This window comes from Rhamphochromis sp. 'chilingali' (assembly GCF_963969265.1).
Source record: "Rhamphochromis sp. 'chilingali' genome assembly, chromosome: 20".
Classification (NCBI taxonomy): Eukaryota; Metazoa; Chordata; class Actinopteri; order Cichliformes; family Cichlidae; genus Rhamphochromis; species Rhamphochromis sp. 'chilingali'.
In genome coordinates this window covers 22,080,428-22,152,516 of record NC_137947.1, presented here as the reverse complement: position 1 = coordinate 22,152,516, position 72,089 = coordinate 22,080,428, and the positions used below count along the sequence as shown (strand labels likewise).

Sequence of the window (72,089 nt, the reverse complement as noted above, 5' to 3'; positions counted from 1 at the left end):
GAGTGAAAAGTTGGAGTCATAGCAGAGGTGAAGTGTGGATTACTCTGTAGTATTCGATTCTCTCCTCCGGGAATGTGGGGCAGCTCAGTTCTCAGCAAGGGAACTCACAAAAATTAAGCTGCACAAAAGATAAACTTGGCTTCTAAGACAGAGAAGGTGTGATATTAACACAAGTCAAACAATAAAAACCCCAGGAGCTTGAATTTGTCTAAGAAAGTTGTTGTTTTATCTGGTCCTTAAGAAGCTGGCACAGCTGCTCTCCACTTGCTAGGTGGAGAGCAGCTGTGGCAGGTGAGATGCGGGACCTCAGAAGGCCACCGGGTGGAGATGAAACCTATCACCACCTGCGGGGAGAAAAAAACACTACCACCTGCCAGTGCTACCCCCAGCCTCCTAGTAGACACAGCTATGGTATCAAATTGAAAATCCTAGGTGACTTCTTTCTTGGGTAATCCAGTCACAAGAAGTTCAGAGTGCATGACTTATGATATCTGACCTTTAGGTTGATGTCTCACTGAGATTTGAATTTGTCCGAGATTTTAACTATATGTACCTATGATATCAATTTGAAAATCCTACATCGCCACCTTCTCGAGTAATCACAGTCATGCCTGGCTGCCTGGGCGGCCATCTGCCCAGTGGGTGATGACAATACCCCATCAGGAAGACCTCACACCACAACTGTAAGTATAGATGCCATGCTCTTTTATGGTAACAAATTTTTTTCTCTATAGTTTGTTAAAGCTAGTAAGACAATTAACACGGCCAGAGACAAAGTAAATCTGACTCTCCACTGATTCCAGGGCAAAGGGCATTTTATCTTTGCCCTTATCCTGCTTTCCTGCTACAGTCTGCTGAACACCTGTTCAGGTTTAACATTCAGTTCATGGTGGGTGGGAGAGATATAGCAAAAACACAACTAAATCAAATACAAATTTGCTGGTGGCAAAGATAATAACAGCTGGACAATCAAGCAAAAAAAAACAAAACCCCAACAAAGAATAATTCAAAAAAAGGTTAAAGTTAAAAAAAGTGAACAGTTGGGAGACAGAACCGGAGACACATGCAGGACTATACGTGCATTTAGAGCTGACGGGATAAACTACCACAGATGGAAAAAATTAGGGCAGAGCAGACAATCAGTTGGTGGAAAAACACATTAGGGTAAACAAACCAAAACCAAGATTGTGATTACAGGAATATAATGTGACAACACAAAAGGCACAAGAGTGCAGCACAGAGAAAAACAGACACAGACCAGGAGCTCAGTGGTAACCGGAAAGAAAAAACACCAGAAACAAGAGCGAATAAAAGAAAATTGACATTGGAGTGAACATGACATTGTTAATTTGATTAATGAGAAGAGATATAAAACAGAGGAGCATGCTTTTTAGTGAGGAGTATCCTGATTGAAGGATTCTTCTCTGTATAGTACAAACTTTAAATTTCACATAGCTAAGCACAATTTAACAGATAAGCAGGTCATGCTTGTAACTCAGTGACATTTCTGAATCGTTATGTGAGAATTTTATTTCAGTAAAAGCTACAGAATGGCGAACATAGTTATCTCCCTTTGTAGGCGTGAAGAGTAGGGATGGGTATCGTTTAGGTTTTATCCGATATCAGGACCAAACCGGTGCTTAAAGAATGGAGAACACAAAATTGGTCCAAAAACCTCTCATGTTCAGCTGTTTTTTTGTAAAAAGATAACAATGTTAGTCTTTTCTGCAGCTGTAGGGGATTTATGGTATCCCTCTTGGCTGGAAGCAGTGCTTAAACAATGGAAAAAACACAAACTTTGTCCAAAAACCTCTCATTTTTAGCTGTTTTCCACTTTCTCTTTGGTCATTTTAGCCTTTTTGGCCAGGGTGAAGGGAGTATCTGCCATCAAACAAGAAGACAGCCGCATGTAACTACGACGGTGTTTGCTAGTTCACCTTACATGCGTTAATTTAATAACGTGCTTAGTTTACACACGAACAACATTAAGCTACTCACGCAGAGAAGAACGGCTGTTGCTGCCATCATCATCCGTCTGCTCTAAAAGAACATACGTACCTGGGCCCGCCTACTATCCTCGGAAAGGTAAAATGATTGGCTAGAATCCAAAGTGTATGATATCTCAGGAAATAAAGCACCGAAATAAAGCACCGGAATGTGAGCTGCTTTTCTGTCTGGTTACTACCGTTCATGTAAGAACCGGTGCCATTATGGCACCGGATACCGGTACCCATCCCTAGTGAAGAAAAGTCACGCTGACTGTACGTCACTCGGGCGATGACTTTTTTTCTCTTCTGCTGGTAAAGATTACTGTGTGCTTTTTTTAATCTATCAAGGAAAAGAGGATATTGTTGTAATTTAACACAAATTAATCAACATCAGGACACATTTAGAAACACCATTTTAGAGGAAAGGATAAGTGATTGTCATTCATTAACCTTGGTATGACAGAAAAAAAAAACATTGGCGAGATTCAACAGGAAATTGAATTTCCAGAGTAGGAAAGAAAGTGCTTACAAGAAGACATTAAGAAACTATAGAAGTGGCAAGGATGATGGAGAAAACAACAGTGATAAATGTGTCTCATTTGCAGATTTTTTTTCTTTCTATGATATTAGAAATGAATCAACAAAATATTCAGTTTGCACTCAAGCAGTTTACTGAAGTATAATGCAGTTCTATAAAATGGGTACATTTAAAGTGGTGATTATAGTATAAATGGATCTGTATTGATTTTTTGTAGAATATTACATTACGCTGTTTGTTAAATGATGCAGTGGCTAAAGAAAGAAGTACACTTCACTTCAAATACCGTGTGGTACAAAAACATCAGCTTTTAAGATTTTTAGCTGTAACATTTATTTTTGCGTCAAGATGAAATTTCCAGTCTCAAATCTGACAGTGAGATATGCTTTTAAAGAAGGTAACAAAGTATAATATCAAAATCAACCCCCCTCCCGCAGCCAAAAACCCCCAAACAAACAAACAAACAAAAAATACAAATGAATCACAACAAAAACACAAAAATAATATTACACTTAAACCAAGCAGGCTCCAAACAGGTAAATGATACATAACACAGTTTACAGCTATCTACTGGGCAGCACAGTGGTGCAATGATTGGCAGGAAACTCCACCAGCTGCCACCAGTCTTTCTCCGTGGATTTGCGTGCTCTCCTTGTGTATGGGTTTTCCCTGAATACTCCAATTTCCCCTCACAGTCACAGCCTAACCCTAGGCTGGTGTTGGAGAGGGTTAAGTTGAAAGCAACACTAGTGTTTCAACCTGAAAACATTTCTTTCTGGACTTGTGCACACTGATATAGTTTCCCTAAATTGTTTCCTCAAAGCTGATGAATCATATTTGCCACTGTCTGCTGCAAAGGTATACATATGCATTTTGAGGAATTTATAACAACTATTTGCTGAAAGCATAAAGACATTAGCATCATCATACCTTTCTTTAAATAAACAAATACTTAAATAAGGATTTTTAAAATTTCCCTTTAATGATGGAATAGCCCTTTCTTGGCCATAAAACTGTTTACAAGTCAGCTATTAAATAACTTTTTAGCCTCTGAAAATGTGCAAAAGTGGCTTTAAATAAAAAACAGTTAATACAATACTTTTTTTTTAACTTGTTGCAATGATGCAATACTTCCATGGGTTCTGTGTGCAGGCGGATGGAGAGGAGGATCCAAATGCGAGACTCTGAGACTGAATTGAAACTGAGAGCCTTAGCTTTATTGCTGGTGATAAACGAAAACATGAACTGAACAATGACACTGAGAACTGAAGACACAGGCATAATTCTGAGGGCACGACACAACACTGAGCATAGGAAAACACAGGGCTAATATACACAGGGTGGTAATCAGGGAATGGGCAACAGGAGGGAGACACAGCTGGGAGAAATTGGACTAACGAGACAGGGGGAGCAAAGCTGCACACACTAACATAAGACAGACTTTCACAATAAAACAGGAAATAAGACACAAGGACGCAGACTAAGAAACACATCATCCTCCTCCTCCTCATCATCATCATCATCATCACAAGCACTAAGAGAATAAGAAAACAATCAAACACACCGAAGTAACTTGAAACGCAGATTCATCATAAAACCCAACAAAGCACCAGAGAAGCATAAAGAACAATCCATCATTCAAAAATAAACCAAAACATAACTCAAAATACTGGGTCAAACTGACCCAGAACCATGACATCATGTCGTCATGGGCTAGATCCGTCACCCAGCATTCTGTGCTTATATTGTATTGCTGATTTCCTATGTTAAAATAATATCAAATTTATGTGTTATTCTTAATTTAAGAGTGTAGTTGAGTTATTTCGTATTTTTTATTACTTATGAGCAGTGTTGGTCAAGTTACTTGAAAAAAGTAATCAGTAACTAATTACTGATTACTTCCCCAAAAAAGTAATCCCGTTACTTTACTGATTACTTATTTTCAAAAGTAATTAATTACTTAGTTACTTTTTAAAAACACGATTTACAACCTGAATAGGTGATAAAGCGATAGATCTTTCAGTCCAATTCTACTTTTTCTACATAATCCATCATACAAAATGTAATCAAATGGAAAAGTCTCTTTTTAAAACTTGTTTTATTAGTTTTAATGTTTTAACTTTATGCATCAAGCAAATATTTAATTATATGCAACATTCTCTGACTGGAAGAAATTTGTTTAATATTTAAACCTATTTTCTGCACATTCCAGCACATAATTATTATTTTTTGTGTTTACACTCACTCTTTCAAAAAGATGCAAGTAAAACAGTAATAAAACTTGAGTCTGTGGTGGGGACCGATTTCCTGCATAATTTGCATAGTACAGTTTTCTGGTCCATGTCAGACTTTTCATAATGAAACCATTTCCATGCTATTCCCTCGTTTAGGAATAAGGTCCTCGATCTGTTGTGACTGGTCTCTCTGTTTGGAGCTTCCTCGTTCTGCCTCATCCTCGCTGGCCGTGCTGGTATTCCCTGTGCCTGCATCCACGTGGTGACTGTAAGCGCCCATTTATAGTTACTTCATGTTTTTATTTGATGTAACTTGTTTGTTACATATTCTGAAATTCGATGTTTGAGAGTAATGTGTTTTGTCATCATTTCAGTTTATTTAGAAAAATCTCAACATGATTTTCAGCTTTATTGTGAAAGGTTTATGTGAAAATAAGCAGACGGCGGAGCCACACGCTGGGTTTACAACAACGTGTAAAAATAGTCACTTGTCCATCCGTAGTGTAGTTATTTTAAATATAAGAGAAAGAGAGAAGTTTAAGAAATTAATATAGCCACTACAGTGACCATCAAAATGATGAAAAAATTTGCCGTAAGCAGTTTATTTTGCGACACCACGAAACAAATGATAGCTTAATATGAAACGATAGACGTTTTAATATCGTCATCCGATATATAATCTAGTAATAATACAAATCTAGTATTATTATTAGTTTGTCTTGGTTGAGTTTTTAGTCTGGTTGACGTTTCTTCTATGCCTCCTTGTCTATGTGGGTTCTCCTTGTTCCGTGTCTCCCCAGTACGTCATGTGTTTCATGTCTGTGTGTTCCATGTTGTCAAGCTCATATTGTCATATCTACGTGCCATTATGTTTCCTGTTTTATTTTGAAAAGTCTCGCGTTCCATGTTCAGTGTGTTTACTTTTGCTTCCCCTGTGTCTTTCAGGTTCATTTGTGTCAGCTGTGTTTCCAGGTGTTTCTAACTCCCTCATTACCCTTCTGTGTATTTAAGTCCTCTGTTCAGTGTCTGCATCTGTTTTCCAACTTTCAGGTACTTCATGATTCTGTTCATGCTCATGTTCCATGTTCATGTTTTTCCTCATAGTTTCTCGCACTCTTGAACGTCATTCGGGGCTCCTAGTTTAGGGAAAACTAGACTGTTTTCCCTAAAGTGGGAAGACAGTCTAGTTTTCCCATTTTAGGTTTTAGTTTTAGTTTTCACCTCTGTTCACTTTTGCCTCATTTTGTATTTATGTTTTTGGCCAAGAAACGACGCACCTTTTGTTAAAGTGCAGCTCCGTCTCTTCTGTACGTCTGTACTTGAGTTCGGATCATAAACACAAAGGCTTCGCAGCTGTGACACATGTGCAGTAGCTAAATTGCAAAAACTAAATTTTAAACATTTCTTAGTCACTGCCCTACTTTTGAAAGAGGGAAATTAGTTAGATTTTATTAGCTATAACATGGCTCCCCAGCCATGTCTTTATTTTTCCAAATCACAATCTTTCCCTAACAATTAAAATAGTCTTGCTGGCAGGCACAAATGATGAAAAGTAAGATGGTTAAAAACTTAAAATATTGTAACTGAACTTAATAAATAGTTGTAAAATCACGACATTGTTTGGTGACCGACACTTCTGTTGATTGCAAAAGCTGCCTGCTTAGGATTCATGAGGAAAGCTTATTATTTAAAAGTCACCACCAGACACTTGATTTTTGTTAAAGATAATCCGATTAGTGTCTCTGTGGAATTGGCTGCTAAGCTGCTTGTCTCCTTTATGTTACTGGAATAGATAAAATATATCAGTAGGTAGTAGTAGTGGTAGTACAATAAATGGACAGAAACATAGTTTTCTTTCCTTACCTCAAACTTTGGAATTATGTTTTGGTATTTTGAAATTGCTATTTCTTCTTTATTAAGTGAACTGTTAAAGTATGCCTTTTTCACATCTGGAATACAACCGATTATAGAAATATACAATTACTTTGAAAAAGATGGTGCATATCTAAGAATATAAACAGCCTGCTCAGGCCAGCTCCTCTGTGACTCTCTACCTTATCGTGGTGGAGAGGTTTGTGTGTCCCAGGGATCACAGGGCTATGTTGTCGGGGGGGCTTTTTTCCCTTCTAATAGGGTTTCCCATTGCAAATTGGTCCTGGGTGACAAAGAGCAATTCAAAAACCCCTATAAACGGTAAATGGCCTGTATTTGTATAGCACTTTTCTAGCTTTACACAACCAGTCATCCACCCATTCACACACACGTGATGGCAAGCTACATTGCAACAGGTGAAGTGTCTTGCCCAAGGACACAATGACCAAGACCGTCCAAGCCGGGGTTCGAACCAGCAACCTTCCGATCACAAGGCGAACTCCCAACTCTTGAGCCACGATTGCCACGATATAAGTGAAAGATCTAGGGAACACTTCACACTGCCTGGGATACCTGTGGTCATGCGCTTTGGGTAGTAACCGAAGAACAAGATCACAGATACAAGCTCATCTTATCTCTCCCCAAAGGGTGAGGAGTTTGGACTTTTCCGCTGAGGCTGCTGCACCCACGACCCGGCCCCGGATAAGCGGAAGAAGATGGAGGGATGGTTGGATGCTCAGACCAGCTGTTGGCTAAAGGAGTTATTATGAATTTAAAAAGTATTTTTCATCTATAAGCCTATTTGGCCTTGTCTGACTAGTGCTAGCGCTAAATCATAAAATCCCCCTGGTGTCTGTGTAATGTGCAGTTGCTATCTACCAGTGACTGATGACAACACAAACATTAAAGTGAATTAATGAAAAGATTAGAGTTGATATTAAGCTGATTTTAATTAGCGGTGTCCTTCCTTTTCTGCTAACAATGAGCGTCTGGGAAGAAAAGACAAACTGTCTTAAAGGTTATTAATTAAACTCATTAGGCTGTAAAAACTGATAAGTCACAGGAAGCACCCGGAGCTGAGTTTCTAGAAGGATGTGGGCGTGCCTGGAATTGAGGAAAAGTTGTTAAAGGATAAGGAAGGTCAAGTTTCAAGTGCCACAAAATAAGTATGTCAGTAATTCTGAAACAACAATTAAATGGCAGTATTCATAATAATAATAATAATAATAACAATAATAGCATGCCTGTACAAACAGTAATAAAACATACACACTGGATGGAGGTCTGTATATTTGTATATGTGTGTGCATTTGTCCACCGTTTCAGCAAGGACCTCTTTCACTTTTTCACTATTAAAGTGAGGATATTGTTTAATAGTGAGGACATTTTGGTTTCTTCCTCATTTCTCATACCTATTTATAAGTTGCTTAAATTCCTGTTTCAGCACTAGGACTTTGAGAAAGGGCTTACTTGGGATATATATCACTAATGTCCTCAAAAATAAGTTCCGTAATACTAATATATATGCAGGAAGCTTGTTTGCGACCGCAGTAAAGCTGGATCGGCCATTTGAAGCTCACTCACCGGTGTCATTGTTGCAAGAAAATTCCAGAGCAACATCAAAGACATGACACAGCCATGGTGAATGATGAGAGACCGAGAGAATGAGGGGAGAAGAGCTCAAGGTTGAAATGCAGACAGTAAATGCTTGAGAGATGAGAGCTGACAAAATGCCATATTTTAAACTTTGTCTTTTGAACCCCAAATTAATCATTGCACTGACTTCAGCCAAAGCAATTTCCATTGTTAAACATTTGCACAATATAGTAAATTAGAAAATAATGAATGCCTCTTTGAACTTTATTACACTGAATAAACATTTAAAAGCAAACTGATCTGGTGTTCTCTTTGTTGACACGACTATAATTATCATGCGTTATAGTTCAGAGGAGGAGAGCGTTCAAATGCACTGCAGACAGATCAAGTCCAATATCCAAATCATTAATTGGTAGGCTATTAGTGAATAGCAGCAGGGCAACGAGTTTGGTAAACAAACCTCTCAGGCAGGCGCACAAGAGGCAAAAATCTATAAAAAGAATTAAAAATCAAACTGTGGGTATATTTTAAAGTAAAAGAAGCCAAAAAAACAACAACAAACAAACGGGGAAAGTGGAGAATCGTGACGAGTACTCTGAATAAAAAACACACAAGGTACAGAAGTAATAGCTACTGCAGAAAATGTGACTGCGGTCAGTACGAACACTTGAACGAGTCTCTCACTGAATCACTCACTTACTTACAAAAGAACAGATGGTCAGCAGCTTCTGCAGTGAGGAGTAAACAGACGTTGCTTCCAAATTTCACATTAATAAAATGTGATAGTTTTATGACATTGTTCAAATAATAGACATTCGTCTCTGAAGAATAACAAAACCATAATCTGTATATATTGACAATAGCAAGCAATACAATACTTAATAAGAGTGACACAACATTTGTTCAGCACGACACATGACTATACAGTTGCCCTAATAGTGCAGCAGATAACTGAGACAATATTTCAGTGGTAGATACGAGTGCCAAAGGCTGCACGTTTGTCACCCTGAAACTAATAATTTGAGAAAAAACAGGAAGAAGAGGTTTTTAGTCATAAATTTATAATGTAAGCGTCTTCAATTGCACAATTTCAGATCACACAGCACTATGCTTTCCTTTCATAGCACTATACATGTTTGATTTGTTTCCCCACTAAGTTACCAGGAATATACACACTACTTAATTTACTTTTTACTTAATTTACTTAATTTAATTACCTCCTTATGTTATTGTACTAGCTTTATTTTAATGTAAATATAATTATATTACACTTTCAAATAAAATACACTGCAGTTCCTTTTAATTACAGGGGAATTATGCCCTTACATGTGGAGTATATTTTGATGCGTAGTTGTACTTAAATGATAGCTTACAGACTGCTTTATTTTAAGCAGCAGAATAGTACAAGGCTTGTCACTGTATTTCACAGCTGCGGAGTCAGATTGGGTGTCCTCTAAGTGATCTTCACACACAATTACCATTAAATAGAGAATTTACTCACCTCCATCCTTTACATGCTCCGCTTCCATACAGAACCATTGAGAACGATAAGGCAGAGGGTTGAAGTGATGGAATGGATGGACAAAACTGACAAATACAAAAGTAACTTCGGGGAGTAAGACAGTGATGACATGAATAAAGAGAAGTATGGATGAGGTAGAAGAGATAAGCCACTTAATTTGAGCATCATCAGTTAACCTAACCCCATGCAAGTCTTTGGGGGGTGGGAGGAAACCAGAATAAGCAGAGAGAACCCACACAGATACGGGGAGAACACACAAACTTCCACAGAAAGGCATCCGGTGAGATCTCTCTTGCTGTGAGGCAACAGTGGTAACTACCATGCTGCTCCCACTTTTTTCTGCATTCACACAATCACTGATGGATCGAAGGGATTTATATCTTCCCCAAGGGTACCTCGACACATGGACAGGAGGAACCAGAGATTGAGACCTTGTAGTTGGTAGACAATCCACTTTACCATTTGAGCCACAGCCAATTCAAATATTTCAACTATCTTCAGTTATTTTCCATTGATAAAACACGCCGAATATCCGCATTTCACTTTTATTTCTTTCTTTCAGTATTTTGCAAGTAACACAAATGATTGTCAAAGTCATTGTGTGTCTGACCCTAACATATCCATTTAGCTAACTATTTAAAAAACTCCACTGTTTGTTATATAGATATATGTGTGTAACAAACTCTGCAGGAGCCTTTTAATAGCAGCAGACATTTGATAAATAAAACATGCTTTAGCTGCCTTGAGCTAAAGAGGTAAAATACAAAAAGCAAACAGTCTGAAGAGAAGCTTGGCAGTGTGTTCATTTGATTTTTAAAGTTTATTTGCATATGCAGATTGGTTGCACATAATTGGTTGCCCAGCTTTTGATTATTTTGTATGTCTGGACTTCATTAATATGTTTATAATTATTCAAAATTGATAATAATGATCCAAGATGCCCACTCCTGTATTGTATAGTGGAAGGAATGTTTTTTCTTCTGGACACATGGGAGCAGGTGTAGTTAGAAGGGAACAAAGAATTGTTTGCCAGATTGTGATTGCAGAGGATGATTCATTTGAAAGTACATGAACTACCAGCCAACAGCACGGCTGGTGATGCTCATCCTTTACTCAAAACTCAGCCAATGAAGTAGCTCAAGGCTGCAATGATATCTGAAATAATTAAAACTGAACAGTTCCCTAGAGCTACTGTCAAAATTGTCACTTCCATCAAATGTTGCAGTATCAGTGGGCGCAAGGTCATAGGGTACCTGTGCCAAAGGCGATTCACAAGCTGAGTTCTTCTGATCCTGTGATTATGTTATACCTCAAGGCAGCTGTACAGACATTATTTCAAACTCATTTTTCTAATAATACAATGTGCGCAAACTGCTCATTTATACTTTTAATATTCCACGTTTCACCGCATCCCTGAACCTCACTCAAAACCATGGCAGAAAAGAAATGTCAGTGTTTTTATCTAGTGATTTACTTAATTTACCTTCTTTAGAAGTAGTAGAGTGAAAAGGCTGGTAAAAAGGTTATAAACTTCACTTCCACCTTTAAATGCTTGATTGTTCTCCTATTTTTGATGATCACTACTTCCAGTTTGTCAAAGCTGCCTTCCCCTTCATCTCGCACCTAATGGGATAAAAACACTGAACAAACAACTAACAGTCTGGAGCGAGTTCAGTGAGTGTTTATATATACTTCAAATTTGGTCACATTTGGTTTTTTTATCATTTGTGTTTCATCACCTTTAGAGGCCTATTATAATAAATGTCAACAGTGCTTTCACAAGCAGCAATCCCTCCAGTCCCTCTACTCATGTTTTTAGAGAGAACAAATAACAGATACCACAAAATGCTCTCACTTCTCTGGAGAGTCATCCAAGCTACAGTAGCAGCAGCAAAAAGCCAGACAGATATCGCTGCCTTCTCAATTGAGTGCTACCAAAATAGAATCAAAAATAACAGCGGTTTCAGATAATTTAATGCAATATATCCTCCTTTACCAGGAGGGTAATTTCCTAAAAAATAGATAGTCACTATATAACGACTCTTACGCCACTTTCACATGTATTCCGAAACCCTAAACCTTTTTTACCAAACAGAGGCGCGTGTGAGAATATAAATGCTCATTGCTGTTAGTTCAGACATTATCCGGTTTTTAATCTGCCAACTCTCTAGCAAAAACTCTGCGTGATGCACTGATGTGCCAATAGCACAGTTAATAGCCTGGTGCATTTACAGCCAGGAATTGGGTGTCTTCTGCTTCCTCCCACAGAATCAAACTGAATATTTCCAGTAGCGTAAACGCCTCTGAAGCCGATTATTTCCTGCTGTCTGCTACATGCGAGAAAGAACAACTGTAGAAACCATCCTGACATGATTGTCTCAAAATTGTCTGAAGTTAAAGTAATGTGTAACTTCAAAGTGACTGTGTTTTTAATTTTGATTTGAATTTCACACTTTTTTCAGTCATACGTCATGTCACTCGTTTAAAGGAATTGCAATTTGTTCTGTCTTGCTTCTTGTCTAGCTGCTGTTGTAGGGCTAAACACTTGAACTACTCGCCATTCAATCACAGTCTAACACAGAGAGGTAGATAACCCTACAGATTACCCTCACCCTATAAGAAATTTAGAAGGATCAATTTACTGAACATGCATGCTTTGGGACTGTGAGCTCCACACAGAAATGCCTTGTTGCTGTGGACAATACTGCTAGCGACTGCACCAAATGACTGCCCTTGTCCTCAGACCCTAGATTCAATCAAATAAGAGGAAAAACACTCAAGAAAACACTGAAATAAGAAAGACAGAAAATTAACACAAGAAAATTAAAGTGAACTAAACTGCATTCGAATGAGGTCCACTGAAATTAACTGAAGGGAAATGCAAATAAGTGGAAGTAAAGTGAATGAGGTTAAATGAATTAAGTTAGTGAACCAAGCTCAGTAGAAGAAAAGGCAAAAGAAGACGGTTTGAATTTAATGCAAGAAGTTTAATGAAGGAAGCTGAAGTAACATGTAATGCTCTGGTCGTTCTTCTGGCAGTCCTAGCTGTGTTTGACAATATTTACACCACAGAAAGACAAAGGCTGTGTGCAGAGTGATGCAGCAGTTTCCTGTAGGGATTTAGTGCTTACACTTGTTAGAAGCATGGCAGATGGTGTGTCCCTATGAGGGACATTAACATACTGAGAGATTCAGGTAATAATGAAAGGAAAATTATGAGAAGTGTCAGTGCACAGTCTGAATAGTGCTTGTACCTCTTGTGGAAACATATGTTTTAGGTTTACTTTTTATCTATGCTAGATGCTTTGAGGATGGCAAACACAGCATCACAGTCAGCCCACTTTGGCACTGCTTGAAATTGTTCATCAACTGTCTGATAGTTGATGGTTGTAGAAAATGTATCTCAGTCCTTTGAGGTCATCTAGTACCACCACCAAAGTGTTCAACAAGTTATTAGCTAATATAAGAAGCTTGGACAGCAATCTGCATGCATTAACAATGTGGGTGCAATGCATAAACATTCCTGCTTGTTAGTACCAAGTAACGGACTAACATGAGAATTTCAAAAATATGAGAATTACATGCTACTGCTAACCATTTACTTTTTAAAAAAAAATAATAACATCACCCTTCCTGAAAGATCCCTTGGCCCAGTGGGAGGATCCAAGGATTTTTTTAAACAGAGTCTAAATGCGTTCTCTTCCTATTAGAAGCAATTTTATTTCTTCTTTTATTTCTGTTGGATTTTTTTTAAACTATATGAATATATGATTCTAAAACCGTGCACATACAGCTAGGCCCTTATGAAGAATGCACCGAAATATCTTTTTGTAATTTTGCCTCTGTATACTACCATAGTGGATTTTAAGTGAAAGTGCAAACTTTCAGCTTTAATTCAAGAAGTTTACTTACTGTTTTAGAATAACAGCAATTTTTATTGGCTTTTATAGTCTTGCAATTTGTCCTCCATTTCCAAAAGCAACCAAAGATTTGGACAACTGACTGAGAAACAGGTAAGGCAGCTTCCTTCATGATTTCATCACAAGTAGGCAAAAGATCAGGAGTTGATTACAAGTATTAAACTTGCAGCTTCAGATATTTAGGTCTGAAACGATCCCAAAAATCCCATAAAGTAGGGATGTACCATCCAGTAAGGCCTGGAAGACCCAGAAAACAGTTAAAGTGAATGATTGCACAATTCCTGGTAAAGGACACTTTGGTTTGTTCCTCTTACTGGTCAAAGTATTCATATACATTCTTACAACACTTTAAAATATTCTCTATACTCTAAGAGTAAACTCCAGCTTTCACACAAGCACCGCTGCTGCTTTGTCCACAGCTGCTGCGGTGCTTTCGGCCTGCATGTAAGTGTTTAACCTTTTCATGATTTTCTCATATCATCGTTTGATCTATCTTTTCTAACATCAGACACTCCTCTGCCACTCTGTGTTTGTGATGTTTGCAGTGTGACCCCTTTCCTGTGAATACTTGGAACTAGACTGATAAATCCATAGCTGATGCACTGAGCTGATAACCACCTTTATATGTCCACTTAGCCTGACTGCTAATGTCAGGGTAAGTGAAGCTAAATAACGGAAAGATATCCTGGGCATATTTAACTTGCTCCCATAGTACCAGGCTCAACTAAAAAAGACTAAATGCAAACAACCACAAAAACAAAGCAAACAGCAAAACCAAGATGTAAAGCTGTCCGCCCCCGTGGATGAATTATGTCAATTGCTTTTGGTCTCTTATTAGAAATTCCAGACAATGTAATATTTGTTATTTACCGCATTGCTTCCTCTTTCATTGACTTTCTTTTATCAAAGGTTTGCTCATAGTGCTTGCTGCATCATCAGTGGCTATCACTATCAAAAGGTTTAATTGTCTTCTATCTATTTGAAGACAATAATATATTCATCATAGTGACAATCGCTAAAGGTGTTAAATGAGTTGACGTAGAGGAAGTGTTAGCCAGAGCTGCCTGTGCCAGAGACAGAAAGACCTTCCCAAAAGGACTTTAGCTTCAGGATAATACATTTCTGCATAGTCACTCCTAGGATACTGTGGCATGACTGATTAACAAAAATGTATACTCGATGTCACCTAAAACAAATAATTCAGAGGAAATCCATCTAATTTCAAGTCGGTTTTAGAGAGCGTATTTAACTCAATTTATTCATCCATCGTGGATGGGGCTAAGAGATTAAGTCAAGATGGAATTGCCTACAAAGTTAAAACAGTGGGCATCTCTTTCAGAGCATTTAATTTAAATAGCATAACTGTCTATAAATGCTAATGTTAATGATGAGGTAATGGGTGCACATTTAGTCCAGTCTTTTGTAACTTTATTTAGAAAAAACTGTGAGATGGAAAAGATTGTCCACTGGCTATTATGCAAAGTGCAGATAAGTGTGAAATTATATTCATTGTCCTTTCCTTCCCTTTGTTATGGTGTTTACCTTTGATACCTTTTCTTTATATTCTGTGTGAGCATAATAAATAAAAACACTTCATAACAAGGGAGTTTTTGCAAGGCTCGAGAACTTTTCAAACTTTAAGATTACACTTCAGATAGCACCACAAAAATCTCATACAGTTGCCTTTCATTATCAGTGTTCATTATCCAGATTAGAAAAGAGAGGAAGGGAATTAAATTACTAAAACTCATCATGGATTGTCTTCAGTTCTTACCGTACACTTGGAGCAATAATCTTTATTAGCAGCTGCCAGCGTTTTGTGGCTCTTCTTGCCTCAGGTTTTACTGTCTGGCTAATTGAACTAGCTGGATGCAGCCTGAGAGGAAAAACCTGCAGACTGCTCAGTACAGGAAAAGCATATTATCTCCTCTTCCAGCCCAATTATTATGTATGCAATAAACAAGACCTCTAACCCAGTGGTAATTGTCATATATAGATATTTTTTTTGAAAGGGAGAATACAAAAGAAGAAAGAACACTGCATTGTGTTGGATTGTGTCAATCTGACATTCTGGTCTTAATAGTAATTCTTCCTAATTTAAAGTGAACGCTCTCATTTTTATGAATCTATTTGTCATTTTTAACTCATGATCACAAAGCCAGTAAAGACCATGCTCTCACATGCAAGGTATGACATCTCTGTGTATCAAGCTGAATATGAATTTATGGACTTCCATCAGTATAAAAGCATTTTCACCCTCATATGTTATTTTTCCAAATATGTATTGTGACAACCCCAGGACATTAGGTGTCTCTTTTGGATTTTGTGTTGTGGTTTGTGCTGTGCTGTGTTCTGCAGGAGCTGATCGAGGTAACTGGCTGCACGACCTACACCTGGGCCCAGTGAGCCTGGCTGTTAAAGCTTTCTTCTTTCTGCAGCGGGTCTCTCACTTGCTCTCTGATTCTTTTTGCTTACCGGCCTGATTTGGACACCAGCTTCACAGGCTGGATCAGCTCAGCTACAGCAGGTGTTTTTGAGTTGTTTGTGTTTCCCACAGACTCTGTACACACCCATACACGCTTTACACAGCTGAACTGCTGACACACACATTCACTTTAATTATGTTCTGCAAATACATCAACCTTTACTAGTTACCACCTCATTCAGTCTCTGTCTCTTTTGTTGCAGCCCGTGAGCCAGGTTGCAAAACAATATTAATGTGCAGTGCAGGCAAACATTCACATGATTCTCCGCTGCTCATTAGACAACTTACAATCTTTGCACTCTCTGAGTTTGTAAGATGCAGTCATGATTCTGTTCCTCTTGACCCACTGAACAAATCAATATTTTGATCTGCCTTTAAAGCTTTGACTGAAGTGACATACAGACTGGGAACAGCTTAGAGCTCAGTGACTTCAGGTATTAGATGCTGTTTAAATTGCAGACTTTGTCCCTGACAAAGATTGCTAATCAGCATCTAGAGTTCATTTTTGTATTTAATGTTTTTTATTCATTTGCTTCTAAAAATCCTCTCGCTGCTTTCCAATATGATTTATGAAAAAAGAAAAAAATCCACAGTTAAAACACCCATTTTAGTTGGAAGAAACTTTACTTTAATTCAAGTGTTTGTTCTGAATACATAACAGCATTCACTTGAGATTACATCACAATAGCCATGTGCTGTGCAGACTCAAATGCCTCATGCCTTTAGGTGGTTACATAAACCTGCAAAGATGAAGCCTATTTCTTCAAATTCAAGATGACAAATAGGTGTAGCCAGCTAGAATGAATAAACATTTGTCTGGTATAAACAGATCTGAGTCTGAGTATGGTAAGAAGATATCTGAGAAAACACTGGAGGTCGTAAGAGGAATGCGTCTGCCCGATGATGCATGTATCCCCTTCTGCGCTTGGTAACAGATACCAATCACAGGATGACTGCGTCCTTCTAAAGATTTTACAGGAGGCAGTTTAAGGTATTTTTAGCTTGCTGAAAAAGCATTGCATTAATACTTTGCAGTAAAAGTTGTTGGAGTTGTGTATAACTTCGATTTCTCCAGATCAAAAAGGACTAAAGCATTTCAAACTGAATGACAGAAATGTCAAATATATCTCTCTCTATCTATCGCTCTCTCTATATATATATATACACACCTACAATGATGTCAGTTAGAGTTCTGCTCTATACACTGGGCTGAACGATGCATTCAAGTGGAGTAAGAAAAACCCCCTGAAAAAAACATGCACCATACAAATTTGTTTTTGAGCTGAGATTTGATCTGTAAGGTAGAAGAAAGAAATGCAGCTGGTCTGTTTGACTGTGTTTGATGCCTGTGGTCAAATTTCCATTCGAATTTTGGCCAAATTTAAACAGAAAATCTGCACAAAGATGATGAATGCATCCATCACCCTCTCCGGGCATTAGCATCTTGTTCGATTGGGATAAACAGATGGTGGTGCTAATTCTCCAGCCTTTAAACGACTCCAGAACAGGGAAAACAGGGAAATGACGCAATTAAAAGAACAACCAATCTTAAGGAATTGTGATCTCTATGTTCATTTAAAATGCCAGTTTCATACAGCTGAAATCTCATCACTCCACAAAAATCTGATATTTTGCACTCTGTTAAGTGGCATGTTGCATTAATTTTTTTTTTTAACAATTTGTATAAAAATGGTAGGCTGAAACATTTCCAGTGTCGGTCAGTCTCAGGTTTACTTTGTGTGTTTTCTTTTCTGTTTAACATAATTACAAACCTGTATTTTGATTTGTCATAAGTTTTTTATTCAGGATTCAGTGATTTTTAAACATACCATTCTTTCTTTTGTTTCCCCACAAACCTCATCTTTGCCGTCCTGTCTTCAATCTTCATTCATATTATTTCAATAGAGATGGAGATGACAAGTACAGAATAAAAAGTGTCACAGGAACAGCGGTCAAACTTCGTGTACCCTCTTGAGGTGCTGAGGATGTCACATTTTTAGTGTTTTTGCCTTTATTGGATAGGACAGACAGACAGCACCAATTGAGCTATACTGGTGTCTAAGCATGACTTTTATTAGCTAGCTGAAACATATTATGTGTTTTAACATCAGTATTCTCAGTATATATTTCTGCTAAGTGTCTTTTTTAAGAAAAATAAACTTGTGAAAAGAACCTGGGATTTGAGGGATTTAATGAGGCTGGGAGGAGTCGTAAAAATAAAAATAAAATAAAATAGTTTCGATTGCTTGACACTGCACCATGTGGTTACATCCTGTTTAAACAAGCAGGTGATGTGCTGTGAATTTGATGTACTTGCACTACAGGATCAACAACCACCTGTGTAGCATATGAGGGTATTTTCTGTGTGAGATGCAATGTAATTCTCACCATGGCAACAGGACAGAGCCCCTACCACCAACCACTTCACCCAAGATGCATAAATGAGGCAGCACTGCTTCAGAGGAATTACAATATTACACAGTGTAAGAATTTCTAAAAGCATTTGTGGTGGCAGATTTCTTTTCTCATGTATTAATCACATATTTAATTATATCACATTAGTTATAGTAATATCACTTTCTCACTTTACCATAGTAAGAGCACTCCTGCCACTACTTTACATGCATGTGGAAAGTTAACACAGTGAGGCCATTGTAATGGGAGACATTAAACAGATAGTGAGGCTCCTTCTGCTTATCAGGGATGTAAATCCTTAGGTGACGGCCAAGCAGAACACAAGGTCATAATTCTCTCTGTGAGGGAGGAGGTATAGCCCCCCATGAGAGGGGCCAACATGTAAGAGTTTGAGGAATGTTCTTTGTCTGTGTCTCTGTATGTAAGATGTAAGGCCGGTGGCCACAATTCAGAGATAGTCCTGGTGTTTCACTGGGATGCTCTCTCCACATTGCAATGTGTTTATTAAACCCACTTCAAATCAAGTTCACTGAGTGTGTTGCAGGTTATTGTTAAAATTTCCATAACACATTCAACATCAGAAACTTAATTCTTCAAACCATTCATTCAAGTGGCTCTGCCACAGAAGCCAAGTGCATACAACTGCATTTCACAAACAACAAACAAACAACAACAACAAAAACTGATGTTGTGTGAAATGTGAATAAAAACAGAATCCAATGATTTGCAAATCTCAGAAACCCATATTTTAGAGCATAGAAAACATATCAGATGTTTAAGCTGAGAACTTTAAGAAAGATATTAGGTCATATTGAATTTGATGGTAGTAATATATCACAAATTTTGAAGGGCACAAAGAAAGGATGGAAAAGTGAGACTACAAAGAAACAGCTGCAGGAACATTTTTCAAATTATGAAGACTATGTCGTCATCTACATCAAAATATTTAGTGAATCTGGAGTGTGTGAATCTCTGTGTGCAAGGGAAAAGAACACATTTCATTATTGTATGCCCATGATCTTCAGGCTTTAGGCACCACTGCATTAAAAAAGGCTTTATTTTGTCATAGAAATCACTGCACTGCACTTCCAGAAGTGTACTACTCACAAATGCAGGTTGAAGCTTGATCATCCAAAGAAGCAGCCATGTGTGAACACTATCCAGAAATGTCACCATCTATTAAAAAAGCTCATTAAAAATGGATTGAGGGAAAGTGGAAAACTCTGGTCAGACAAATCAAAAGTCAAAATTCTTTTTGAAAAACACGGATGCTCCATCCTCTGTACTAAAAAGGTGGGGGCCATCCAGCTTGTTTTCTTGTTGCTTGTAATCACCTGCTCATTCTTACTCAGTCTCTTTTCACTTCTCCTTGTCACCTGCTCTGTGCACCCACAGAAAACACACTCACCTGGAAACTAGCTCAACTGTCGTCTGTGGAAACCTCCAGCTCTACCTGCTTGCATCTGCCATCTCCGCTAACTCTTAGATACCCACCAGCTGCCCACAAACTACCTCCATTCACTCCTAACTCAAGCGAAACTGTTAATAACCACCTGGATTTCTCACATGAATCATATTCCTGTTTAAGACTCCAGTTAAGCTCTTTGTCTCGTCTCTGATGGAACTCCCATGTTCAAGCATGTAGTGCTGTTGAATCTCCAAGCCAAATGCCCTCTATCCGTAAACCAATCACTCCTTAACAATAAACACTCCAAACCTGCCAGCTGCTGTCGGAGTTTGTTCTCGGGGACTGCTTTTTGCCAAAAGAAAAATCCCCCACAGCTTCCAAGTAGAAGAGTCCGGGTGCTCAGCTGGCCTTCCTGCAGTCCAGACCTCTCAGCAATTGAAAACATTTAGAGCATCACAAAATGAAAAATGCGATAAAGAGCACCCAGGACTACTGAGTAGCTGCGGGACAGGATTCCTCTTACAAATGTCCAGCAAATTCTGTTTTATGGACTGTTGTTTAAAGAGGGAGTAGTACAGACTGGTAAACATGGCCCCATCCCAACTTTTTGACACACGTTGCTGCCAGCAAATTCAAAATGAGCTAAGAAGTTTTTATAACACATTGTGGAAACAATACTGGAATCCATATTACAAGAGCTAATAGTTTCTGTAGTACCTTTTACAGTTTTCTGACAGGCAGCCTATCCAGGGTATCAGTCTATCACAGAGCTGAGAGCTGGGATAGGCTCCTCTAATTCTTTTCTCAGTGCCTGCAGAAATCCCTCTAAAACCAGAAAATCGGCTGATCCGACTTATGATCAGATAATTGTAATCTGTGAAGGACAGAAAGAAAGTGATACGGTTTCTCATCACTGGTTGGCTGCACTGCCCAAACTAATAAGAATTAAAATCTAACGAAAAGTCAGAGAAGCTCATAAAGTCATAAACAGGACAAATTAATTTGGTTTTTTTTTAAACGATATTAAGCAGCCATGAATTTTATTTATTATCAGAGTAGGCTCCTTTAATTAGATTCATCACAAACACAGGTGGGATTAAGAAGGATTTAGCTTCTTGAAGCGAGTGTTGTTGTGATTTGGTGCTATATAAATAAAATTAAACTGAATCAGCAGTGGTTGGCATAGCTTGACATCAACTTTGTTTTAAAATAGGTTCAAACGTGTTAATATATTTTTTCCTCCACTCAGGAACTGTTTTGTAAGAAAGCAATCATAAATAGCCTACTGCATGGCAGCCACATGTAGTTACTTATTAGTAATGTTGATTGGTTCATTGCTCTTATGTCTGGTTAATAAATAGAACTAAACAAATGTTATTTTAATCTTAATATTATTTTATTTGTTGTTTTACATAAAACCCTCAATATTTCTTTATTCTAAGCTTTCTGTTGGATGATGGTGGAAAAATACTGGGTTTAAAAAGCTGAAGGTTTCCTTAAAAGTTGACTTTGTATTTATAATCTGAACTCTGGTCAGGTTGCTGAAACCCCAAATCCCCAGAAACATTACTCAATACATGAAGTCGTGTTCTTTCAGAAGTACAGCTCTGGAATTAAGTGAGCCATTCCTAAATTGATTCCCACATGAATATCAGGGAACAAAATCTGAAGACCAAAAAAAAAAAGAGTCCTGAATTAGACAGATGAATAGGCTAACAGTCGGTTTCTTTATCCTTTTCTTTAAATGAATTACTATCATTAAGATTGACGTAACAAGTCTGTCCATGAAATTTAGCTGCCATCTGTGCTCTGTCATAGCAATGAGTGTAGCATCTCTTGGTGCAACACTTCTCAGTCTTGCGCCGCTGAATCATGAACATATCACTGCAAAACACATTTAGAAAGGAAGCTGACCTTTTTGAAAAGGGCACTCAGCCATAAGCTCACAGAAGCCTTGTGGCCACAGAAGTAAACCTGTTTCTACTATTAAAGTCAGAGCTGAAAGGAAACAGTTTTTATAATGTCACAACCAAACAGTGTGGAACCAAAGAAATGTAACATCATCAAGAGTCTTCATATACAACTATAACATTTGTAGCATCATAAATGATTTTCAAATATGTAAATAGGACTTGATGTTAGTTAACTTATTTAAACTTGCAAATGTGCTAATACACCAAACATATCTGCCCATGCATATGAATTTAAATCAAGTGCAGAATTATTCACTGCATTAATGATTATGTTTAAACACTTACAAACCAAAGCAGTCTTTAACTGGTCTTAGTCAGAGTGCTTTTGCTGTCTAAACATAAAAATATATATATGAACAGGATTCAGCATCTGAACCATGGACTACGGTGATTACGTCCACCATTCACCCTAAACATCACTGTGGCACTTCATTCTATCAAAACTGCGGAAATACTTGTATTATAAAAAAAACAAGTTTTCCAAGAAATTCCCACTGTTCAGCCATCAATGGAATTTTTAATCACAATCAACAAAACACTTTAGCAGGATAACAGAAGGATACTGGGTTGAGCTTGTCAGACTTAGCCAAAGTGATAAAACTGTTCTTTCACAAAAATAGCATTAATACTCCCTTTTTTAATCACTTAACACACAGATGAATTAAGCTTTCAAGTTCTTCTTACTGTGCAATTTGTGTTGATTAAAGTGTTTGCAAGTAACAATTTTACAGCAGTGACTTTGAGTACCAGTAATGATCATGTTGAAAAGCTTTACTCTGGAGCCTTTGGCACATTTGTTCAATGATCTTTTGTCATTTTTGAAGCTATGTGAAACTGTAATGAGACAAGTGGGGACATTATCTCGATTAAAATCAATTCCTATTGGATTATGCCATGCTACATTCCCCTGCTCGGCTCACATAATTAGAATAAAGCACAGAAACGGAAATCAGAAGTGAGAAGCCTCATCAAAGCGGTACATGTGCAGGCATGGGTGACTTGACACATAATCACGAGTGTTCTCTTTGTGTCCTCAGACAATGCTGTGAGCATTGTATTATCCTGCAGGTACTACAGAAGCAAAGACTATCACTGTAATGCTTCACTTTAAAACAAATGTGGTGACAGACAAAGTAAATGTCCTGCAAATTGCTGCTCATAGAAACTGATACCAAAGCTGAAGCATTTTCTGGTGGTAACAATAGCCTGTTTCTTAGCTGGTCAGTCCAGTCAGAATGAAGAAAGAAAGAAAGAACCAAGAAGAGCTGAAAAAAGGAAGGAAGAAGAGAAATAAGGGAAGAGGGATGAGAATGAAGAAGGAAAGTAAATAAAAATTAGGGAAAGAAAAATGTAATGCGTAAAATGCAGAGAAAACAGAAAGAAAGGAACGTAAAGAAAAAATACTGAAGTACTGAAGGAACAAAGATGAGCAACAAAAAAATCCCAATGACAGAACTAAAAGAAGAGGGGAGGGAAGTGAGGTAAGAGAAAGGAGATGTTAACGTGTAGAATGAAAAAATAAAGGAGCAGGGAAGTTAAAAGGAAGGGGAAGTGATCAAAAAGTATATAAGAAATGAAAGAAAATATATAAAATATTTTAAGAAATTATAAAAAAATGTGTTTTAAACCCAAAATGGTCAAAAGAGTGAGCAGGGGAAAAGAAAAGAAGGAAGAACGGATGGAGCAAGGGAAGAAGGGAAAACACAACTGGGGGGTTAAAGGTGGAAAATGAGAAAAAAGAAAGAAAGAAAGAAAGAAAGAAGGAAGGAACGAAAGTAACGAGACTAAAAGGAAAGAAGGACGGAGCAAGGGGGGACTGAAGGAAGCACAACAAGGCATGCGAAAAGGGGTGGGAAGGAACGAATGAGTAGACATGTGCGAACAAAAAGGGGAATGAAAGGATAGGAAAGAGGCAGTAAGAAAAAGAGAGAGGAAAGACCCTAGAGTGAAAGAAGAAAGCGAGCGAACTAATTCATTTTCACGTCGTCGCTTCTGTCCCGTGCAGGCTCGCTGTGCTGCGCGAAGATCGTCAGAAAACTCGTTCAGGCTGCCGTTAACCCTCAAACCGTCAATACGCACGGCACATTCTTCAACACGCTGAGGTTTAACGCCACCGGCGGCCCATCCCGCGCCTTACAGGCAGAGCTGCCCCGAGCACACGACAGAGAAGCACCCAGCGGGGCATCAGAGGCACCGAGTGCGCTCGACAGGCACCTGAGGGGAGGTGAAAAACGCGCCTGCGGTACGTACCGGTCGAGGACCATGGACAGCGCCGGCAACTGCTCAGAAGCGGATCAAAGGAGCCAGCTGTGCTCGTTTTATAATGGCAGCAGCTTGTGTGGGAACTTCACCGACAACACAAGCTTCGCCGAGGGGAGTAGAGGGAACAACATGGAAATCGACGCCAATCCGGTTATCATAGCGATTGCCATCACCGCTCTTTACTCCATAGTGTGCGTCGTGGGGCTGGTTGGAAACGTGCTGGTCATGTATATCATTGTCAGGTAAGGCGATTAAAAAAAAGAATGAAAAGAAAAAACTCTTACACTGGTTTGAGTGGATGTTTGTTCTCAGACTTGTTGCACACAATCAGAAATGACTTCCAACATTAATTCACGGGTGTGTGTTTTCGTCGTGTGTTTTTATGAAGCTGTGGGAAACCATGTGCTTGCGGTGTTGACAGCGCTGCGAGCACAGCTGCCGTTCGTGCGTAAAAATGCCTCCAACAACGCAGCAAATTGCTACAGCGCCAAAACCCGAGCTGAGCGAAAGGAAAGGAGGGAAAGAGAAAGAGTGAAGGGAAGAGGAGGTGTGCACAAAACACACTACTTTTCACTTTAAAACAGTGGCAGCTGACATCTCTTCATCTGTCGCTTTTAACCACGAGCAAAAATGATGTGATGCTGTGACGTGATGACAGCACGCGCCATGTAAGTCTCGTGCGAACGCACACTCCCCGTTCAATGCTGCTACCTTCTTGTGCGCAAAGGCGTCGGTGTCTTGTGTTCGAGCAAATTCAACGAAATTCTAGAAATAGTTGGGAATGGTGTTAAAGCAAACACCTGCTAATATAAAGCCTGCAAGTGCTAAAAGTTAAACAGGTTGCCCGGCTCTGAATCCACACATTAGATGAGCAGATTTGTGGATATTTGCTTTCTAAAAACAGACATAAGCTATATGTTCAAGCATGTTCTCTGTTGCTTCTTACGTATAGATAACCAACCTCCTTGCCAAATTTCATATATCATGTTCACGTCTCACTGATACATCTATCTAAAATGCCTTCCCTTCACGGGGTCAGCTTTTATCATTTCAATCACTTGGTACAAGAAGCACAGGGTGATCATACATGTTTAGTCCTACAGACTTAAAATCCGAGGCCACTTGCCTTTTTATTGTCAGTGTAGACCAACTGGAATAATAGAAATAGTCTTAGTTTCATTGTGTTCATTGGTTCACCACTGATTAAAAAAAACTTCCACCTACTTCAGTGGACCTCACTGTCAGAAGCAGGATTTCACTGGCCTTTAATTACACATGAACCCCTGACATATATATATATATATATATATATATATATATATATATATATATATATATATATATATATATATACAGACATATACTCACATATATACTTGTATATACTTGTATGCATTTTATATATATACCTGCACTGGAGTTTTTATATAATGGAATCACTGTGATAAGCATTTAACCTACATGTTTGAAATCACAAGACCCACACATCTGGGTCAAATATTATCCACAATTATATTAATGAAGTTTGTGCCACTTGTTGTATGAGCATATGTGATTAATACTGTCTGAAATGAAGTAATTAGGATCAACAAGTAACCTTTCATTGTCTTATGGCCAACGGTGACAAGTCCAAACAGGGTTAAATAAACTTGGCCCTGCTAAGATGCACCTGGGAGCCTCTCTGCCTGTCTTCGTTGCCAGAAGGTGGTGAACCGCCCATCTTTAACCAATATGGTAAACAAACTTGGCCCGGCTGAGAGTGCACCTGGGACACTTTTTGCCCATCTCCGTTGCTCAAAGTTGTGAGAAACCTTTCCTTAACGTATATAGTCGCAAACCCCAGGCAGCAAACCTGACAAAGTTGTCAGGAGGATTCATTGTTTTGTCTCTGCAATCAGTTTGATATCTGTAGTTTTGCTGACTTTTGGATTCGATCTGGCCATAAAACTGTCAAAGGGATCCAATTAAAAATGATAGATGCTGGGAACAGTGCTCAGAAAGTTATGGAGTAGTGCCAGAAAGTTGTGTAACACAAGTGTCGGAGATTAAAGAAGGGACAAAGTGCAAATTGACAACTGATTGGGGAAAAGTAATGACAAATATATTACATCAATAATTGGGGGTGTTGTGTAGAGTTAGAAAATACTTATTAGTTTAAATTTAATTCGGTCACTGACCCTATGAAATGATGGGTCAGATGCCATCTTTTAAAATTTGCAACTCAACACTAGCCACTGGAATGCTATCTTATTCCAAACGAGGCTCGTTTAGGTAATAAAAAGAAGCTGGACTGGTGGAGCAGGATGAGGATGTAAAAAGCAAGAATACCTTAAGGGCTGAGGGAACAAAAACTGCTTGGCAGCCAGTGGTGAAAGTTAGGAGTGATTGCCTGCTTAATTGGTCCAGTAGAGTCATTGAAGTGTGACAGTGCAGAGAATTTGCCTTCATGCAAGTGATTGCCGAGGTGACTTCTCTGGCTATGTTGACTCCCTTCACTGCTAATAGAATATATAACACTTATAATTCTCCTCACTTGTCCACTAATTCAAGGGCAGGTGAATGCTCATGCACACATCATCCCCACACTAATTGCAGTCTAATTGCTTCCTGAAATACATCTGTTTTCCTAAAGAATGCGCACATCTATGCCGGATGTTTTTTCCTCTCTCCCTTTTTTTTCCACATCTGTGCCGGATGTTTCCTGCACCAAATCACTTGCAGCGAATCTTCTCCCTTCTGCCTCCATAGCAACAAACCTGAGTGAAAAACAAAGGAAGAACAATGCAAAACTGTAAAATGTCTTCTGATGTCTGGCATTTATCAGTTGGTGTGTTAAAGCCATCAACACAGACTGTATATGGTGAAGGGCATCACTTTCTCATCCTTGGCTGTTTTACCAAAGCATAATAAAAAGGAGCCCACCCAATGATCTCTGGCTCCTCTCCATAGTAATCAGAAGGCTGTAAGTCCTAATCCTGACAGGCAGCCTGGAGCCTGCACAGGCACTTCTGTGACCGAAAAAGTTTTAAGGATTTTTGCAACTTTTTGAGCAAATGAGACTTTGTGGGAATTGCAAGGACGCTAGAAAATATGTTTAATTTTCACAAAAACCACAGTCCACCAGGGTCATTAGCATTCATTATTCTCTTTGTCTTTCTCCCCTTCTCTGCATGTCTTATGCTCTTTTCTTTCTGTCAGCAGATTGAGAGTGAACTGCCATTTAGCTAATGATACACTGTGGATATTTACTTGCAAACAGAAATGTAGTTTTGAATTCTCTGTCCCCATCGAGTCGTAGTTGAAAGTAGTTTGTTGAAATTAAAAAAGAGATATCAGCTGCTGAGGGATATTTTCTCCCGCTTGCAGTCTGAATAATGATAACCTTAACGCTAAAATTTTTTATCTCTCTTTCACTCTTTATCTCTCTGTCCTCTTGCTGACTCTTATGGCCCTTCACAAAACTCTGCAAACATCTGCAAACATCTGCAAACTTCTCGCAAGCAAACAGACATTAACAGAGATCCGCACGCTCAATCGGGAATATCGATTGCGGATGAACAGAAACTGCTGGGCTCCACAAGGAGTGTGCTGCCGGCGCTGAGTGCTTCCTGTTACCATGGAAACGCAAGGAGGTGTTTTGAGCGTGATGAGTGCAAAGTGACTCCATCACCACCAAACCGAACCCCATCTATCCTCACGAGGAGCTAGACCTAGTTGGGCACATTTATCAGCTTTCAGTGTTTCCTAAACTGTAATCGATTGAACATCTGCAGGCTGACAGGCTGACCTGCATGCATCCAACCACTGCTGCTTCCTCTGTACTGCATATAGCTCCACAACAGATGGCAGAATTCTGATGGTACTCTAACACTCTAAATTCTGCATATCCCCGTTCATACAAGAGCTTCTCTCCAGTGACATGAAACATGAAGAATCTATAAAAAACTAATTGCTTGCTCATAGCTACCTGAAAAGCTAAAACAAGATAAGAAACACACACCTTGGTATGTGCTTTATTGCTGAGCAAGCAACGGTCAAAAAGATATGCTTAACAAGCATATTTTCAAAATCTAAATGGTATTACCTTTTAAATTCAGTCTGTAAAAGGCATTTTGGCCTCGCAGGCCTTATGTAAGATTTCACTTTGGTTATTCCAGAGAGATTAAATGTCTGTTTCAGAATGATTTAGACAAGTAAGTCTAGTTTTTTGTAATAAAACTCCCCTTTGTGTTAATCTTCTCTCAGCAAGAAGCACTGTAGGGAAGGGCCAAGAGGGTAATGGTCCCAAAACAACTACAGTTCAAAAGAACTACTTGATGTGTATAACCAAGACTAGCTTCATATTGACTTTATCTGAACTAAACAGATCCTGGGGGCCTTTACTTCAAGTCTACTGTAGTATGGAGAGGTGGAATAGTTAGATAATTAAGCTTTAAATGTACAGTGCTTAACAAATTTGTTAGACCATCTGTCATAAAACTGGAAAACACAAATGTTTTAGAAATCTAGGAAAAGCATGTTTAAAACGAATCATTTCATTCTTATTTATTATATGAATAACAAACTGAGTTTACATTTTTATCATCAAATTTCAGCTTCTTAGAAGTCAGAAGTTAGTCAAGCAATGCATTCAACCACTACAACTAATTTTTCTGTTCAGGAATGCAAATAAATAACTGAAATTTTTATTATGTGTTCTTTTTTGTGAAACTATGAGTTTGAAAATTCAGAGATTATTTATTATAATAATGATATTTTAGATTTTTAAAAATCCTTTCTGTTAACTAGCTTGTTCATACTGGTAGAGCTACCATTGCACCTGATGGTGGCCAAATAAATGTTATGCACTATGTTTGTGGACACAGCAGCTCCTTTAAAACAGCTGCATTTTGTGCAGAATAAAAATCTGACATTGTGTTACAGAGAGTAACCAACTATTAGCAGGAAGTGGATTGTTCAGGAGGAGAATGACCTGTACCTCATTAATACCAAGTTGGTTGCTGGGTATGCATACTGAAAAAGGTGAAAAACTGCAGGAGCCCTCAAGATTGACTTGTTTTTCTCTAGATCTTAAATGTTCTCTCTGATGAGTGTCGGTAGGTTGTGGTGGCTTGGGAAGCAGACACCTTTCATGTGAATTTTTGAGCATCCTCATGCATGATAGATGTGACTTCTAAAGCCTCTTTATAAAACAGATTTGTGAGAACGTTTGATCTTCCTGTAACTTAAGCACAAAAACCACATATAAAATTTTAAGCACTTTGATCTGAAAATCTCTGTAGGGGTATTGCATATGCGTCCCAGCCTGTGGTGAACTGTACTCAGGGACACTCTAATGAGCTTGATATTTAGCTTCGTTTATCTAACCAAATATTTTTTCTCCCACTAAATGGTATGTGTTGCCTGGCTTTTTCTTCTTCTCGTTTTAGTTTATGGCTATATTTGGGCTGATGTTATATAAGAACAAATCATAATTCAGATGCTGTCAGTTGAGGCTGATTTAAGATTTACAGATTAGAGCTGCACAACTTACAATATTTATAGACTTGGTTTTTGTTTCGCTAATCTTTTTGGAATCAAATGGGAGCCGTTCTAAATCTATAAACAACCCCTTCTAGAGTTGCTCTGCAGTGCATGGATTTTTCCAGGTACAGCCATGAGATCGTAAACTGACTAAATCAACAGCAGACACTCGTAACTCCCAAAGCTACCAGCACATTTGTATTCCTCCGTGATTGTACTTGGCACATACTTCTCTTCTTCAGCCAGCATCTGAGAAATGGTGTTTCAACCTCTTTTTTGTAACAGCTGGACATGCAGCAATCATGTTATATGGCTTTGATTGCTGATAACCAATGACAACGGAACATCTTGATAATTGCCTCTTGCATGCAATTACCTTGTTTGCCTTTGAGTACAAACTCACCTAGAACAAAATGAGTGAAGACAAATTTATTTATGGAGTAACATTCATCCTTGGCAACAATAAAACTATCAGCTGCAAATGAAGAGTGATTGTTTGACTCGTGCATTTACGAGACGCCGTCTGAACCTCAGTGATCATTGCTATAATCGGTGAGCAGGAGACTGACAGCACAGCATGAACCTCTGAGAGACGCAAATTCAGCTTGCTGCGTCATGCTAAATTTGTGTATGTGCGCACAACAGGGTGGTACAGAGTCTAATATCTTGCTAAGGAGACAATTGTGGGTAGAGCATGCAGAGAAGTAATTAGCCTGTCCTTCCTGTGTGTGTGTCTGTGAGTGATGAGTTCCCAAACACCACTGGACACTGCTGGAGAATTAGAGCTCTGTCAGTCTGCTTCCAGGAGCAGGTGTTCTGTTGAATTTAAAGACCGAACGAAACGAAGAAGTTAGACGACAACGGCGAGCGCTTCACCAGACTGTGGAGAAAGCAAAATGGGGTTTTGTTGAGTAACGTAATGACAGGCTCTTACTGTAAACACTGAGAGGATGAAGGAATGATGATTAATTAAGAGGAAACAAAAGACTGATTTTGCGTCTTTCTGTACTCGATGATTGATGGGAGCTCTTGGCTCTTTTGTCCATCTGTCATTTCTAAAGTGACTCACTCTCTTACCCTAACTCTGCTCTTTATACTCTATGACAGGTGCTGTAAAACACGTCTCTTTTCATCAAGGCTGACTTTTTAATGAGATTGGAAGGATCTGTTCTTCTGTAGCTCTTTATCTTTTTACTTTTTAAAAAGTATGACGTGCCTTTAAATTCATTTATTGCCACAACTCACAAAAAGATAAGCAAGTAAACAAAGCAAAGAGGGCATGCGATGACCTCATCTGAAGTGAAATTCATCACAGGTTGACAGTTGACAAATATTTTCACAGCTCTGTCGCACTTCCTGATAGAGGTCAAGTACTTCACGTAAAGCAGAAGGTCCGCTTTACATTTAAAAGGTTGTTTCTAAAGGACAGACTTGGGATTTTATTTTATCTATTTCCATATTTGTTATTTCTCAGGATGGAAACACATTACCAGAGTGACTCACATTGAAGTGCATAGAAATGGTAAAAACCATGAGCAGGGCACAATACAGACGTTTTTGAATACACGCAGTTTGTGTGATTTATGTCATTGTGGTCCAGATAACCATATTTGGAGATTGTCTGAAGTGTTTTGCAAACTAAATGCAAGCATACCCAACTAGGTCAAGTTCTCATTGTGGTTTTGATCACAAGATGGACAATATTTTCCTAACACATGAATTTAATGTCTGCAAATACCTGTCAGAGCTGCCAAATTTCAGCTCAGCTATAATTTGATAACAGCTTTAACTGTTCTAATAAACTTATGTCGTTTTCTGTTGCACCCATATTGGATAGTTTCCATTCCTGATGCCATATTTTACAGGCTAATTAAGCGCTTGCATTAAATTAGTTTAATTAAATTCTTGGCTTCAATGCTTTAAAAAACAAACTAATTTAATAAAAGTAGTTTTAATGACATGGTAGTGACACATTATTTAAAATGTTAACATTATATTTTGCTGACAGGACAAAGACTGAAGTGCTTACAGATTTCAAGCTAATGATACAAAGTATAACATTAATTACAGTATTTTAGCCTAAGTGTTGCACATGTTCATGATTTTACAATAGTTTTCGTTTACTTATCTTTTCAGTGAGTCATTGACCTAAGAGTTGTTAGGTTAGACAGTGAATTATCATTAATATGAATTGATGTCTACACCAGCATAACATCTTATTTCAGCAGCACAAAAACTTGCCTCCTGTTATGTCAGAAAACCTTCCAAGAAGACAGAGAAAAGGTACATGTTTTATGACTTAGTTTAGATTGCACATATATCTTATTTTATTTTACCTTGAGATTAATTATATACTTTTGCATTGCATTTTATTACATTTCAATATGGCACATACATACAATCAAAGGGTTTAGTTGTTTGTTTTTTGACAGCTGTTGCATGAAGTTAAACTTAAAAACACCGCAAGTTCTAAAATGGAAACCAGTGAGTGGTTCTCCTCTTTTGAATATTTGTTATTACTCATTAAGAAAGCAAAACTATCTCTTATTCAATTATTGATTGATGGAACAATCAATAGATTACTCGATTACTAAAATAGCTGCAGCCCTAATATATATTGCCAAAAGTATTCACTCATCTTCCTTCGCATGCATGTGAACTCGAGTGGCATCCCATTCTTAATCCATAGGTTTTAACATGATGTTTGCCCACCCTTTGCAGCTATAGGAGCTTTAGCTCTTCTGGGATGGAATGGCTTTCCAGAAGTTCATTTGTGAGGTCAGACAGGCACACAGTTTCTGCAGTCATTCATCCCAAAGGTGTTCTCTCAGGTTGAGGTCAGGACTCTGTGTAGGCTCTTCAAGTTCTTCCACACCAATCCCCCTCTTCTATATCCTTATCGAACTTGCTTTTTGTTCTGGCGTGCAGTCATGTTGAAACAAGAAAGAGCAATCCCCAAACTGTTCCCAGAAAGCTGCAAGCACAAAATTGTCCAAAATGTATCGATATGCTCCTGTCACTGGAAATGAGGGGCAAGTCGGACTCCTGAAAAGCAAACCCACACCATAATCTCCCCTCCACCAAACTTTACACTTGGAACACAGCAGTTAGACAAGTGCTAGTAGCTCTTCTTCTTGTTCAACATGTAAGCATAGACTAAAACACTTGTAGGTGTATACAGCTCCCTCAGATCTGGACGAATTGTAGACTCAGTACCAGAGATGGGCAGTAACGCGTTACAAGTAATGCGTTACTGTAATCTGATTACTCCCCCCCCCCCAAATAACGAGTAAAGTAAGGGATTACTATTGCAAAAACTGTAATTAGATTACTGTTACTCTCCCGTAAGCACGCTGCGTTACTGCGTTGCTAAAACCGTGATTTTTTGCGAGAGTGTCTCATGACAATGACGTAAGCGAGTGCGACGTTCGTGACAACAGCTGTGTTCAGATCAACAAAGGATAATATATCGAGTGCAGAGAGAGTATGAGCTTGCAGCGTTTAAAGTGTGGAAGTACTTTATGCTTGGGAAGAAAACTTCTTTTTACAGCAAAAAATCCCTAAACTTCCGAGCAAGCACCAAGTGCGCTACGACGTAATAGGAAATTCACAGAGAAACTCGCGGATTCTTCCACTGACCGCCGCAGCACACCTGCACCAGGGCAAACCTCCGCCTACCCCACTCCTGCTTTACAGGTGAAACTAGAGCAAAAGGACCGCTAGTCTTTGATTTATTTTCTGCTGTGTTTCACTTACATTTATTTGAAAAACTGAGTGTAAACACAAAAAATATTTTATTTTATGTGCTGGAATGTGCACAAAATAGGTTTAAATGTTAAACAAATTTCTTCCAGTCAGAGAATGTTACATATAATTTAATGTTTGCGTGATGCATAAAGTTAAAAGATTAAAACTAATAAAACAAGTTTTAAAAAGAGACTTTTCCATTTGATTACATTTTGTATGATGGATTATGCAGAAAACGTAGAATTGGGCTGAAAGATCTATCGCTTTATCACCTATTCAGGTTGAAAATCGTGTTTTTAAAAAGTAACTAGGTAACTAAGTAATTAATTACTTTTGAAAATAAGTAATCAGTAAAGTAATGGGATTACTTTTTGGGGGAAATAATCAGTAATTAGTTATAGATTACTTTTTTAAAATAACTTAACCAACACTGCTCAGTACACACACAGTACCTCATCTAGGATACTGAATAACACAAGTACCTTTGTGTTTCAGGATTTCAGTATCAAACGGTATTAGAAAGGTGTCCTTCAGTATGACGTCTAGTGATGTCTCTAGTGAGGGAGATAGTCTTTGTTTGCTAATCTTTGCTGTTAGCTTTCTTTTTGTGCAAAACACTTGCTTTGAATAACCATATAATTAAACTTATTGATCTTAATCACCGCTATTACTAAGAGCAAAATCCCTGTGTGTGTGTGTGTGTGTGCATGTGATACCATTATCCTTTGCACACTGGCTTCAAGAAAGACTGCTGTATAATGGGAACAGTAACAATGGAGTATAGATGGATGTCTTAATCTTTATACAAATTAGTCGTGGGGTTGAGGTGATAAAATGCTATAATGTCTCTTATTACTGTTCAAAGCATTCGCCCAAACAATTATATTTTTTTATTGAACTGAACAACTGGCAGGAGGGACATGCCCAGTTGAAACCGTACTTAAGGTGACATAAAAAAAAAAGTGACCAGGGTGCTTATTCAGACATGAAGCCTACACATGTTCACATGCCGTCACATTAATGGAAAGGAGTGCGTGTCTAAAAGAAGATAAAAGGCACAGCAGTTCTATCCTCATCACCATTTTTCTCTGATTGTTCATGGATATCGATCTCCTCGTATCACACTGCAGTCAGGTCAGAAGCATTCTGTTGATAGGTGCTTTTATTAAATGTTTCCATAACTGAGCATGTGTACAGAAGAGAAACTGTTGCCATCAGTGTGGTAAGATAAAAATATGTGCCAGAACATTTAAATATGAAAATATAGAATTATACTTTTTGAAGGAAAAAAAATCTCTAGGGATGTTTAACACCCTACAGTGGTGTGTTTGATGTAGAAAAGCCTGAAACTCCAGCTTGGTACTGAGTTCATTAATTTAGTTGAATATTATTTAAAATGCTGATTTTGTAGTCTTTTGTAGTCTTGACTTTACAGGCTTTACAGTATTATAACAAAATAAAAACCTTCCTCTCGACACTCTTGAGAGGAAGGTTTTAGCTGCGAGACAGTTAAGCAATATTTACAAAATGAAAAGCAAAAGACTTCTCAAATGGCTTGTGTGGGGTGGAATTGGAAAAGCAGAAAATACACAGAAATGGAATACTTCTATTATTTCAGTCATTAAAAAATAAATCGCACATAACTCCTGCAGCTTGTAAAATCATAAGTGCTTAAGTGGAGCAGCAGTTATCATTTTAGAATATAGGAAAGATGTTTTGTGTGAGTTGTCATGTGTATGTGTCACTGGCAGCCTGTGAGCATTGACCCTCAGCTTGAGCAGAGGCACATCTGTCACAACAATGTCCATCTGTCACAGTGTGACCACCACGGCACACTTGCTGAGCTGTTTACTCCCTCAGTAAATGTGTAATTATTCATCTTTTCTATTTGTCTGCCACTTTTGTGTATGTGTGTGTGTGTGTGTGTGTGTGTGTGTGTGTGTGTGTGTGTGTGTGTGTGTGTATGTTTGTGTTTACACATCTGTTTCCCTGTGTACACGTGAGTACCTGCATACGTTGCTTGACAGCTCAGGAAATCTTCATGCTAAATCATGGCTTCTTCAGTCCATTTCAGGGAGAACTGTGCCTCTATTTTGTATAACAATCCACACACATACACAAAGTTTATGAGCGTTAACAGTAGTTTCAAAGTTTACATGTCACTGGTAAGTTTAATGCCGTGGGAATAGGAAAGTTTTAGCTGAAGAACAGGATTAAGGGGCATTAATTCATTTAAGCTCCATGTGTGTACTTTACTGATACTAAAACATACTGTGGGCGATCGTGGCTCAAAGAGTTGGCAGTTCATCTTGCCAACTCTTCGGACACAACGAGCGAGACTGTCCGAGCCCTCGGACAGTCTCGCTCGTTGTGTCCTTGGGCAAGACACTTCACCTGCCGCCTACTGGTGTTGGCCAGAGGGGCCGATGGTGCGATATGGCAGCCTCACTTCTGTCAGTCTGCCCAGGACAGCTGTGGCTACAACTGTAGCTCGCCTCCACCAGTGTGTGAATGTGAGAGTGAATGAATAGTGGCATTGTAAAGCGCTTTGGCTCTAATCAAATCAAATCACTTTTATTGTCACATCACATGTGCAGGTACATTGGTACAGCACATGCGAGTGAAATTCTTGTGTGCGAGCTTCACGAGCAACAGAGTTGTGCAAAATACAATAACATAAACAGGCAAAATATACGAATGGCTAAATCTGAAACTAATAAATATATGTACAATATATAATAGTTTAAGCAAAAAAAAATTTTTCTGGATGTGTATACTAAATGTTTTTCTACGTGTGTGTGTGTGTGTGTGTGTGTGTGTGTGTGTGTGTGTGTGTGTGTGTGTGTGTGTGTGTATACACATATTTTACAAATTAAATAGAGTCAACAATAAATAAAATATATAAAAATATACAGAGTTGAGACATGTGCAGAACAGAGGCGTTACTGTACAGTATGTAGTGCATAATGTTGAAGTTCCAGTAGTGAAGCTGAGGTGTCTATGACGTGTTCAGCAGTCTGATGGCCTGATGGAAAAAGCTGTCTCTCAGTCTGCTGGTACGGGACCGGATGCTGCAGAGCCTCCTTCCTGATGGAAGCAGTCTGAACAGTTTATGGCTGGGGTGACTGGAGTCCTTGATGATCCTCCCCGCTTTCCTCAGGCACCGCTTCCTGTAGATGTCTTGGAGGGAGGGAAGCTCACCTCCAATTATCCGTTCAGAGCACCGCACTACTCGCTGGAGAGCTTTGCGGTTGTAGGCGGTGCTGTTGCCATACCAGGTGGTGATGCATCCAGTGAGGATGCTCTCAATGGCACAGTGATAGAAGGTCCTGAGGATGTGGGGGTTCATGCCGAATCTTTTCAGTCTCCTGAGAAAGAAGAGGCGCTGCTGCGCCTTCTTCACTGTTTTGTTTATGTGTACTGACCACGTAAGATCCTCAGCCAGATGTACCCCAAGGAACCGGAAGCTGCTCACTCTCTCCACAGCAGCGCTGTTGATGGTGATGGGGGTGTGTACTTCTCTGCACCTCCGGAAGTCCACTATCAACTCCTTTGTCTTTGCGACGTTGAGGGTGAGATGGTTGTCTTGACACCAGTGGGTCAGGGCGCTGACCTCCTCCCTGTAAGCCGTCTCATCATCGTTGGTGATAAGACCCACCACTGTAGTGTCGTCCGCAAACTTCACAATGATGTTGGAGTTGTTAGTGGCCGTGCAGTCGTAGGTGTAGAGTGAGTACAGGAGAGGGCTCAGTACACACCCCTGTGGAGCACCAGTGTTCAGTGTGACGGGGGATGAGGTGATGCTGCCCAGTCTGACCACCTGGCGTCTGTCAGACAGGAAGCAAAGGATCCAGCTGCAGAGGGAGCTGCTCAGTCCTAGATCCTGCAGTTTCCTGTCCAGCTTCGAGGGAACGATGGTATTGAATGCTGAGCTGTAATCTACAAACAGCATTCTCACATACGTGTCTCTCTTCTCCAGGTGTGACAGGGCAATATGTAGTGTCAGGGCTATGGCATCATCAGTGGACCTGTTGCGAACTGTAGAGGGCCCCGAAAAGCGCTATATAAATGCAATCCATTATTATTATTATTACCTGTTGTCTTGGTATTTTTGGCTGTGAGAGCAGCACCCTCTGATTTTACTCTCGTCACCCTGTCCTTTTGTGCATATCACTGCTACTTGGCACCATCACCGAACTTTCAGACACGACTCCCTACTTGTCTTTGTGATGACTCTGGTAAAATAGAGCCCTGTGTAATAAACCTATTAACGATTAAATGCCATTTTTCTTTCTTATAAACACACACACAAAATCCCAGTAAAATCATTTCAGATAGTCGCTTCAGTATTATCATCGATTTATCACCCATTGGGAGTTTCTATGACGACTAATGGTGAAAGGTGAAAGTGTTTAATTAAGCGGCTGGCTCAGACACAAAAGCGCTGTTTGATGGCAGAAAATTCATGAATCTCTCACTGCATGTTTGTGTTGAATCTAGGGTTGCCAACCGTCCCTTAAAATACGGAATCGTCCCGTATTTAGAAACAAAAGTACACGTCCCGTATTGAGCTAATAAGGGACGCACTTTGTCCCGTAATACAGTGAGAATCAAAAGTAGTCTATAAATGTTTATGGAATTAACGCTTTGTTTGAAAACATAATTCCCAGCCCCTCTCCTGCTTTGTGACCAATGAGCTGACACCACACTTATGACAATTCGAGTATGACAATTCAGATTACCGCTCATCTCATTGGTCGAGGAAAGGTCGCTTGCGGAGAAAATACCGGAAGACAACAGATGACCACAACAAGAAGCATGGCCAACAGGGGAACAAACGCCGACTCTGCGGTGCAAGTCTCGGATGACAGTACACCTAAAGCTGGGCAAACACTGTGCGATTTTTTTCAGTCACGTTATTCAGCTCCTGCTCAAACTGCACGATTGACTCGCAGGGGTTAGACGTTGGTAGGTCACGATGTACTCTCACACTATACCGCCCGATGCTCTGATGCGACCTGAGTGCTCACACTGTGCCTCCATAACATGAAGGTTATAACAGAAATTCTGTCGCTCGCTCTCTCTGTCTTTCACTCACACAGACACACACACCACTACCATCAACTTTGCTAAATTGCTAATGAAAAACATTGATCAGGCAGCTGTGATTGAGCAGCATGTAGATCCAACTATTTTCACGGTTGTTGTGGTCGTGATAATTTTGTGATGCCACATCGAAAAGGCTCGGATGAGCTTTCCAAAGTTCTACAAGTTGTGCCTCCATCGCTTGTGTCCAGATCACACGCTGCACAGCCGTGCTGCTCCGTCTTTTTCACCAACGTTTACGTTTGCGCGTGAGCAGTGTGAGCGCCTGTGGTGACACCCTCACGAGCGATTGATGATCGGGAGCTGGTCGTGAGGTGTTAATCACTTCTCGTTACCCCACGTATACTACACGACGCACGATGAAGGCCAAAATCGGTCCGATCACTCAAAAATCGGCTCAAAATGGGCCAAAAATCGCACAGCATAAGCCCAGCATTAGAGCAGCAATGTTTGTTCCCCTCAGAGAAAGGGAAGAATGGGAAAAGGAAAACACCTGGCTGGAAAACGTTAATATGGGCATGTGCAGTGAATATCAGCGCTATGTGGCCAGAAGTGTGATAATATAATTTATTTTGTGTAATAAACAACTGCAAGGATAGATGATTACAACAAATAGATGACTAATACATAAAAGTAATACATAGATGAATAATGATGATGAGTTATGATGCGTAATCATGGGAACAAGCGGGTTTACAAACAGGAGCAGCTGATTAGCATTAGAAAAGCTGAAATAATACCTCAACTGAAGCCAATTGTACTAAATGCACTAAATGTGCACTGTTACAAGAATATTTTTCTTTCTATTGTTTTCTATTATTTTAAGTTAAGCAGGACAGAGTGCTTTTAAAGAAAGATTTACTTATATTCTCAAAAGTTAAGCATGACAGGCTTCTGTTTAAGAAAGAGACCTGTTTTACTGTGTTAATGTTGTCATTTTGAGCTAAAAATAAATGGCTAAATGATCATTTGTTTCACATGTGTTCATATCACAAAGAATAGAATATGCATCTACTTAAATCAACTTCAAGTCAAATGGTTAAAAAAATAATTTCACACACAAAAAAAGAGCTAGAAAATTCACCACACTGGGAAGGGTGAAGACAACTGGGTCGCCCGGCCCTGGCCATGAGGTGTCCCTTATTTATTTTTCAGGGAGTTGGCAACCCTAGTTGAATCCCACTGTTTCAGGCTGCGACGAGAATGTGTTATCAGCTATTCAAAGTGGTTCCTTGGGAGTGCTTCATATTTCTTTATGTGCTTTCATTCCATGCTTTTCTTATTCTCCTTTTTAGTCAAGGTTACGCTGTTGTCAGGATTTGTTGATGCATATTTATTCTATTTATCAAGACTCCTATTTAGTATCATCAAGTGTCATATTTGGGCTATGAATTAAATCTGTATAGATGGAAAGGATCAATGAGAAGGTGCTTTGGGTATTTAGATTTTTTAAATTCCCATTTTCCACAAGTACTTTTGATTTGTTGGTAAAGGCCCCTGTCGTTTCACTCCCAGCCACTAACACCTTTATTTTCAGTTACCTCTGTGTTTCTACTGCCTACTGTACAACTGCTGCTTCCTTCCTTATTACTAATCCTCAGTATATACAACCAAACATATTACATTTGTCAAAGATCATTGTTCTCCTGCTAGTTTTTCAAGGTCATGCACGCTGAACATTTAATAACATATTTCACCATTTTCTCATTTTGAGGCTGTTAGCTGTTCTGTATTTGATTTCTTTGTGTAATTTCTAAAACAGAAATGACTGTTTGTCAACATGCAATCGCCAACCAATGCAGAAGTTCCAAAAACTCCAGTTCCTCTGGAGGCAATTATTAAAAGTCACAGAACAGCTGTGTTTGTGTTGTTGGTGCCTTTTGGAACATGTTTAATACAATTATGTGATGAATATTATCAGTATTTTGGCTTAGAGTGTCTAAGAAGTTTCAGCTTCAGTTTTGGTGAGTGAAATTATAGTATTTTATTTGTGTATTATGCATCTTTGAATGGCAGCCATAGAATTTATAGAGACCGCTTGCCAATTAACTTCTGCTGGGGTTCTGTGTGGTATCTGCACAGAGACCTCAGATGCTGTGTCTGCAATCTGCTGGAGCAACTATTCTAGTTTCTAGCTTCCAATGTTCCTGTTACCACTGGGAATACTTTGAATTATACTTTCCACCTCTGATCCAGTTGTTTCTTTGGCCCCTGGTACCTCTCTATTTTCTCATGCGCCTTCCTCTTGATGTTGCTGATCACTGAAATCGCTACATCTATCATAGTGCGGTCTTCTGGGTTGTTTTCAGCTACCACTTTGTCTGGTTAGTTGGCCAACAGCTGCTTGTCTGTCTGGAACTAGAAAACCTACAAAGACTTAGGTCTGTTGTTCTTAACCATCAGGACCCGGAGACTTCTGGTCCATATGCAGCACAAACGTTCCTATACACTATCCCAGCCACTTGGTTGTGCTTCTCAGTGTACACTGTCCCAGCTTGCATCTTACATCTCTCTACTTGGATGGTCTTCGGGACATCTTTGCACAGTTTGCAACTTGGGTCCTGCCTGTATGGATCTGGTGCTTTAGGCCTGTTCTTGTGCTTCAATGATTAAGGTATTTTCTAGACGATTTCTTGACATCAGCCACTTCCTCTGGCAGGTTCCTGATATATTTATGGATGCGTTTCATCCTGGACTGTGGCTCTGACACCCACTAATGCATGCTCAGAGTGCAGGACTTTACATGGAGACCTCTGTCCATTGTGAGATTGTGTGTTTTTACATCACTGGCATCTGTCTCATCTTGTGGCCATCTTATTTTTCCAGGTTGTTTTCTGATAACCAGTACAATTTATGTATTGATGGCTTGGATCGTATTCCATCCGGTTGGCTTCTCACAACCTAACTTGCACATCTTTATCATGGTTCCCTCTGACTTGTGAGATTACCAGCTGTCCTATACATCTACTACTCTACCTTCTGGTAGCTCCACAACTTTAGTCTGGATCACCTTGGCTTTATTTGCAGCCATTCATTCACACTTATCCAGTCTGAATAAGACAAATTTTCTCTTTTTTGTGCAGTCATCTCAATGCACACAAAAAGCATTTGAAAATGAAATGTGAAAAGGGAGCAGCTGCTAAAGCCAGTGTTCATTAAAGGGACGCAGGAAAAATACATTTCTGTATTTTTTTCTTTTTTCAATGCCATGTTCCTGCTTTTATATATACACATCTTATAGCTGTTACTGTTGGGATCTTCCAGGCAGCTCACACATAAAAAATGTATAAGGCTAACACTGAGGTGATCTTTAACACTTCCTTGGGCTTTGTGACTCTGAAGATGAATTATTGCATAGTGAAACTCTGTGCAAGCTGTGGATTCAGCAGTTTTAATACATTTTTCATCAAGGTTACTACATCAGGTGTTTCATAGATCATAACTAACTTCATCTTTAATGATACACCTTACATGACACTGGTTTCTTTTTATAGTCACATTAAATAAAACTTGCATGATTCTCCTGCAAGCCAAATTAAAAAGAACACTTAAACGCTTGATCCCTGAAGAAATGTTAGCTCTGGAGAATTTATATGGCAAAAACTCTGCCCATTATGTCAAACAGGCACATTTTAAATGTTTGTATTGTATTAAAGAGGGGAAGAACAGTACTAACCAGTGTGCTAATGTAATTACTTGAGCTATTTCAGAAGCTTATTTGAGCTGACGTGTAATTGATAAATGCTGTGATGAAGTGCTGTGAGTAATTTAAAGGATAATTCCAATTTATTTCCCATTAATGTGGTTATTAGGCCATTATATCCAGCCGTCACTGCATTCTCTGCCCCTGCTATAGAAACAAAGAGTCAACATGGCATATATCAGAGCAACTAATGCAAGTTCCCTGCAGCTTTCAGTAAAAAGCTTCAGGGAAAATTCCCTCTCGTGCAGGCAGCTGGCAACTATATTAAGCATACCTACTGGATGCAGTTTCACTCTGCATATGCACTCACTCGCTGCTACATTAGGTACTTTTTCAACTCTTTGTTCACATAAATGTCTGATCAGTAAAGCATACAGCAGTAACTCAATAGCCAGAGGTCATAGGAGAATGGCCAGACTGCTTGAAGCTGATAGAAAGGCAACAGTAACTCAAACAACCACTTGTTACAACCAAGGTATGCATATGTGCATTTCTGAATCTTGAAGGAGATGTGCCACAGTAGCAGAAGACCATACTGGATGCTAGTCCTATAAGTTAAGATCAGGAAACTGAGGCTACAATTTAAACACAGTCACCAAAGTCTAAGGAGCTTGGAAAGAAAAGCGTCTGGACTTCTTTGAGTTGCTTGAAGACGTTTCACCTCTCATCCGAGAAGCTTCTTCAGTTCTAAGGGTCAAATGGTGGAGAGTCCCGGATTTAAACCCAGTGGGAGTTTCCCCCCAAAGAGGGACAAAGGACCCCTGATGATCCTCTACCTAATCACATGAGCCAAGGTGTGAAAGTGGGTGTAGGTCACAATCAGCCAGAGTTTCGGGTGAGCTCATTGTGAAACCTGGCCCCACCCTATCATGTGATTTCTTGAGGTCAGATGGCCCAGGATGTGAGTGGGCGTTAAGGCGTCTGGGAAGGGATCTCCAAACTGGATTATAGATGGCAGAGAGTTGGTGTCATAAACCACCGCCTGTTCAAAGATGGTCACTCACAGTGGACATAGATGGCTTCTTTCACTCCTCTTTCAAACCATCTGTCCTCTCTGTCCAAAATGTGAACATTGGCATCCTCGAAAGAGTGTCCTTTATCCTTAAGATGCAGATGGACTGCTGAGTCTTGTCCTGTGGAGGTGGCTCTTCTATGTTGTGCCATGCGCTTGTGAAGTGGCTGTTTGGTCTCTCCAGTGTAGAGGTCTGGGCCTTCCTCGCTGCACTGTACAGCATACACCACATTGTTAAGTTTGTGTTTTGGAGTTTTGTCTTTCGGGTGAACCAGTTTCTGTCTGAGTGTGTTGCTGGGTCTGAAATGATCCGGGATGTCATGCTTGGAGAAAACCCTCCTGAGTTTCTCTGATACAATTAGGGGATGACAATGTTGTTGCGTCTGTCTTTCTTATCCTCCCTCGCTGGTGTCTGATCTTCTTTTCTGTGCATCTTTGCTGACGTTATATACGCCCAATTAGGATAACCGCATGTTTTAAGTGCTTCCTTTACATGTGTGTGTTCCTTCTTTTTCCCTTCAGGCTTAGAGGGAACATGTTCTGCCCGGTGGTGTAGGGTCCTAATCACTCCAAGTTTGTGTTCCAGAGGGTGATGGGAGTGAAAGAAGCTTCTCGGATGAGAGGTGAAACGTCTTCAAGCAACTTAAAGAAGTCCAGACGCTTTTCTTTCCAAGCTCCTTAGACTACGATGATCTGGATGACTGAGAGCCTTCACAGACACAGTCACCAGTTGGACAATATAAGGCTGGAAAAATGCTGCATTTTTGGATGAGTCTCAATTTGTGCTGCAACATCAGTGGTCTTGGTGGTGTAATGATGTTGGGGAAGTGGGGTATGTTATTGGTACACTTTGGTTCCCTTAGTGTGAAAGATGGATTTGATAGTTCCCTGATGTAGTGGTTTATACAGCTGCTTAACAAGTAAGAGCTCCCTGGTTCCGCCCTGGAAGGAAACACAAATCCCTTTGGGGTTGTGTCAAGAAGGACATCAAACGTAAAAAGCTGCCAAATCAAATATGCAGAGTGAAATGTCCAAAGGGAGAAGCTCAAAGTAGCTTTTTAGTATAAAAGATTCATGCACATACTGTAATGTCACCCATTAATTTTGGATATTTTGAATCCTCAATGTTGGTTTAAGTCAGGAGTTACCTCATATGAATGAGACATTGGAATGCTGAGTTACCCCTTAATGCTAGCAAGCTTTGTTAGCATGTTGCATCCACAAACTGTACTATGTAATCTACATGCGAAGGGACTCATGAAACACAAGAATTTAAGTCACCAAAGCTGAAGCAGAAACCTCTCGTATGGGCTTTACTACAGAGTAAGCCATTACATGTCAGATACATCCATTAAATTGCCCCGAATGCATCCAAAAAACAGACGTGATCAGGAGCTCCAGTTTAGTGAATCCAGTTAGTAAATGGTAAATGGACTGATTCTTATATAGCACTTTTCTACTCTTCCGGAGTACTCAAAGCACTGTATACAACATACCTCATTCACACCCACTCATACAAGCACTTCTTTCTATACTTGAACCAACATTCACACCCCAATGAATACATCGAAGAGCTACGTGTGGTTAGTATCTTGCCCAAGGATATTTTGCATGCAGACTGGGGAAGCCAAGGATCGAATCATCAATCTTCCAATCAGTAGCTGATAGTAGCTCTACTACCTGAGCCACAGCCACCCCGTTAGCGAAGGGGAGGCCATGCAGACTTCAGCTTCAGGTCTATGTGTAGGACACCTGTCAATCAGAGCAATCACGTCCACTATAAAAATAGCAAAACCATTTCTTTTTTCTTTTTCTTTTTAAAAGAATGCAACAACAAATAAACAAAACACAGTAACCAAAGGTAAATTTCATACATTCGGTGGACATCACAGTGTCATTAATGCGAGTCCTTGTGGCTGTAGTAGTTGTGTAACTTATAGTGAAAACCTGATATTGTAACAGTCCTGGTATATACTAAATAGAAAAAAAACCCATCAATTTCTTCTAACTTCCAGTCTCAACATCCTATTACTGCTCACCACATTAACACATGCCTGTAAGTCAGACATGCACAGAGTCACACCCTGTGCACCCATATCCATCATGTTCCTCACACTGTGCATGGACTGTGTTACTGGTCAGAGCCAGAGGCATCCAGATGTCTGTTCACATGAGCAGCCTCTGTTTCAGCCACCAGGACTTAATGGTTTATCTGTAGCCATGAGCAGCTAATGAATCTTACACAGGGCTGCAAACATGCATTCGAGCTTCGTCGGCTAATGATGGATTATGTTTAGGTTGCTGTGTAACAAAAGCCATAAAAAGTAATCGGAATCTGTTCCAAACGGTTGAGTGTGTGCCTTTTTACTTTGACGTTTACTGAAATACGATGACAATACGGTTGATTCACTACAGCCAAATCAAAGCTTACAGTTGTGCCCAAATTATTTAATATCTGCTTAGCTATTAGTCTCCTAATATCTGTTATCTTTCCAAGATTATCCATTTTACACATCAAAGATAACAGGCAACCAAAACATTGAGGAAATGTTTACTTTTTGTCAATATAGCCTGTTAGTCATCCAGGTCATGGTAGTCTTGAGTGCTTGTCTTGAAAAGAAGGCAACTGGACTCCTTTAGGTTCATGTGCATGTTGTGTCTCTCTTCCAAGAGGTTTGTTCAGTTTCAAAACAACTGTCGGAAAGTCCAGAGTATTTAACCCCCAGTTCTGGTTGTCCCCTTGGAGATTTTACATCTGGTCCAAGGTGTGAAATCTCTCTCCCCGCTATCATGTGAGCTATTACGATCTCTTGAAGAAAGGTGTGAGTTGAGGTTGAGATGCTTGGGAAGGGAATCTGATAGCTGTAAGTCATAACCTCTGTTAAACAAGGGTCATTCACAGCGGATGTAGATGCCCTCCTTTACTGTTTTCTCAAGCCGTCTCGCCTCCAAAATGTGAACCCTGGCATCCTCAAAAGACTGTCATTTCTCCTTTAAAGCAAGTGTACAGCTGAGTCTTGTTCTGTTGAGGTAGCTCTCCTTGTCCCATGCATTTGTGGAATGGATGTTTTGTTTCTTGTATATAAATATCTGAGGCACTGCAAAGCACACATGATGTTCTTTTGCTTTTGTTTGGCTACCTTGTTCTTGGAATGAACCCTTCTTATATTTTCAAAACAGAAATTTTATGATAATATTGAATGATTATTATTGTTTTATGGGGTATTTTTGTATCTTAACAAGGTAATCTCCACAGCTTTTTTCAGTGTCTGTTTTTCTGTTGTTACTGCGGTATTAAATGAATGAAGCTAAAGTGAATTATTTTCAATCATTCCTACTTCCTGTGAATTATACAAGAGTGATAATGTTCTGGTGCCGAACCCATTACATATCTTCAGCTAATGGCAATGAGAAGAACAATATACATGCTGCATTAGTTTTCTAGTTTCTAGATAATGCCATTTTTGGCAAGTAAATTGTTTCTCTTTTCAGTCTATTTTTCAACCCACACAGAAACATTAAAGCAAATGAATGTTACAGCATGGTACGTTAAATTTAATCGTGCCTGATATAATAATGTCTTATCCCTGGTCACAGTTGTTGCCATGGTGAAGAGCGACCCTCACATGTGAAAATGCACAGTTATTGACTAATTAACATTCAGGGACATTTTAATGGCTCCATGCCGTTTACTTTCATAGGAACATGCTGTGAGGGCAGAATGTTTTTTCTCTCCTGCCTGTTCAGCTCATATGTGTTCACGTCTGTTACAGTTTCAGTGTTTAGTTTTCTGTTGAACCAGAGGGAAAAGAAGGCTTGTAGATTATTGGTAGCCTGAAATAATGGTCCAATTTTCATCCTTTGTTATTGAACACCTGGGGTTAGACTGCTTCAGTGTAATCACGCAGGCAGCACATGCAAAAAATTACTCGCAACAATGGAGAGTTTTTGTATTTGTGCATATGCCGTTAGTTTTCAGGCCCATTTTATCCACAGTGGTGCAGGGGTCAGTATTCTTTCCTCCCTGCAAGAAAGATCAGGGTTTGAGCTTCCTGGCCAGCTGGGGCGTGGAGGGTGTGGAGTCTGCTGTTCTCCCTGTGCCTTTTTTGGGGGGTTGTAATGTATGGGTCTAACCAGACACTTTAGAACTAAAAAGATGTCAATCATCAGCTATCAATAATCACATAATCACAGTAGAAAATTACAAAAACACATTGAAATGTGTTGTAGATGTTCTGGATTCACACTTGGTTACCGCAGCTGTCTCGGAGTGTGTGTGGAGAGTTCGTCAATCTGTATAGAAACAATGTCGCTCCTGCTTTGTACACTATATGCCATCAAAGACACGTACGTTCTCACTTTTATTACAGTGGCTACTTTTTGCGGTGAGTGTGCTCTCAGTGCATGGTTTTTATTATTACTAATAATAATTATGACTCATGATGTGATTTAAAGCAGGTTTGTTTATGATGATTTTTTTTTCTTTTTGGTAAGGAAAAATGATCCCACAGTCATGCATATTGTATCGATATAGCATATATATGCTATATATATATATATATGGGGCTCCATGGATTAGACTTCTCGAGCATATCCCATATATCTCGAGCATTGATGATCTCCTTAAACCATTTCTGAACTCATTCTGCTTTGTGGGAAGGCGCATTATCCTGCAGAAAGAGTCCACAGACATCAGGGAATACCGTTTGATTGAAAGGTCTGCAGCAATGCTTAGGTAGTTGGTACGTGTCACATAGCGCATCCTGGTGCCAGGTGTTTCCCAGGTAAGCGACACACACACTCTGCCATCCACATGATGTAAAAGAAAACATGATTCATCAGACCACCGTGATCCAGGTCTGATGCTCATGCGCTGGTGCTTTCAGCTGACCTTCACACCGGGCTCCATACGCCAAACTACAAAGGACTGTATGTTCTGAATTCTTTCTATGAGAACTAAACAAGTGTTTACTTCTTCCCACTCCCTTTCAACATGTAAATGAATCAGAACGGTAGCAATATTGAAATGTATTGACTTTTGTATAGTATTTTTTTTCTCTCTTATTTTCTTTTCTAAATGTACCTGTATATTGTTTACATGTTTGAAATAAATTAACAATCAATCAGTCAATCAATAAGTTTTCAGCAATTAGAGCTACTGTATCTCGTCCTTGTTAGACCACATGGGCCAGCCTTGGCTTGTCTACTCATGATCCTGTTCATCACTGTTGCTAACCCCAAAAAGAGTTTGAAGATGCTATGACCCAGTCATATGCCAATCATAATTTAGCCCATGTAAAATTCACTCAAATCCTTACATTTATTTTTCCTGGGTACGACACATCAACTTTGATGACAAAATTTATATACAATATATACCATCCACTAACAGGTGCCATGGTGAAGGGATAGGCAGTGCTATTATTCCTGATGTATACTCTACCACCAATTTCCTCTAATCCATTCAATGTTGTGCCATGAAACTTGAATGTCTAAATGTATAACCAGATTAACTTTACCGTATCACAAAAGCCCAAAACAAACAATAAATAATTGCCCTACATTGCAACAACAAATGGGACTAATTAGGAAGCCAAGCTTGAAGTTAGTCTAATTTTCTTTTTTATTAATCTGTCAACCAACATAATTTATGTTATATTAGGCTGTCACAGAGCGTATGAATAAAAAAGAGGGCTTTATCATAATAAATTTTTTTCAAATGTTGGCATATTAAAATGACTTGCTGAATTAGTGTATATTAAACCAACCAATCCTCAGCTGCCACCCGTTTAAGAAGCCTTTCTGGAAAACTATTCAAACGAATGGCACAGTAAGACATCTACATATTTGTCAAACGATCTGAATGTTTACATAATGAATCCTCAAGGACAGCTTGTTCCTTTGCTTTGACTATATTAGGTGTGATGAGTTTGTAGAATGTAATTTATGTCAAAATTGTTTCAGGGATAATCTGCTATCATTACACAATCTATTTTTCTCATTTAAGGAGAGGTGAAGATGGATGTGAAACAAGAATGACAGTCTCTTCCCCGTAGGAGGGAACCACAGCTATTGACTTGATGGAAGGCTATGAATTATACATTTTTCACAGATAGAACTGCTGTGGATGGATTTAAGACCCATTACTGTACATCTATCTTTCTATCTGATGTCCGTGGGTTTAGTGGTCCAGGAGAATTCCATTTAAATGTTTTTTTTTACAGTTAGATGAAGCAGTTTCTGTTAGGTTTTTTTTATTATTATTTTTGAGTGCTGTTTATTCACACCAGAAGCATAATAAAGGTTTTTACTTTTCCGATGATTACTTCTGCCTTGTTTCTCTGTGACTCTAATGTCACTTTCTGTCAATAACGGACTGATTATTTATTCCATTATCTGCAGTCTGTTTACTGGCATACAACAAGATGATGTTCTAATCTTCTGTTTATGCGAGTTGTCAAATTTTACTTCCAAAATGAGAACTCTGTGGGAGATCTGCATCCTCTTTATGAAATATATTTATCAAAAAATTGCTGCTGGCATGAAAATGAATTCTAAACTTTAGAAAGTAACAGTGTGTAATTTTCTCCGTAGATACCCAATTTGTAGCTCTGTGTTGCCAATTATTATAACACAAAAGTCATTCAAGCATTGCACAAAGCCTAAAGGGTTTTCATTTTTGATTATACCTGCTGGTATTTTCAGTATCACACCTCCCCCAGCCTGTAAATACTGATAAACTTGCAACTGCAAATAAATATGTATTTAATGAAGTGTAATGCCACTTGATAATATAACCTTGCTAATGAGACATGAGCCATTATCCTAGCTGTCATAGGGCAAACGGCTGGGCGCACCTGTGACAGGTTGCAAGTCTACTGCGGGGCAATGAGACAATTTAATAAAAAGGGTTGCAAAACTGACAGAAACAGCAGATTAATTCATTTTCTTCTGATACACAACCACTATAATGTAAGCGTGACTAACAGTATTCAAGATTACGTTTGACTAAGTGCAGCGTGTTTTCATTTTTACACAAGGTAATGTAAGCAGCATTTAGCTGAATGTTTATTTGTGTATTTGGTAAAACAAATTTGACCTACACTCATTCAAGGTGAGAAGCTTGACAGTTTGATAGGATAGTGGTAAAGATTAGAAAACTTGGAACACGTTCTGCGAAACGTTCTCATTCCCAAAGCATAACATTTTAGGCTAGGTGACAAATCGTCAATATATTACGCTTCCAGGCACCCAACATGTCCCTAGATCACGAGATCGGAAAAATGAGGAAAGATAAGGAACCGTTTGGAATGAATCTACACATGTACGTTTGTTTTACTTAAATCACTTTGGAAAACACTATCTAACATCATTAAATTGCTGGTTAGGGTTAGGGATAAGGTTAGGGTTAGGGCTGGAATACATGGCTGTATTACCGCGGGAGCATCATTCTACTGGATTTCATCCATAACCCGGTGCGTAGCATAAGAACGTGGAAGGTCACCTTTTGCGTTCCTCAGCAACACCGCGGGAGTTGATAAATCATTATTATATTACAGCTCGGGAGTGAGAACGGGATGAAAATTTGGGAGGATTGAAGTAAAATCCACACAATTGTTATTGTCCATTGGGGTTGAGTAATGGGCTGATCTGCTTCAGATCTATAAAATTTTAGTCAGACTCTGAATGTAAGTCGTTAATGTGAATTTCTATTTATGCTCGTGCAGATTTGCAGATACAGTGGGGCAAAAAAGTATTTAGTCAGCCACCGATTGTGCAAATTCCCCCACCTAAAATGATGACAGAGGTCAGTAATTTGCACCAGAGGTACACTTCAACTGTGAGAGACAGAATGTGAAAAAAAAATCCATGAATTCACATGGTAGGATTTGTAAAGAATTTATTCGTAAATTAGGGTGGAAAATAAGTATTTGGTCACCTCAAACAAGGAAAATCTCTGGCTCTCACAGACCTGTAACGTCTTCTGTAAGAAGCTTTTCTGTCCCCCACTCGTTACCTGTATGAATGGCACCTGTTTGAACTCATCATCTGTATAAAAGACACCTGTCCACAGCCTCAAACAGTCAGACTCCAAACTCCGCCATGGCCAAGACCAAAGAGCTTTCGAAGGACACCAGGAAAAGTATTGTAGACCTGCACCAGACTGGGAAGAGTGAATCTGGTGAATGACCTGGGGCCAAAGTAACAAAGGTCACCGTCAGTAACACACTACAACGGCAGGGAATCAAATCCCGCAGTGCCAGACGTGTTCCGCTGCTGAAGCCAGTGCATGTCCAGGCCCGTCTGAAGTTTGCCAGAGAGCACATGGATGATACAGCAGAGGATTGGGAGAATGTCATGTGGTCAGATGAAACCAAAGTAGAACTTTTTGGTATAAACTCAACTCGTCGTGTTTGGAGGAAGAAGAATACTGAGTTGCATCCCAAGAACACCATACCTACTGTGAAGCATGGGGGTGGAAACATCATGCTATGGGGCTGTTTTTCTGCCAAGGGGACAGGACGACTGATCCGTGTTAAGGACAGAATGAATGGGGCCATGTATCGTGAGATTTTGAGCCAAAACCTCCTTCCATCAGTGAGAACTTTGAAGATGAAACGAGGCTGGGTCTTCCAACATGACAATGATCCAAAACACACCGCCCGGGCAACAAAGGAGTGGCTCCGTAAGAAGCATTTGAAAGTCCTGGAGTGGCCTAGCCAGTCTCCAGACCTCAACCCCATAGAAAATCTGTGGCGGGAGTTGAAAGTCCGTTTTGCTCGGCGACAGCCCCAAAACATCACTGCTCTCGAGAAGATCTGCATGGAGGAATGGGCCAAAATACCAGCTACTGTGTGTGCAAACCTGGTAAAGACCTATAGTAAACGTTTGACCTCTGTTATTGCCAACAAAGGTTATGTTACAAAGTATTGAGTTGTATTTTTGTTATTGACCAAATACTTATTTTCCACCCTGATTTACGAATAAATTCTTTACAAATCCTACCATGTGGATTCATGGATTTTTTTTTTCACATTCTGTCTCTCACAGTTGAAGTGTACCTCTGGTGCAAATTACTGACCTCTGTCATCATTTTAAGTGGGGGAACTTGCACAATCGGTGGCTGACTAAATACTTTTTCGCCCCACTGTAGCAACAGATTTGTGATTTTCACTAATTTACCAAATGAATCACTGTATCACCACAAACAAATATATGTAATCACCTCATTTAATTGCAAGTTGATGCAGAACTGATAAGAATGATAGAATGACTCTGGCTCATTCCCCTTTTGTCACCGTCTCGATGCACCAAAGTCACTTGAAGATTGACTGATTGCGTGTAGTTGCAGCCCTGGTTCTTTTCTTTGAAGCAACCATTTCAAAAGGTAACAAGCTCAATACACATAATCACAATAATTTTGTTTGTGGTACCTTTGCTTTTGCTTGTGTGTGCAGTAGCTTAAAGTAGGGTAAATCAGTCATTGCTGTATGTGAACAAGTCTAAATATGATTTGGTGCTCTCCAGCTACACATTACCTTTTCTTCATGGCTGAAATGGGATGTAATAAACTCCCAGATGTCTCTCTCTGGCTCCCTCTTGTTTTATCATGGACAGTATGATTTATACTAAATAACTTCAGGGCACTACTGCCATGGAAGGATCTTACAGCGACCACATTATGCTATGCCTAGGGCAGGAAAAATTAAAGCACAAAGCTAAAGTCGACCAGAGATTTTTCGCAAACTTAAGTGATAGTACAATAAAAAAAAAAAAAAGTCTTGGAATTTCAAACAAAAGTGATGCATAACATATTGCTTCCAACCCCTTATAAGAGCATGGTCTGAGATGCAAACATTAAGTTATATCTGCCCATGTCAATGTGAATCCCTAACCTTGTCATAAGAATATACATGCTTTCTTTTAGTATTTTAATATTACAATAAATCTGACAAGTTGACAAAAACCAGAGAAAAAGGAGCAGTTTACAGGCTGAAGTCTGCTCTAGAAACCTAGAACATTTTTATTGATATGTAACTCACAAGCCCGTTCATCTCTGTGTTTGTTACCTGTTGAACATCAAGCTCTGGCTCCTTGGGTGTATCAGCATGCACTCTGGCTGCACAGGTCTTTTGCTTCTAGCTTTGTGTTAATAATTTACTGCCTTTGCAGGTGCTTGGAAAGATTTAGTGTTGTTATTGGACCACTGGGTAGCTGTTGCCGGCCTGGACACAGATTACACTTTACTGTTACATTCTTGTCTTACCAATAAGTTATGGGTAAGTCTTGACCCTTCAAAAGATGTAGAGTACTCTATCATTTTTGTCCCTTTCTTATACAAGAACTGTGGTCAGGTGGATTAATAATAATAATAATGTATACTTTATTGATCCCCGTGGGGAAATTACTTGTTTTTCTCTGCATTTGACCCATTCACTCAGTGAAGCAGTGGGCAGCCACTAAGCAGGCGCCCGGGGAGCAGTGAGTAGGGACAGTACCTTGCTCAGGGGTACCTCAGGGTAGCTGTTCAGTGGATTCGAACCCCCGACCTTCCAATCATGGGGTGACCACTCTACCTACTAAAAAACCTAAAAATGTAGGTTTGACTAAAATAAGATCAATTGTCTGCTTTTTTTGGACACTGAAGAAACTATAGATCAGTTATTTTGTTGCTGTGAGAAGGGACCACATACTTCAGCTTTACTGAGTTTTCAGTCTGTGATATATGTCAGTGCCAGTTTACTGAATCAATCACACATGGCAAAACCTTAAGCAGTTTTATTGACAGACATAATTTACAGATTTCATTTAACCTTTTTACAAACTGTAAACACAATTTCACTCACGAAAACATATTCTGCAATCTAATTTGTGCCCTCCATAATGAGCATCTTATCATGGTGGAGGGGTTTGTGTATCCCATGGATCCCAGAGCTTTGTTGTCAGGGGCTTTTACCCCTATTAGGATCTCTCAAACTGATAGACAAACTGGTCCTAGTTGAGGGGCCAGATGACGAATGATTCAGGTAACTCATAAGAAGAATAAATGAACAGAGGAGCACTCTACCCTCCTGGGGATACTGTTACCCAGCCCTCATCCTGGAGCCAGGCCTTGGGAGGGAGCTTAATTTAGAAAGCATTTAGTGGTGAGGCTTTCATCCATGTGACCCTGTTGGATGCAGCCTGAAGAGGTAACATATGCCTGGACCCATGTTTTCTAACCACCCACAGTCTATTGGAGAGGCCCTAGACTCTGTTATAATCTAGAATTGTCCTTGATGATAGGTGACAAGCTGGAGGGAGTATCATGGTATCCCCAACAGTTCAATGCTGTATATTGGGGTTTTCCCCGGTGGACAAAAGGTGTTTGTTTCGGTGCCAACTTCTTGGAGTGACTGGGTGATGGAGGGTGTCCCATGTGACGACTCCATTGTTTTACTCTGACTTACACGGGCAATTACTCTGAGATCCAGAGGGGTACAACTGGGAGGAAATCCCTGCCTGATCAGAACCCCAGTGGGTTTCTGTCACCTCAGTTTGTCCATACTAAACACCATGTTCAAGCATAAAGATGTTCATAGGTGCGCAGCAACGAGATACCCTAGCATAGTGGTCCCTTTTTTTGTGCCACGGACTGGTAAATGTTTGACAATATTTTCACAGACCAGCCTTTAAGGTGTCGCAGATAAATACAACAAAATAAAACCAGTAGGCCTACCGGTACCAAGAAAAGAGAAAATGTATTCATAACACACAGGAAAAGACCCAGGGAAACCAAGTTAACTATAAAAACAATAAAACATAATGATAAAAACACTGGAAACTGTAAATTTCACACCCGAGCCTCAACTCTCGCGGCCTGGTACCAAATGACTCATTGACCGGTCCGTGGTCCGGGGGTTGGGGACCAATGCCCTAGCGCACAGATCGATAATTGATCATCAGATCTGCAGACCAGCTGTAAAGAGCTGTGTCTGCACGGTGGTTGACGCCTGTTGTGGCTGTAATCACTGAACCAGATGGTGGAAGCCAGCAGTGATAGGAGCCATCAAGGTATGGAGTCCTATCAGACTTGGTTAGCCTGTAAAACTCCAGAGCAGCCAAGTGCTCTGTAGCTCTGCCAGTAGTGGACGTAAAAATTCAAATGTGTGAGGATTTGTGGAGGCTATTTTTGGACAATTTCAAAGTGACTGTGGCAAACGGTCAGGTTGCTCAGGAAGAGAATCCAAGCATCCAATTCAATAAAAGGATGCTGACATTACCTCGAGCTCTATCGAGCTACTATGACAGCTTTTACTGCATCACAAGGTGTCTCGTCGGTCCCAGTGCAAATAAAGTCTGAAATAACAAACACACTAAGCTGTCTGAGTTACAGTTAATCAGAATTTAATGAACTAACTGTCATCTCTGGTTGTTAAGAGGATTTGGGATTACTGAGGACAGTGCTAGAACAAAAACGATGCAAATTACCTTGGCTTAATGTGACAGTTGAGATTTAATACAGCTAAGACCGGTGGGTGCAATGTGTCATTGTCACTTTGTGTATTCATTTATTAATTTAATAACCTCCCAGCAGGGATGTGTCTAAGTAGTCTTTACATGGAATAGTGTCGGAACAGCACAATTCCTCTTGTGCTTTGGATATTAAGACATTTTTTAGAGATGTGCTTGCTCCCTTTATGGCAAGAGAATTAGGCATGAAAGATTGATTTCTCCTTCATGTCTGGCTGATACAGCTGGCAGTGCATCTAATGCATCTGTTGAGCCTAAGAAACACAAGCCTCATATCTAACTCATAACTATTGTTGTCATTTTTACTTGTTTTGGTATAATTTAGGTTAAACAAGGTAACCTTTAAAGCCTGACCAATACATCAAGGGGACTGGTATATTGGCCAATATTAGCGGGAGAAGCAACGTATAGCTTCAGCCAACATTATGCTCCATAGTTTGTCCGCCAGAGGAAACTATGCAGCTTCCCTGGGCGCAAAAACCACCAGCTGATATAAGAAGAGTCGGGCAGATTCTCAATCTTGTTGTAACAATAAAACAAGACTATTCTTTTAAACAGCACCAATATCAGTTGAGCTCTAGTTTTATTCTCTTGTTAAACAGATTACATGAACGGGTAAGCTGTTTCCCCCTGTGTCTAGCCTTTACGGTAATGCTGCTGGTTTATCTAATAAGAATAATAATGAACAATTAAAAATAGATTAAACCACCATTAGGCGTCATCTGAATCATCTGTTATCTAAATTAAGATAATAATAATAATAAGCTGGAATAGTAAAATTGAGGAGTGACAAGAACTAAAGTGTATTTCACAGGGAAAATCTAACTCCTAGACAGCTTCATTATAGCGTCATTATTTGAGTCAATTACCTCTTTACTGTCTAATACCACTCTATTGAACTCTGTAATACCTCGCAGGCATAGCGACATCACCAGGGAACCCTCTAACGTTTAACATTATGAGAGACTAAAGCAGCGTGATTAAATATGCCAGGCTTCACTCTTTAAAGCCTTAAACATGGTCTGAAGTTGCAGGTTGGAGCTGAATTTTTCACAGTATTTTCACCCATGAATTTTATATAATTTCGTTATAATTTTACCATGGATGACTAATATAACAGGGTTTTTAATAATTCATTTGGGTCTTGCGTGCTGAGTTTAGATATGTGATTTTAGATCTTTTTGATGGGATCCAGCCTTAACCTCGGCTCATCGCAACAATAGGAAGCGATAAACACAGAATATGTCTTTGCTGACAAGAGCTGTAAACAGTGGAGCCATTTCAGTCACTTGTTTTCAGGCCTCTTCATTCTGTGGAAATGGATCCACGCTTTCTTCTGTTTTCTATAAACACTCCACCATTTTCCATTCTCTTTGAACTACCCCTCTCTGCTCCATTTTCCACTATACTGGCTGAAGGGACATTTTTCTGAAATACTATTACAAGGACCATCCTTGAAATGCTTTGATCACTCTTCATTCAGATCAGTGAAAAGCTACTGCTGCCTACGGGAAAGGTTTATTTCAGCAATGTCTTTTTAGTCAATATTGTTCACTTGACCTTTCTACCGAGTCCTTATTAACGGCCCTCTGTTATCATTATTTCTACACTCTATGAATATAATATGGAACATACAAGAAACGATTTTTCCTATCTGCCTGTAAGAAACTGGAATTTTTTAATTATACATTTCTTTAAATATTTTTGGATTACATTTTATGGTTAATTTGTATTCTGTAATATCTTGTAATCTTTTCAATAAATGGAGCTGAAAGTTTTCTATCACAAAATGGGCTAGTAGCTCACAGAAGAGGCCTGAATTATTCAGAAATCATTTCAAGATACTTTGCCTAGATCATACAGTATTCTTGCGTCACAAGGAAACAATGCAAGCTGGGTATATTTAGCAAATGGTCACGCCTGTGTGATTCCATCTGTAAATTTTGCATTTTATTTATGTGTATCCTTCTGATGCTTTCTTTCTTTATTCTTACACTAGTTGAAGTAGTGTTCTTTCTAAGTAAAGACTGAAAAAAAAGGGCCTTTGTCAGTTTTGGGAATTTCACATATGTTTTTGTTTTCATTTCACAAAATGAGAAAAATTCTCAGTATGTGTTTAAAATGTCAAGTTGTAATTACTGAACAGAGCTGCTGAGCCCAAAGGGTCACCGAGCTAATGGTTTAGAGCCACTGTTTGAAGTGACTGTTACCAGTTTGTGCTGCAGAGTCAAACCTCAGTAGTGGATCAGAGCTTCTTGGTCATGTTCTCTACTGCAAATAAAAAGACAAGAAACCTATAAAGACACTCAGAACAGCTAAAGAGGGATCAAATAAATACAAAAAAAAACCCATAATAATGCAACATGTGTGACCTTTTACATATCCAGTATGTGTCTTCTGTGCAGATACACCAAAATGAAGACAGCCACCAACATCTACATCTTCAACCTTGCTCTGGCTGACGCCTTGGTGACGAGCACACTACCGTTCCAGAGTGTTAACTACCTAATGGGGACCTGGCCTTTTGGGGACGTCTTGTGCAAGATGGTGATGTCCATCGACTACTACAACATGTTCACCTCTATCTTCACACTCACCACCATGAGCATCGACCGCTACGTCGCTGTGTGCCACCCCGTCAAAGCACTGGACTTCAGGACGCCACGCAATGCCAAGATTGTCAATGTCTGCAACTGGATTCTTTCCTCTGCAATTGGGTTGCCTGTCATGTTCATGGCCTCCACTACTGTCACTTTAAGTATGAACACATGTACCACTAATGCTGATCCTGATTTGCAGCACTTCAATTTTAGCATGAATGGGGAAATTGTAACGGAAGTAAATACACTACATATTGTTTTAGCAGCCTGACCTCATCACAATAATCTTCATGATTAAAGTTTTGCTGCATAGACAGTGAGTAAAACATTAGCCCAAGAAATGATAGCATCTAGTGAAACAGCTAGTTCTCTCTGCAGACAATTATGTCATTTTTGGATTCATTTGCAATCAGCCTGTTCTGCCCCTTAGGTATGATGATGTGCTGCTTTGGACAACTTTAAAGTTAAATGAAAAAGCTCCGCTAAAAGCATCCTTGACCCTAAAACTGTTTTTGTGATCCCTCGTGCAAATAGCGAAGGTCATTCAATTTCTTGAAGAAGTTGTCTGTTTTCATCCATGTTTATAAATAAGATGTGGCAAAATAAACGGTAGAGATTCAGTTTTACAAATTACTTAGATTATTGCATTAGCTTTACTTTCAGCTGCTCCCTTATTTCCCAGGCGGTTGCCACAGCAGATGAATCTGCATATTTGATTTAGCAAAGTTGATGGTACAAACCTCCCATTTATCCATGTTTGGAACTGGCAAAAGGGGAAAAAAACTCTAGAATCCACCAATAAAAAAAACAAACAAACAAAAAAAACCAACAACAACAACAACAACAACAACAAAAAAAAACAAACAAACACTTATTTTAGAAGAAGAACATTAAATTACAAATTTAAAAATGAATTTTCGACAATAAAGTGATGTTGGGTGTGCCAAAATAAAGAACAGATTGCTGGCCAGCGCGTACTGATCCAGCCTTTGTCTAAATTCCAAAATTCACCACACAGTTGGCCACAGTGACAACAAAATAAGGAACACTTTGCAGCAAATTTCATATTCTAAAAGTAGAAGAGTGGAAGTTTGTCACACCACCCACTTCTACTCCACCTGCAGCCAGCCTTCATCCCTTCAAACTCCATCCTATCTGCAGCCCTTCACTTCCTCAGCTCTGCTGAAACCTGTCCAATTTACATTCGCTGCTCCCTTGCTCTCTCTAGTTACTTGCTCAGCTCAGTTTGCCACAATCTGGATTCTTTGCTCAGTTCAATTAAGGTTCCTTCACTGATCTGCACAGCTATCAACTTGTCCACTTCTGCACACATCTACTTTGTCTCACTCTACCTTTGCTCAATACTCTACCCCTACCCCATTCTTCTGTCTAATAATTATTCACCGCTTATCTAACTCCAGCCCCCCATATGTTTGCCTGTTAGCTCACTCTGGCTCATGATACGGAAGTCCTCACATCAAAAAGTGTGTAAACAACATGTGTCGCGAGGCAATCAAGTGTACTGTTATTGTCAAGTATGCTACCTCATTAATTTCCATAAGTGTATTGTAGTGGTTTACACATTTCCCTAATAAACTATCCCTGGCTTGATCCTGAGAGGAGACACAAACCCCTTGAGTGTTGTGTCAGGAAAGGCACCCAGCATAAAAATCTTCCAAAGCCAAAACGCTGTGGTCATCCCTCGTAAGTAAGCTACCAGCCAAAGCTATAGTTTTTCAATGGGGAGTCAAAATGAACCCTTGCAAGTATATGTGGCCATTTTTTTTTTCCCTTTCGCTGTATTTTACACCACAAAATTCATCATACATTTAGTAAACTAGTCAAATTGTTAGGAGTTACCCAAATTTGGAATTAAATATTAAATAATGTTGTGTGGGAAAATGTACACACACCCTATGCAATTTTTCTTTTTACAAACAGCATTTTAACAATGGCACAAAAACTACAAAACAATAATGAACTCATTCAGTTCAGTCTCTTCATTTTTGATTGAAAAAGCAGTTACACACTCCAGCACATGTAAATGAAGAGAAATCACAATATTTATTGTGTAACTGCACAAATAACTCGTTCTGGCTGCTGTCAAATACAGCTGTCTTCACAGCCAAAAAGCTGCTCGCAAGGAAAAAAGGAAGCATATCCAGAAGCAAATACAGGAGCAAATGCAGTGGTAAAGACGGTAACTGAATAAAAATGAAACTCAAGCATTCTTTCAATCTGTTTAAGAAGAGAGAGTAAAAGGAGATTTACTGCAAAGCTGTGGGGGCAAGGTTCTTTAAGATGTGATTGCTTTACTTTGACATAACAGTTTTCAGTGAAAAGGTTTTTCTCAAGCAGCTTCAGGAAGACATTGCTGTCTTTGTGTACACACACACACGCACACATACATATAGCACTAAATGAGCCACAGGATTCTCTAATGTGGGATATTGCTTCTTCTTTGGTTGTGTTTGCTTTCCATAATTAATTTTAGAAAAAACACGATTTGAAGATGTCACACTGCCCTCTGAAAAATTATTTTTCTGCATTTTCATATTTTAAAGAGGCAGTTAAAATAGATCTGTTTATATCCTATCTTATGTTTGTGTATGCTGAGACTATAGAGCTCATAGTATACATACCCAAAGTTTCAAATACTGAGGTCAGGTTATATACGTAAGCCCTACAAGCCCAAAAGCTCAGGCTGCTCTTGGCTCTGTATGATGTCAGTGAAAGTGGAGATTCTTTATATGGTCGTTTCGAGCATGCTGCTCTGTCTGCGAGCACACCTTCTGTTCAACGTTTCTGTTTACAAGAGAAAGCCAATTAGAAGAAAGCTACCTTAATGTGAGGGGGGTGGGGGTTGTAAAATACCATATTTTAGGCAGCTGATTAACTGTGGAGCTGCACCAAGACCCAGCCTGGGTTTATTTAGTATAATAGGTATTATTTTGAACTGCAATCTAACCATTAGAGTCCAATAATAAAATATTACAACTGAAAGTGATTATAATCAACCCCTTCTCATAAAGTGAAGAATGGAAAATTTGGACTCTTATGAAAGTAATTTCCACAGTTCATTTTCTAATCAGTAATTTTTTAAATAGTTTTCAATGATGATTTAAAATAAATAAATAAAAATAGGCAGTAAGCAAAAATAGAGTTTGTTAAATACATACACATGCATATGATGAATGTTTATGATGACTCTATCCTGTGTCTTCTCAACCTGCACAGACACAGGCATAGTGGACTGCAAGCTGAATTTCCCCCACCCCGCCTGGTACTGGGACACCCTGCTCAAGATCTGTGTGTTCATCTTTGCCTTCATCATGCCCGTCCTCATCATCACTGTCTGCTATGGCCTCATGATCCTGCGGCTAAAGAGCGTGCGAATGCTGTCGGGCTCCCAGGTTGGAAAAATGCATTTTCTTTCAAAAGCCCCAAAATTGCATATATAATTTCTTTCTCCTTTTTTGCATTTTGTCAAGGGGATTTAATTAGATGCAAATTGTGCATTTTCTAAAATTATTAAACCTTGGGTATAAACCTAATTGATTTTATTTTTCAGAATAATGAGGCACAATAGCAACCTGCCCAGAGCATGCTTGCAAATATGGTGCTCTCATCACTCTCAAGTCCAAGTAATTAGGGAAAATCAACTTAAGCCTGAGGTTGCGGCTTAGTTTTAATTAACCTCTTAGTGCTCACTAGCATGAATATAGGTAGAATGAAAATTCTGCTGCCATGCTTTAAAAAGCATCAGCTTTCTCTGAATGAATAACGATTTAATGAAAAACATAAACATACAAAGGCAAATCACAATTTTTTCAACACAAGAGTCTAATGACCAAAATGCCTCAAAGCTAGTTGTCTTTTTTTATTCAAAGGGGGGAGTTAAATGGTGAGGTAACACCACACTGGAATGCACGACAGTAACCTTTCACTAAGTATTTGAGTTATTGCATAATGAAAACATCCTAAAGCAGAAATAAAAGGAAGAGTAAACATTCTTGTACACAGGATTTGTTACTGCCTATAGCTCTTAATTCTCTCCTCTTACTCTCTCATCCTCCCTTTCAGGATTACATTCTCCAATCTCCATCCTTTTCACACACTAGCCTCTCTGCTCTGTCATTCTTTCGTTATTATTTATCTTTCCCTGCCATCTCCAGTTTTTTTCTTTTTCATCTTTTCACCAGTCTTATACCCATCACTAATCTGCCTAACTTTTTCACACACAGGAGAAAGACAGGAATCTGCGTCGAATCACCCGCATGGTCCTCGTAGTGGTTGCCGTCTTCATTGTCTGCTGGACTCCTATCCACATCTTTGTCATCATCTCAGCTCTGATCACCATCCCCAACTCCACTTTCCAGACTATCACCTGGCATTTCTGCATCGCTCTCGGCTACACAAACAGGTGCCTAGCAGAGAAAAATATGCACAGTTTGTTTTTCGTCAAAATTCTGGATAATTGTTTTTAGAATTATTCATTTAAAAGGAAAATGGTGCAGGACGGGATAATAGGAGAATGTTATCAGGAAACCACATTATATAGTAAAGTTGAATTTAGCTTTAGGCTGATTTTTGTGCTTGTTATAAGCTTTGATCCTGTTTTTTGTCTCCTGCAGTAGTCTGAACCCCATCCTTTATGGCTACCTGGATGAGAACTTCAAGCGTTGTTTCCGTGAGTTCTGCACCCCAAGTCCTTCAGTGTTGGAGATACAGAATTCATCCAGGACTGGAGCCAGTAGCCGCAAGATCCCACAGCGTGAACACATCAGCGCAAACACAGGAGAAAGGTCCAATCAACAGGTCACCAGTGTCTGTATTACTTGAATGTTAGTTAGGTAGGAGCATTTAGTGGAAGTCTTTCACTCTGTGTTTCAATGTTAGAGGAGAACATCAACAGCTTTCAAATATCTGTACACTGAAAGAAGTGATATTGTCTCCTTTTAAATATAGCATATTATATTTTGGTATATCTTTTCAATTCAAATGAGTAATTCCTGTCTACATATATAATTCGAGTAACTCCAGAATACATTCCCTGCGTTTTAATCCAATTAATTTTAGTTAATTAAATGTAGCTCAAAATGCTTAAGTATGTTTTTCATAGCATCCTGCTGGGCCATTTTGCGCATGCGTTAGGACAGGCCACCATTTTGCGCGCGGACTGAAGAAGCGGACTCTTTGTGTGCTGCAAGCAGGCTCAAGTTAATCGCACAACTTCATATAAAGATGGTCTAGCTTCGGTAAGTAAACCTTTTACGGTCGTTTTTGTTTTAGTTTTTTTTTACCTCAGTCAAAGCATGTTGACTCTTTAAGACGTGTGCACATGGAGAAAGAAGTCTAAGTAGTTGTACAGCTCTGAACTTTGTCGTGATTTGACTTAAGCTAGCTATGTGCTCTATTAGCTACTGCTCTATTAAAAGAGTAATTGTATTGATGCGTTAAAATGTCATATGTTTTTAAGCTTAGTTCTGGTGGCACACTTTGTACTAACAAATTATGGAACGAGGCAATTTCTCTGTAGTTAGCTGTAAAGTTCACTGTACAGTCGCCTGCAGTTTTAAGTTGAGAAATCGTCCCTCCCGCCACAACATTGGCATTAAGGAATAGTCGGGCGGGGGAGGGGGCTTCTGAACGCACCTGCACAGTCAGGGTGCAGTAGGAAATAAATAAGTAGGATTGGCGTTGCACAACGTCTTTTGTGCAGAAACAAATAATGGTTGTAAACTGTGGAGGAGAATAACTCAGTGGTTGCCAAAAATGTGAGATCAAAAGGCACTGAGAGTGATGTTTGTCAGGACTAAAATTAACTCAGAAAAGAAGTTGCTTCACTTGATAGAGCTGAGTGCGAGACCTGTCAGTGGTCTGGTTTAGCATTTGAAGCCTCGCTACGTGCTTCCAAACCGCTGCATTTAATCTCAGAGAAAACTAACACAGAGAAGTAAAGCAAGTGTGTAAGTTCATCTCTTTATGTTTGCATAGTATTTTCATGTTGAGCTTAACAACCGATGTATGGAGCCACAGCTGGACTGGCTGTCGGAGTTTTGTATTGAGGGGGAAAGGAAGCGATTTGTTTCGTACTTCAGCTAGAATGAAAAAAAGACACAAAGCTGGAGTTATTCGGTGTCTTCATGCTGAACAGCTAAAACTTCTTCCCTCATTCTCCCCCCTCCCTCTCCTGTTGCTACTTCAATCATGAAACTGATCGATTATCAGCTGATCGGCTTTTCTGTCGCTAGTCTCTCTCATTTGTTAATCACCCAGTTTGCGCTAGAAAGAGGAAAACGGCAGATAAACAACAGCAGCACGTTTAAGCTTGATAAGCTGTTGCTAGAATTTTTTTTAATATTACTTCTAGTATCCGCTTGTGTTTTCTGAAGGCACAGCCGTAATAGCTGCTGGTCATGATAGTTTGGATATGTGGTGAGAAGGAAACATGAAGGTGAAACCAGGAGAAGTTTTTACTGAATCATTAGAGCTGAACAGGTAATGAAGAAACAGGTTTACATTTTAGGTGACATGAATGAGTTGAAGTTATGAACTGTTTCTGAGAGACAAATAACTCCAGGATCCTTTTTTAGGTAGCTGACAGCTGGTAACTGTGCAGGGGCGGGTCTAGCAAAGTTTTGCCAGGGGCCAGGTAGGGCATTAACAAGGAAAGGGAGACACAAAGACATAATTTTCTTTCTTATTCTCATTTAAAATGTCTAGCTTTTAATAAATAATTATTCTAAATCTTACTACCAAAGTGGTGATCTGGTTAAATGTATAGAGATCCATTATTGTATGTAGTAAATATTAAGTCTAATATATGCCCTAGTAATAGTAGTACATATAGCACTTTTTCCTTTGGGAAGGTACCATCTGCGCTGTCTGCCACTGTATTGAAGAAAAATGTTGAATCTAATTATTATAGAAAAATAATTGATTTCTGTGCATTAAAGTAGATTACGTCAATTAAGCATTATCAGGCGGAGGGTGCGGGGTGATTTCCTAATATTTTTGCTGGGAGTTGGCAGCCCTATTAGTTAGTTTAATATTTCTATGTACTGTTTAGAATACCTGAATAAGGAGGATGGTGTAAGTTTTTTAGGTTGATCAGTATTGCTGAAGTATAAAATATTTTGGGTGCAGTGTATTTTTTGCATACAGGTATAACAGAATAGCTTTAATGTTTTGTTTTTAAAACTGAGTATGAACTTATACAAAATGCAGCAAAATATTTATAAAAACAATTTTATTTATTATAAAATACACTATATCGGATTCATATCGGCAGATAATCAAATTTATGATATCGGTATCGGACATAAAAAAGTGGTATCGTGCCATCTGTAGTTTGCACAGAGGCACAAGTAAGATTTGTTTTGTTACAAGGGAGTATCATGAAGTAATGCACTAATGGCTTGGAAACGGTAATTGTTTGTCTTTCTAAAGTTTTTTTTTTTTTTTTATTTGTCTTCCTTTTCTGGCAGATTTTCTTCCCCTTATGTGTTACTGTTTATTCAAGAAGATGGTGTTATTTTGGTAAGTACATGCAAATTCCTTACATATTTATCACAACAGTATTTGTCACAGTATTGCAGGGACAAGTTTATCTATCTCATCTTAAGGGTTCTTGTGATTATTAATATTGATATTAATTAATATCAATTAACCTTCCTGCCTTCTTGGGACCTTTTTGTGCCATTTCCACTGTGTTCAGTGGAATATAACCAAACTTGCCACAGGATAGTTTTTACCTGTCAATGTTAATATTCCAGTGTGAATTCCTTAAATCAGCCTAAAATGGCTGAGCAGCAGAAATCCCCACACCCATCACCCTGGGGACCATTTTCTGCCCATTGACTTCCATTATAAACGCTATTTTTCAACCCCAAATTATCATCATATGATTTTATTTTTTCTTCTTTTCTTGGATGTCAATGAAGACTCAGGGCCTTGAAGTTTTAATTTTTAAATTGCAAAAAAAAAAATGCAAAAAAAAAAAATGGCAGGTCAAAATGTATGTTGGTGCCAATCTTTGGTCCATCTAAAGGCCTACTTATAATGACAATCACATATTACTTCAACTGGTTTTTTGTGGAAATATTTAGTTTCGTTTTTTGGTTTTTGGGATTTATAACACAGGGCGCTCATGTAATAACACTGGGATTTGAAGGGTTAAAACAACGAAAATATAATTAAAACTTTACATGAATATTTCAGGGAGAAGTAGTTTTACAAGGTTGGCTAATTTAAAGTGGAATAAAATATGGATATATGGTCTTTTTATGGCGTGGCTGAGAATGGTCCCTAGGGTGATGGGTGTGAGTTTTTTAAAGGATGGCAGGAGGGTTAATATATATGATTAAATTTCTTTTATCCAGGACAAAAGAAAAAAAAAAACTTGCGAAAGTGAAATGAAAAACAGGAATTTAGTTCTTGTGAGTTAAGAGGATGCAGAGCATAGGGTTAGATGGAGGTGGATCATTCACTGTGGTGATCCCTGAAGGAAACAGCCAAGAGAAAGAGGATCAGATTGCAAAAAAAAAATGTGGTTTGTGTGCATACATGAGTCTTTACGGTACCCACAGGACTCCTGAAGTACAAGTACTCTGAAGTTTGCAGAGCAATTTCAGAGATGTTTGGGGCTTACATGGCAAGCATGTTTTTAGTTGCACATCTAAATTTTCTCTGCTCTCTGTTGCTGACGGCAGAGTTCTGCCCCGCTGACCTCACAGGTGAGACACTCCCACCAGTGGACAAAGAGCACAGGAAAATGTGTTGCCAACCACCTGAAACAGACAAATATCTGCTTTTTAAAACCCTTTAAACCCGTTAAATGGACTGATGCCATTCATTTCTTCTTTGATTAACAGTAGTAACATCCTTCATGCACTGTATACTAACCCATATGATAATCATGCTTTATGAAGTGATGGCAATTGCATTGTAGCATTTAATGAAGAAATAACAAAATAATCATACCAATGATTAAGCACCAGTCTTCTTTTTTTCTGTGTGTGTGTGTGTGTGTGTGTGTGTGTGTGTGTGTGTGTGTGGGTGATACAGGTAAATGCTGAATTCCAGTGTATTACAACACTTCAACTGGAGACGACCTTCGCGGCACAGTTAGACAGAATTACACCTCAGTTGATGACAGTTTTCCAGAAGAAGGGTGGTGTTTCTGGGCAGAAACTTGCCCACCACTTGCAGATCATGCAAGAGGTAAATCTGAATATTGCAAATTCTATTTGGATTTCTTTTGTCTTAAGTGGCAGGTCACTGGTGAGTCCAATAAGCCGTTTTAGGTGACCAGCCAAACAATCTAAATTTTGAAATTTCTTATAAATTTTATTTACTATGTTTGAACTGACTTATGATAAAATTTACTTATTGCGAATTTCAGACATTGTTCTTTTTTCCAAATTGGTTTAATCAGCAACTCTCTTTAAACAGGCTGAAAGTGAAAAGGGAAGCAGTTCTCAGGGCACTTTGCCTCTACCTTGGTGAAGAGGACGGAAGCTTTATTCGGGAGTTCTTTGTAAGTCATTTAAGTCATTGTAAGCAAGTCATCTATACACACACTTTTTAGATAGATATCTGTGTGTGTGTCTACACACACACACACACACACACACACACACACACGACTAGATTGGAATTTAATTGTAGAGTTAATTGTTTTTTCTTTTACCTTTTTATTAAATGTTTAGGACATTGAAGGAGATGATATCCAGAGAGACCTGAAGAAGCACACCATGGGCATTTATGTCATCAACAGGGAGGACGGACAAAATGGACATTATGATGACATTGGAATATTTGTTGAAGGGGAGATAGTCATGGACAACATTGGATCTCTGGCCCAAGCTTGTGCATTGATGCTTGGAGTAATCTATGCAATAAACCTAGCCTTCCCCAAGGAATTGAAGGACTATTATGAATTCATTTAGAAAGTGTTGATGGGATTGGATGGTGAAAAGCTCTCCCCCAAAGTCTTTGGGCTGAAGAACAAAATTGCTACTGGATAGGAAGATTTCTAAAACCACACATCAAGAGAATGCTGTTATGTAAATTACCAATGACTGGTGCTCTTGTGAATAGGAGTGAAACTCTTGTACAACCATCATTTGTTCTGTGTTATGTTTCGATTGAACATTTTAACTTTCAATAATGAATGTTTCACGTGTGGTACATTTGAGTAGCTTGAAGAGCAACTTTGTAATTATTCAGTTATAGCTGCTGCCCTGCGTATAATCAGTGTTAACTCAACCGAATTAAAAAAAAACAAAAAAAAAAAAATTCATGATTACCACACTGCAGCACACTGGTAACACTTTAAAGACTTAATTGTTTTGAAGCGAGTATGTTAGGTCAGAAAATATGTAAAACATTCAGAATCTTCAAGGAAGGACTAGAATGGAAAGACAGTGGTCAATAAGCAGTAAGGAAAACACAAGTTTAATTTTAAGTCTAATTACCTTATTAAAATGCAATTTCTAAATATGGATCGCAGAACAGCAAGTCTGAAACTGGTTAGTTTGTGGATGCATCAGTTTCTAATTGTGATACTTTATACTGCTGGCAGTGTTTTATTCTTTTATGTAAGAAGGTTTTTTTTGTTTGTTTTTTTTATAGAGGAAGAGAAACATTGGTTAACCTTTCCCTTGTCTGTTGTTTCTGTTTTGTTTGAATACAGCTTTTTAAAGCTACTAGTTCATAGGCAAAAGTTTTGTAATTTGTATTATACAAATTGCAGCAATTTTTCTTAGAGATGTGGATTCTTATTCTGTTTGCAACAAATTTTGCATTAATAAATGATGTGAAAGAATGTTGTAGTTTTCATTATTGACGTTTTTAAAAACTACAAATCAGGGTAAGCAATATTTTTTAAGTAAACTTAACTTAATTGAAATAGAGAGAAATTAACAATTTGATTGATTTGAATATAAGTTTGGGACATAAGTGTAAAGGAAACAAATTATTCTGGTACGACCTTAGTTGGAATTACTAATAATATTTGACTAAGTTGTATCCACAACAGTTAAGTTAAAGTAGCTTAAAAATATGTTGGTTTTACTCGCTTAAATTAAATTCAGTGTACTTAAAAAATATTTCTGGATTCAAACAAATTTATTTCGTGCAACCACTTGTCATAAAAAAATTGAGTAAATTGAACAAAACATTTTTTTCAGTGTACAGTTGGTGGCACAGCTGGTAAGCTTGGCTTGCATAATTTTTGTTGCCAGAAGCAGAGATAATGAAAGTCACTGTGCCCCCCAAAAAGTATGTGCAATCTAAACTGACATGCAGTACTGTGCAGAAGTCTTGAGCCTGCCTTCATTTTTTCATATCTTGCTTCCAGGAGCCAGACTTTCTTGACATTTTTATTAACAACAGTTCTCCTGTTTGTTTTTAAGGTCTTTCTTAGATTTTCTCTGGATGTGCTGCTTTTCAGTCCAGCTCTTATGCCTGACAATTTCCAAGGTGGTTTATTTGTTAGTGTTGGTGGGGTTTTTTTGGTAAGCTTGTTAACACTGACCTATGAACCACTTGAGCATTAGAAAGACACCTAACTCAAAGGACAAACTAGTGCCATGAAAACAAGTCATAGACAACTTTTTAAATAGTATAATAATAGCGAGTTTCAAAAGGAAGATGACACAGTTTGATAGTCAGAAAATGGCTCTGGTTTTTCACCAAGAAGGTGATTCTCAAAATGCTATTGCATGTATGGTGTGTCCTTAAAAAATTGAGGAAACTGGACAAAAGGAGATGAACAACATGTGAAAGTCATGTTCTTCGGAAACAAAAAAAAAAAAAAAAAAAAAAAAAAAAAAATCTAGCAAAGACGTGACACAGGACCTGAGAGATGCGTCCGCCCCTTCACTGTAGCCTCATCAGTAAAGGTCTCTATACAAGGGTGGCAATAGAGAAGGCTTTCTTAAGAGAGGGAAAGAGTCATTTCTCACTGGCTGCAGTGTGAAAAATCAAAGCATAAACATGGTGAAGGCTCTGCCATGGTTTGAGGCTTATTTCACCCAGTGGGGGATTTTGTCAAACTGATGGTTTTATGAATGTAGAAAAGTACTGTCAGATTTTGTAAAACCACAAAGCATCTAACCGGTGATAGCTTCATTTTCTTTTCCTAAACACACTGTTTTGCCTTAAATACTGTGTTTCCACGTATGTTAAACCTTTTTTCAACAAATTTGCTTCACCCAGTTCTCTTTTCCGTAAAAAATGAGGGGAGGCTCAAGTCTTAATTTTGAACAGAACCAAGTTAAAAATGTCTATTCCTGCTTGTAGCATTAGGCTAACTTAAGCTAAGGCTGTAGCATCATTTCATACCGTGAACTATGTCGACTGCATAACAGGGCGAATTTCAACAGCACAGTGTTGTCTCAGATTGAACACAGCATTATGTAGTTAGAGGAAATGACATTTGAAAATACCTGGTTTCTGTTGCAGCTCCTTGTTTTATGTCTTCCCTTCCTTTATTCCTGTGCCTTTTGCGTTCCCCCTCTCAGTGTTTTCTGTTCATTTCGTGTGAGACATTTTGAAGAATATGTTCTCATGTGGCGTTTGGTGCTTTTATTTCCCCCCATTGTTCTCTCACTATCTTCATTAACGTCTGATTGCGTTCACCTGTTTCTTATTATGCTCCTCTCACTGGTGGGCTTTTAAACCCAGTCCCAGCCCAGCCCTCTATGCTCCCACTCTGACGTGTATAACTGCTACTAATATGACTACTGAAGGGTCTCGAAATTGCAATGGTAGGGTACACTTTCTATCTCAGTTTATCCTCCTATCAGATGGACCTATTAGGATCAAGTCCTTACTCAAAAATATGCCATTTTCGGTTCAAATGTATTTGTTATAATTCTTATAATTCTTTTTTTTTGGTTCTTTATTAAACACATTAATAACAACAAAGTACAATGCACTTTTTGAAAGCATGTACAACATTTCCACAAAAGTAAATTTGTCTCCATAATATTTAGCGAGCTGAGCTCTGACTGCACTTCTTGCACTTCACTGCAGTGCTTCTTGTTTACATTTAATTTGTGTCTATGTCCGGACCTACCATTAAATGAAACAGTCATGTTTGCTTTACAAAGATAAAAGCAGTATCAAACTCTCAGCAACAAAGCAATAATGAATTTATCGCCAAACCTCAAAGTTATCCAAGAATTTCTAGTGAACTCATGGCCATGGGTTCACAAAGTGTGTAATAAGATAAACATCCTTTCTTTCTCTGCAGGTATGACTAGCCTTGGAGGGGTCGTCAGTGGACTCTCGCTGTTGTGGCAGTGTTCCCAATGACGATCTCAACTCAGAAGTCACCCAGGTCACCACGGGGCTCTGATTATCCACGTACACATAAGCCACATTCACACAACCATTCAGGACACGGCTAAGACACAACAGCACAGAACATTTTAGCCAGAATGCGTAACTGCATCAGGCCACTACTCTGCCAGCTAGTGTACCTAACTACATGGCTGTGCAAGCTTTTTTACACACTGGTTACATTGATTGGGTAGCACATCCGGACTGTTTGTGAAGTGGATTTGTGGCATGTTTGTTTTTTTTTTACTGGATGCACATGTTTCAAATGTAGCTCTGTGTGAGTCTAAGCTAAAACAATCCCTAAATTCAATCTGTTAAC

At 39.0% G+C, this 72,089-nt stretch overlaps 2 protein-coding genes across 3 annotated transcripts; both read left to right on the top strand.

Moving 5' to 3' along the window:
- Positions 1-23,886: 23,886 nt before the first annotated feature.
- On the top strand, positions 23,887-63,259 carry oprm1 (opioid receptor, mu 1; the record flags this gene model as incomplete). Its single annotated transcript, XM_080869720.1, has 5 exons — positions 23,887-24,455; positions 58,223-58,575; positions 61,655-61,830; positions 62,662-62,840; positions 63,052-63,259. Exons 1-5 carry the CDS (start codon positions 24,214-24,216, stop codon positions 63,257-63,259), a joined length of 1,158 nt encoding a protein of 385 aa, XP_080725846.1. The 5' UTR covers positions 23,887-24,213.
- Positions 63,260-63,354: 95 nt separating this feature from the next.
- On the top strand, positions 63,355-69,327 carry LOC308388858 (uncharacterized protein). 2 transcript variants are annotated; one of them, XR_013970183.1, is made up of 5 exons: positions 63,355-63,675; positions 65,908-65,959; positions 67,487-67,642; positions 67,874-67,958; positions 68,131-69,327. XR_013970183.1 is itself a non-coding variant. In XM_080869813.1 (4 exons), exons 2-4 carry the CDS (start codon positions 65,922-65,924, stop codon positions 68,368-68,370), a joined length of 363 nt encoding a protein of 120 aa, XP_080725939.1. In that variant the 5' UTR covers positions 63,355-63,675; positions 65,908-65,921; the 3' UTR covers positions 68,371-69,327. The 2 variants fall into 2 exon arrangements, 1 of the variants encoding a protein (XP_080725939.1); XM_080869813.1 differs by lacking the exon at positions 67,487-67,642.
- Positions 69,328-72,089: the final 2,762 nt, after the last annotated feature.

Coding starts and splice junctions, on each gene's coding strand:
- LOC308388858 (XM_080869813.1), top strand. CDS start 65,922: ATGTGTTACTGTTTATTCAAGAAGATGGTGTTATTTTG. Junction 65,960..67,873: donor AAGAAGATGGTGTTATTTTG/GTAAGTACATGC, acceptor CTCTTTAAACAG/GCTGAAAGTGAAAAGGGAAG. Junction 67,959..68,130: donor GCTTTATTCGGGAGTTCTTT/GTAAGTCATTTA, acceptor TTAAATGTTTAG/GACATTGAAGGAGATGATAT.